This window comes from Littorina saxatilis, linkage group LG13, assembly GCF_037325665.1.
Source record: "Littorina saxatilis isolate snail1 linkage group LG13, US_GU_Lsax_2.0, whole genome shotgun sequence".
NCBI lineage: Eukaryota > Metazoa > Mollusca > Gastropoda > Littorinimorpha > Littorinidae > Littorina > Littorina saxatilis.
Genome location: NC_090257.1, coordinates 29778011 through 29850099, shown reverse-complemented (window position 1 = coordinate 29850099; position 72089 = coordinate 29778011). Strand labels below are relative to the sequence as shown.

At 41.2% G+C, this 72089-nt stretch overlaps 3 protein-coding genes and 1 long non-coding RNA gene across 6 annotated transcripts in view; all 4 read right to left on the bottom strand.

The window, feature by feature from the left end:
• Positions 1-19799: 19799 nt before the first annotated feature.
• On the bottom strand, positions 19800-24516 carry LOC138945473 (annexin A7-like). The gene is made up of 3 exons (XM_070316902.1): positions 24358-24516; positions 20986-21341; positions 19800-20205 (listed from the first exon to the last, which is right to left on the bottom strand). Exons 1-3 carry the CDS (start codon positions 24368-24370, stop codon positions 20041-20043), a joined length of 534 nt encoding a protein of 177 aa, XP_070173003.1. The 5' UTR covers positions 24371-24516; the 3' UTR covers positions 19800-20040.
• A 494-nt stretch (positions 24517-25010) lies between these two features.
• Positions 25011-62193, bottom strand: LOC138945986 (L-lactate transporter-like). 3 transcript variants are annotated; one of them, XM_070317519.1, is made up of 12 exons: positions 62097-62193; positions 58528-58717; positions 57718-57844; positions 57275-57414; positions 52707-52827; positions 47254-47286; positions 41942-42063; positions 40834-40963; positions 39931-40053; positions 37770-37979; positions 36917-37016; positions 25011-25312 (listed from the first exon to the last, which is right to left on the bottom strand). In XM_070317519.1, the coding sequence occupies exons 1-12, from the start codon at positions 62176-62178 to the stop codon at positions 25239-25241; spliced, it is 1452 nt and encodes a 483-aa protein (XP_070173620.1). In that variant the 5' UTR covers positions 62179-62193; the 3' UTR covers positions 25011-25238. The 3 variants fall into 3 exon arrangements, with proteins under 3 accessions (XP_070173620.1, XP_070173622.1, XP_070173621.1); XM_070317520.1 differs by lacking the exon at positions 25011-25312 and adding an exon at positions 31793-34424; XM_070317521.1 differs by lacking the exon at positions 47254-47286.
• On the bottom strand, positions 28680-31800 carry LOC138946019 (uncharacterized). The gene is made up of 2 exons (XR_011449169.1): positions 29696-31800; positions 28680-28868 (listed from the first exon to the last, which is right to left on the bottom strand). It is a non-coding gene; the product is annotated as an uncharacterized lncRNA (long non-coding RNA).
• Positions 62194-68987: 6794 nt separating the features above from the next.
• LOC138945471 (cyclin-C-like) overlaps positions 68988-72089 on the bottom strand; it is a 15056-nt gene continuing 11954 nt past the window's right edge. The window contains exons 10-11 of the mRNA XM_070316901.1: positions 70143-70261; positions 68988-69403 (exon numbers count right to left, since the gene is read on the bottom strand). Coding sequence (XP_070173002.1) covers positions 69304-69403; positions 70143-70261 — 219 coding nt within the window. The 3' untranslated portion in view covers positions 68988-69303. The remainder of the gene's footprint in view (positions 69404-70142; positions 70262-72089) is intronic.

The window sequence follows — 72089 nt, the reverse complement described above, 5'->3', positions numbered from 1 at the left end:
TGTATGTATATATGTATGTATGTCTCTCTCTCTCTCTCTCTCTCTCTCTCTCTCTCTCTCTCTCTCTCTCTCTCTCTCTCTCTCTCTCTCTCTCTCAACGACGTAACTGTTTGGTGTAAACAAAACTCAATGATTGTACACCCTGGCAAAACAAAATGCATGATGATTACTACACGAAAAAAACATCAACTCGCTCCTCTGATTCTTCAAATCAGTTTAAATGCGTCACCCATTGAGCAAGTTACAAGCCATCGTGTTCTCGGGGTCATAATAGATGCCGAATTAAAGTGGCAGCCCCACATCGATCGTATTACAACAACCTTGTCTAAAAAAAACTATTCTTTCTTTCTAAATTAAAGCATTATGCTGATTCCTCAGCACTTAAGTTGTTTTATTTTGGTCATATTTGACCTCATCTGAGTTATGCCTCCACACTTTGGGATGATTGTAGCGATGTTCACTTGAAAAAAATTAATTCTCTTCACCGTCGCGCAACTAAACTTATCATGCCGGGGCAGCACACATCAACAGATCAAAAACTTAGTAGCCTAAACTTTTTATCCCTCAAAGATCAGTTATTGTTTAAAAAGGCTGTTTTAATGTTTAAAGTACAAATAAACGAAACCCCTCAGTACAGGCAATCATTATTTCAAAAAGCAACAGACAGGTACGGTTCCAACAAATTAATTTCCCCACTACCCCGTATTGATTTATATAAAACCAGTTTAGCGTTTTCGGGCTCAGCAATTTGGAATTCTTTGCCATGTGAGATAAAGGGATCAAGCACTATCAAACATTTTAAATCGCAGCTTCGCAAATATTTGTTGTCACGCTCAGGTACATTCTAAAGTTGTTGCTACTTTGTATGATCGCCCGAAGTAAAATGCATCCCTATCTTAACCCATGTATATTCTGTTTTTGCCAAATGACGATGATGATGATGACGATGATGTAGCTGATGACGAGGTTGCGGATGAGAAGGATGAGTCTGCGTGTTATGGATTGTGTGGGCGTGTGCGTGAGTGAGTTGGATTGTGTGCGGGTGTGTATGTATGTGCATGTGTGTGTGCATGCGTAAGCCTACAAAGGTATTCTTGACGTGGTGTAAATGTATGAGTGAGTGGTGCAGATTAATTTTGTTTGTTTGTATCCATTTGCATTATTTTGATATGTCAGTTTAAATGTGTTTTTATTCATTTGATATTCGTAAAGATCATGTAGAAGTTGCGATAATGCATGATTGATCTTGACATGTCTAACTTTTTATTCGGTTTTTTTCTCCCCGTGTCGGTTTACGATTATCATTGTATCCATCTTAATACATGTTTAGTTTTAGCAGGGACAGATTGTAAGACTAGGCGTCAGCCTAAAATCTCCATCCTTGAGTAATAAAGTTCGTTCGTTCGTTCGTTCTCTCTCTCTCTCTCTCTCTCTCTCTCTCTCTCTCTCTCTCTCTCTCTCTCTCTCTCTCTCTCTCTCTCTCTCTCTCTCTCTCTCTCTCTCTCTCTCTCTCTCGTTGTCTGTATGAATGTCTGTATGAATGTCTGTCTGTTTGTCTGTCTGTCTCTCTCTTTGTGTGTGTTTGTCTCTCTCAGTCTTTCTCTCTCCATCTGTCGTCTGTATTATTGTCTGTATGTCTGTCTGTCTGTCTGTCTCTCTCTCTTTGCCTCTCTCTCTTCCAATCCTCGTTTACAGTATTCCCTACCGACAGCAGTAACACCTGTCGATCATGCCAAGAACACGTTGCAAAGAGCATGACCCCCGATATGTCCCCAGAGTGTCGTCAATTTCGTGCTTTGATACTTAAAACATTCTTACAGGAAATTGTGCCCTTCTCAGAACTCGTTCACACACTCAACACTCTTCTCCAGGATCATGTGAAGAAGAAGGCAGCCGTGGGATTCTATTTTGAGATAGACTTGCAGGTTTTGTGAGAGTCCGTTGGGCTGTTTTCGTTTTACGTGTAATCCTACTGTGTTGTAAAAGAGTGCTAGCCTTGCACATTGAAAACGTTTCTTTTTTCATCTGACTAATATATTTTGCCGATAACATATTTCGACAGGCAGTCAGCACTTTTTAAGTGTGCTATTTAATACCATTCAAAGGCTGAAAAAGAAAAGAAAACACAACTACCCGTCTTGATAAATTCTTCATCAAGTTTTGGTCAGACAAATCATGTTTCACATTTCAAATTTCTTCAGGGTGGTAGGAAAAGGTTAGGAATTTCTTCAAGTTAGAAACGTCAGGCCTATTGCTCCACCATCTCCTTTGCGCCATTGTCATTCAAATGCTTGTATGTCGAATTTCTGTTTTATCGTCCCCTTTACTTTTTTTGTACCCACAAAGCAGACAATGAAAACAAATCGGCCAAGTAAATGTGAAAATGATGATACAGTAAAAAGATACAACCATGAGAGAGTAATGAGAAAAGAAAAATACACAAGAAGAAGAAGAAGAAGAAGAAGAAGAAGAAGAAGAAGAAGAAGGAAAAAAACACAGAACAAGAACAAGAACAAGAACAAGAACAAGACACGAAGCAACAAATGATAGAAGAGGGCCCCAAAGGGTTTAAAATCGTGATCGTGATTGGCGTTTTTTGACCTTTCTGTGACCGTGATTGCCGAAATTTCCATTTCTTTGATCGTGATGGGACTTTGCCCGTGATCCGTGATGACAAAAAAATCAAGTCTCGTGATCGTGATCGTCATTTGTTTTCGTGATCGTGATGGGCATTATTGCAAAGCATTTTATTTTCAACGTACATTTTTCATAGCTGTATCACTCTATGATCCTCTATTTGTCAAGGTGTTTGTGATCGTGAAAACAAAAATCAAGGTAACTGTGATCGTGAAAGCTAAAATTTCCCTTCCCGTGATCGTGATGATACCCCCTCCTTTGGGGCCCTCATAGAATTTACTTCGCGTGTCCGGCGTTCGTTCGTTCGTTCACAGCCCCATCAGCCTCTTCCTATCTTGTCTGATACACTCCAGCCAGTGACTTGCGTTCGGGCCAAAGAAGCATCGCCTCCGACTGTCCCCGGGGGAAAAGCCAGGGTAGGAAAACACGCACTCACTCTTCGCCTCCCGGCTTTTCGCCCGCGTCTTCAAACGCTTCGGCTGTTCGAGTCCGCCGCCAGGGGGCGATATGTACACAACTTCCGGATAGTGACGCCCTCTAGCGGGACTCTTCTGCCAAAGTAGAGTTGTCTGCCGCTGTTTTGACAGGTTGACCCTGTAGTCTGGTTGACTGGGTGCGTTGTGTGTGTGTGCCGGTGTGTGTGTGTGTGACTGTATGTGTGTGTGTGTCAGTGTGTGTGTGTGTGTGTGTGTGTGTGTGTGTTTTAAGGGAGAGAGAGTGAGTGCGTGCGAGCCGCACAGACAGACGAACTGAGAGACAATGACAGAGAGAACGAGAGACAGATAGACAGACAAAATGTACTTGTGAGAGAGAGAGAGAGAGAGAGAGAGAGAGAGAGAGAGAGAGAGAGAGAGAGAGAGAGAGAGAGAGAGAGAGAGAGAGAGAGAGAGAGAGAGAGAGAGAGAGAGAGAGAGAGAGAGAGAGAGAGAGAGAGAGAGAGAGAGGGAGAGAGAGAGAGAGAGAGGGGCTATCATGCACTCGTTCTTTATGCATGGAATGGAGAAAAATGACCAACATATTAGCCATTCGAGTTTCTCTTACTGGCTTGCTTCGCAGTTTTAGTATTGATATTGCAAAGAACTAAAACTCCATCTGCCTCTCTGATTTGTTTATCTTTCTTTAATATGTATTCTTTTATAAAAATGCTTTACGTACAAACTAATTAAGTACTATATTTATACATCATGTAGGCTTATCTATGTTCTTAGATGGGATTTTCTCCGTGTGTACTAAACACAAGTTTATTATGTATGTCTTATATTGTTGGTTTATCCGGTAACTGAAATATCTAAAAATAAAACCAACTCGAATTATGCTTGTTCGTTTTGCTAAAGACAAGCAGAACAACAAGTCGCGTAAGGCGAAATTACTACATTTAGTCAAGCTGTGGAACTCACAGAATGAAACTGAACGCACTGCATTTTTTCACAATGACCGTAGTCCGCCGCTAGTGCAAAAGGCAGTGAAAGTGACGAGCCTGTACATGTTGCGCGGTAGCGGTTGCGCTGTGCTGCATAGCACGCTTTACTGTACCTCTCTTCGCTTTAACTTTCTGAGCGTGTTTTTAATCCAAACATAGAATATCTATATGTTTTTGGAATCAGGAACCGACAAGGAATAAGATGAAATTGTTTTTAAAAGGATTTTGGAAATTTAATTTTAATCATAATTTTTATATTTTTAATTTTTAGAGCTTGTTTTTAATCCGAATATAACATATTTATATGTTTTTGGAATCAGAACATGATGAAGAATAAAATAAAAGTAATTTTGGATCGTTTTATAAAAAAATAATTTTAATTACAATTTTCAGATTTTTAATGACCAAAGTCATTAATTAATTTTTAAGCCTACATGCTCAAATGCAATACCGAAGTCCGGCCTTCGTCGAAGATTGCTTGGCCAAAATTTCAATCAATTTGATTGAAAAATGAAGGGGTGACAGTGCCGCCTCAACTTTTACAAAAAGCCGGATATGACGCCATAAAAGACATTTATCGAAAAAATGAAAAACAGGTCTTGGGATATCATACCCAGAAACTCTCATGTAAAATTTCATAAAGATCGGTCCAGTAGTTTACTCTGAATCGCTCTACACACACACACGCACAGACCACACACACACACACATACACCACGACCCTCGTCTCGATTCCCCCCTCTATGTTAAAACATTTAGTCATAACTTGACTAAATGTAAAAAACATACTTCGAGCTTCAAACCATAGCACGAGGGAATTAAAATGTTCATTTATTTTTTACCAAAAAAATAATAAAACATAAATTTCTTTCCTTCCTTTCTTCCTTCTTTCTTTCCTTCCTTCCTCCTTTCTTCCTTAATTATTTTATTGATTAATTATTATATTACACGCACCTTTTCTTCTCTAAACAGCGGTCATACATATAACAACGCAAAAGCTCGAGTGTACGTGGGAGCTCCATTTATGAACGCAGAAGATGAAGAAGAATTGCTTTTTCATTTGTTTGTAATTTTTTATAAAGGCATTTGTTTGTTTGTTTGTTTGCTTAACGCCCAGCCGACTACGAAGGGCCATATCAGGGCGGTGCTGCTTTGACATATAACGTGCGCCACACACAAGACAGAAGTCGCAGCGCAGGCTTCATGTCTCACCCAGTCACATTATTCTGACACCGGACCAACCAGTCCTAGCACTAACCCCATAATGCCAGACGCCAGGCGGAGCAGCCACTAGATTGCCAATTTTAAAGTCTTAGGTATGACCCGGCCGGGGTTCGAACCCACGACCTCGAGGCGGACGCCTTACCACTAGGCCAACCGTTCCGGTCTTTATAAAGGCATGGACGTTTCACATAATGGTTTACGCAGAAAAGAAGGTATTTTTAATTAATTTTTAAAAATCCAAAAATAAGGTTTCTCCAGTTCCGATAAATCTAATGTTTGTTGTTTTAATTGCAGTTGCCTCAATGATGCGGGGTTGGCTGACCAACTACTCTTTGCGTGCTTACGTCATCTTCATTCTCCTTTGCCTGCATTCCGCCGTGGTGACGTCATTACGGAAAGAAAACAGATGTATGCGTCATTACTTCGTAGAAACCATACGTCACCCCCACAAAGATTGCCAAAGCAGGGTAAGCTTTTCATTTTGGCTTTGACTGTCCTATTTCTCAATAATGTGACCAATTTAGTCAACAGTGACGACGACGACGACGACGACGACGATGATGATGATGATGATGATGATGATGATGATGATGATGATGATGATGATGATGATGATGAAATAAATGCTTAACCAAAGTCACACGGGAACCTTAAAAATCATGTACGCTATAAGGAACTTTCCCCTCATTGTATTGTGCTACTTGCTTATTTAAAGATCCAGTGCCGAAGTCACATCATGGAGAGCAAAGATTTGTCTTTTTGTCGCAGATTACGATATTAACAGCCAAGAGCTTCCTATTTCACAGATGCCTTTAGTGTTGCCAGCCAAACGAACATTCAAACGGTTTGTCAGTTCGCATTTCCCGCCAAATAGTAATTAACATTACCCGTGATCACGTTCCGGGGCTGAAAGCTGTGAGCGGTATGTCAGAATGGACCCACGATACCATCTTTGACAATGTTCTTACGTATCAAACACAATGTCTTCGCGTGAAGTAGGCCTACCAAAGAGAGACAGATTTTGTCCTCTCGCCAATACGAATAGACTTTTATGTAGGGCTTTGACGTTAAAAGTTCACGTGCGGGACCTCATGTGAGTCCAGTATGGTCGAGGGCGACTCTTCCCTGCCCGGATGCAGACCAACATTAATTCGTAAATGTTTTAGCAGTTTTTGACTCCTTGAATAAAAATCAATGAAACGTGGTATTTTTGTCAAACGAAAAGCAGCCTGAGGCATGACTGAAAGCCCTAGGGGCTCCATGCACCAAGACGTGACAGGTTCTGTAACTTTAACCATAACAACTCTCTCTCTCTCTCTCTCTCTCTCTCTCTCTCTCTCTCTCTCTCTCTCGCTCTCTCTCTCTCTCTCTCTCGCTCTCTTATTCTCTCTCTCTCTCTCACGATCACCTCTCTCATGTCTTGGCTTTAGCGGGGACAAATTGTAAGACTAGGCGTAAGCCTAAAATCTCCATCCTTGAGTAATAAAGATCGTTTGTTCTCTCTCTCTCTCTCTCTCTCTCTCTCTCTCTCTCTCTCTCTCTCTCTCTCGCTCTCGCTCTCTCTCTGTTTTTTATGGGTTTTTGTATGTGTGTGTTTTTATGTGTGCGTTTTATGTATGTGTTTGTTTACGTGTACATGGGGGGGGGGGGGGGGTCTCGCGAGATCTTCGAGCAGCAGGGCGGAAAATTTAGAGCTCTCGATCCAACGTTGAGAAACGCTCAATATTCCTTCACAATGCCAGCTGTTGGACTCCCAACAGCTCTGGAAGGTACCCTGGAGGCCCTGCTAAAGGAAAATGCCGTGTGTTCATGGAAAATCTGCGCTGAAGGCACGAAAACGACAGTCGTCCTGCGACTTGTGTCAATCTCCGACTCGGACCGGCCAGCCATGACTCGACATTTTCGCCGCAAACCACCAAGCCAGCTTCAGCGCGACAGGCTTCGTGCACAAGAACGACAGGAAAAGAACGAGAAAGGTAATCAGAACGAACCAAAGGCAAGTCAGAATTGTTCTTCAATGTCAAATCTTTCGATTTCGTCGAGGCCACAAATGACACAACAACAACCCTTGGGATGTGACGTTGACACACAACACAGTAGCAGTGACAACTTTGCACGTGTTGCAGGCACAGCTGACAAACCCACCGAGCGTGGTAACAATACGGGGTGAAGCTGGCGTTGTGTTATTGTCGCCACGGACCGCTCAGAGCCACCATCTTGAACACAAGGCCAGTACTGGCCTTGTGTTCAAGATGTCAGAGCCACGTGATGTTTTTGTTTTGACAACCCAGTCACAGAGAGGAAGCACAGAAACACAGGACATATCAGAGCAAAGGGCGCTAGACTTTGGCTATAGTCTGCCATCCATCAAGAAGTATGTGTCGGAACTGAAGGACCGATCAGCTGTTCGTTCTGTTAAAAATGTACACAGAAACAATTCCTTTCGACGGGTGGTCAGAGACAACACAGGCGACAGACAGGCAATGCTCTGTGAAACAGATGATTTTGTGTTGATCAAGGACTGGAGCAGCGACGATCTTCCAGGCACATACTGGATGATAAAGCAAGCAACTCGCCACATGCTACCAGAAGAGCAGGGGTACCTGGACAAGCTTCGCCATGGGTCACCAGTCGAGAGAGGAAAATTCACAGTGCTACGCCAAACGTGACACGTTTCTATCTCGGTTGACCGCCTCGTTGTTCGGTTCGCGTGTGATTCGGGACTCTTGTTCTTATCCAGACATTTGAGAGAACGATGTAATTTGTATTACACAAGGAGAACAATACAATATCAAAACTGACGCGGAAAATACCATGTCGGGTAAACATCTGTACAATGTAAAACGTCTGTTGATTTCGAAATTGTCTCCCTCGCCCCAAACCTCCCCATCGCACTGAACTTTCAAGTTTTCGCGATTAAATTTTCTGAGTTCTGAGTTCTCTATCTCTCTCTGTCTGTCTCTGTCTCTCTCTCTCTCTCTCTCTCTCTCTCTCTCTCTCTCTCTCTCTCTCTCTCTCTCTCTCTCTCTCTCTCTCTCTCTCTCTCTCTCTCTCTCTCTCTCTCTCTCTCTCTCTCTCTCTCTCTCTCTCTCAGTCTCTCGCTCTCTCTCTGTTTTTTACATGATGGTTTTTTTTATGTGTGTGTTTTTATGTGTGCGTGTCACAAAGATGTGAGTAGCATATTTGTGATGTGAAACCACGTCGTGTTTTTAACCTCCCTAAATATTGAAGCGCGATGCGTAGGTGACCGGAGAGGCGTTATCACGGGTTTTGTGCGTTGCACGAGAAAACCATAGTTTGACATGAGTTGTGTTTATGAGAAATGTAGCTGGTCTGGGTTTAATATCGTCACAACGCTCAACATTTTCAACCAGTGAGGTTGTCAGCGTGTGTCAAGTTTGTCAGGGACAAACTCTCTTTCAAGAGACGGGTCTCTTAAGGTAAATGATTTACTATGTTGTATATTATTGAAGTTGGAATACATAGCTGGAATGTAAAGGTTAGTGTATACAAAGTGCACTAAATTCTAGTGTGAAGTTCTGAGAGAATTCTTGTTGTGATTGTATTATGGTTTTCGTTGGTAAATTCTTGAGCATAATTGCTGTTACGCATTTATGTTATGTTTAAGACGGTGATGCTATGTAGGGCAGTGTTATTCATAGATTAAGTATAGCGTGGATATTGAATGTGGACGGAATGTGAATGTAGAATGAACGAGAATGTATGAGATGATACATGAACGTTTTGGGAAGAAGATATGGGTTAAGAGAATGTGTATTAAGACTTGGGTTAATTCTTTAGGAGTTTCCATGAGGAGTTTCCATGGCGTGGACAAGGGAGGGACCTTACACGGGAGAATGCGGGGCGATGGTGGGGGAAGAGACCACATCGGCGCAGAGATGGCTTGACGGCGGAGTCACCATCGTTACCGGTCGCAGAGGCGACGGTTTATTTCGCTAATGGCGGAAATGAAAGGTGTGTGTTGGCACCTATAAGGAAAGTTTCTGGAAATTCATCATCTACGGGATTCAGCGACACAAGGATGTGTAAATGACGACATGCGGTGAGCCGCGATACGAACTCGTGAGTGTCTGTCAGCACCTTATCTTGTGCGTTAATCTATTTTTGAGAAAGTATCTTTATAATATGTATTTACATGCATTGAGTGAATGCTATATGCTGTGTGAACTGTGTGTTCAAGAAGTTGATGCGTATTGATGTATTTGAAGTGAAGAATTGTGTTATATTTTGGTGAGGAAATAATAAGTCTGCATCCTCCCAAAATTCTGTGTTTGGAGTGTTTGGGTGTGAAGATTGAAGAGTCAGAGTAATTAGATAGGGCAGAACACGTATACGTAAAAGTAACTCCTTTATTCACACTAAAATCCACTTCATGACAGTGCGTTTTATGTATGTGTTTGTTTACGTGTGCGTAAGTACCTTACCTTTCATTTTACTTACTTACTTGCTTCTTAAACAATTACAGCTCTCTCTCTCTCTCTCTCTCTCTCTCTCTCTCTCTCTCTCTCTCTCTCTCTCTCTCTCTCTCCACCTCTCGATCACGACCACCTCCCCACTTAGACTACCTTAACAGATCCCCGACAGATGTATCCCAATGTTATCACCTTTTCACAGCGACCACCTGTCTCTAACGACCGCTTGGTCGGTATCTTGGGTGGTCATTATACACAGGTTCGACTGTACAATCAATACATTCACCCAACTGCTCACACACCTTGACATTCCTCATGATCCCATCGTCGAAGACTAATCATTTCTCGACCGAATTCGCCCCCTGCTGTAAAACTCAGGACGATATAAACGAGGAGTAAGCGCACAAACACAACCCGTCGTTCAATTCACCGGATGAGCCATCGGGCGATAAAAATTGACAGCCAGGCAGGGGAGGCCACTTAGGGGTGAAATAAAACCACGAGTGGGGCTCACAGTTACTTCCCTTGCTACGTCGTTCCTCTCCTCAAAAACGTCAGCGTACGCGCCAAGTTTACACGAAGCTGTTATATTGGCATTCTGCGCTGCTGGTCTGCGATCAAGTCAATGGCGGAGTTTTGATTAAGCTGTCTATCTCTTTCAGGTCTGCATCTAGGGGAGGGTTCCTGGGTTCCGGAAGTCTCCTCTATTTCTTTCTTTCTTCCTTTCTTTCTCAGTTTCTGTGTAAATTATTTGTTCATGTCATATTTAAGCTGAGAGAGAGGAGAGAGAGAGAGAGAGAGAGAGAGAGAGAGAGAGAGAGAGAGAGAGAGAGAGAGAGAGAGAGAGAGAGAGAGCACGACAATTCTTTATTTAACGAGGGTAATATAATAAGCAGTGATTTGCCTTGTTTACATCTGGCCCTCGCCCTAAAGAGGGACTAATCTACAATGGCTAAATACTAAACAGACACAGAAAACAGTAACTATGATGAGTATATTACTGCCCGGATGTCATTTTATGTTTCAAGGTCAGTCAAGTGAGGAAAAACTACTTTCCGTCCTCACACGAGGACGCTAGGCACGACTGAGAGGGTCTAGACATTGTCAAACACATATTAAAAGGGAATACTGAATGCAACCAAAATACAAATCAATGTATCGATTGAACTTGGGAGTTTCCTTCTTTGAACCATGTGACGTCCGAGTCCGACAAAAAGTCATATTTGGGCGGATAGCCGAGACTACAAAAGAGTTCATGTTTGTGTGCGTTCAGTCTTAAAGGAATTTTAACTAAAATGGATCAATACATAAATGTTATTTGTATTTTTGACCAAAATATGACATTTTACACAGATCTCGACAGTCATTGTTCATCTCGACCGCTGGCGCGGTCTTGGCGGAACACTGCCTGTCTCGATCTGTGTAAAATGTCATATTTTGGTCACACATACAACTTACGTATAATGTAGCTGTCATCAGTAGTTTGACTGACTGACTGACTGACCAGGCCGCCGGACCAAGTTCGTTTGATGGGCGGGGGGGGGGGGGGGGGGGGGTGGGTGGTTCCAACTGAAGGCAGGGGTCCAAAGTCCACATTTTTTTCTCTGAGAGGTACATTGGATGGCCGGGGGGGGGGGGGGGGGGTCCGGAACCCCAGGAACCCCCCCCCCCCCCCCCCCAGATCCGGCCCTGCTGACTGATTGTCAACTGACTGACCTACTGACTGACTGTCTCGCGCACTAACTCACTCACTCACTTCCTGTCGACTAACTGACTGACAGACTGAATGTCTCACTCACTCACTCACTCACTCACCCACCTTACCACACCAAACACACACGCTGCCATACTCATCCCATTCCTCTCTCTCTCTCTGTCCACAGAACATCCTGTTGGCGCGGTGTGAGGGTCACTGTGGCAAGTCTCGCACCTACCCCCGCGTGTCATTCTCCCCCGTGCTGTACCGGCCCTTCAAGCACTACTGCTCGTGCTGTCGTGACACGCTGTCCATCATGAAGGCTGTTTCCCTCACCTGCCGGGGCGGGGAGGTGGCCTTTGCTACGTACAGGTACATCGTCAGGTGTGGCTGCTACCATTGCGGCGTCGGTGACTATTGGTGATGATGACGTCATTATGAATGATGTCAGCGCGAACTGCGGCGTCAGGTGACTTCAGATGATGACGACGCAGACGGCAATGACGTCGGCGTGAAAGATGCCGCCTTCGCTTCACCTACGTTAGCTGTTGGTGCTACTTCTGTGGCGTCGTGAATTCAGGTGTTGACGTGATCACACACGACGTCAGCGTTGAAGATGTCGCCCTCGTCGCCTGGAGGAAAATTGCCAGGTGTGGCTGGTACTACTACAGCGTCGAAGACTTAAGTTGATCACGACGTAAACAACAAGAAACACGTCAGCATGACGTCATTTTCCGATATACTGTCACGTGTGGCTGCTACAACCGCGGCGTGAATAATTTCAGATGATAATGACGTAGAAACGTATGACGTCAGCGTGAAACATGTCGCCCTCGCAACATTCAGGTTTTATCGTCAGGTGTGGTTGCTGCTTTGGCAGCGGTGACTTCAGGTGATGATGACGAAGACACGATTTTTTTGATTATGGCGTCACGATACATCGTCACAAGTGGCTGCTACTACTACAGCGAGGGTGAATTCTTGTGAATATGACTTAATCACAGATGACGTCGGCGTGAACGACGTTATGTTGTGATGATTCAAATGCGAAAGGCATCAGCAGTAAAGATTTAAGCGAAGGCTGATCACGTAGACGCAAATGACGTCAGAATGACAGATATTTGATGATTATTACCTGGATAGGAGTGAACTCATTGCAAAAGAGAGCGGTAGCAATAGCTGTGCGGCTGCGAGAAACAAGGATTTTGCAAAAGCAAATGTGAAAAGTGTGTGACAACGGAGGCGTGATTTTAGCAAGTGTTGTGTTCCTCGTCGCCTTCAGGCCACCTACAGGTGACTGTCCACTTGGTTGAAAAACGTAAACTCAGAGAGTACTTACAGTAGCAAAACGGCTGAAACATATATATATATATATATATACAGAATTCAAGAAACTCTTTTTCCTCTGCACCACTCCACACAATGAAACGTTAAAACAACGGCATAGCGTTAGTTCGGTATAACTTCCATTGCCATAACGTTCGTTGGCTTAACGTTAGTTCGGTATAACGTCCAATGCCATAACGTTCGTTCGGCATAACGTTAGTGCGGTATAAGTATTAGTATTTATATTTATATGGCAGTAGCATAAATGAGGTCAGCATACTGCAGACAAAAACTCTTTTCAGACGACCCATAGGTCCTGTAAGGCGACCTGAGGTTTGGCAGTTACAAATGCGGTGACGTCAGCACAAAAAAGAGTAGCTGCTGACGAAAAATACAAAGCTACAGAGGTACTATGTGCACATGTAAGAATTTCAATGGATACAAGAGCTTGAATCACAAACCCTTTTTCAGGCGAAATAACCATGACGACATGGTGACGCTAGATTGCAATGACCAGTTGTGTTGGTCATTTCTTGCCTTAGCAATCCTAGAACTTGCAGAATTATTCACTCACATGCCGCCTGTTTGGCATAACGTTAGTTCGGTATAACGTCCATTGCCATAACGTTCGTTCGGCATAAGGTTAGTTCGGTATAACGTTAGTATGAGTTATTTCTAATATGCTGACTGTTAGCAAATGATATCATTTGCTAACAGTCAGCATATTAGAAACTAGATGAATACCCGCTTCGCCGGGTACCCGGCTTTGCCGGGAAGAAGTAGAGCCGAATACCCGGCTTCGCGATTGACGCCACACGAAGGAAGGGAGATAAACGCGCAAAACACTGGAGAAGATAAGGAAGAGTTACTGGGAATGGATGTACAGAAAAACCAAAATCGGTTCAGCGCTGCGCGCTGAGAGCACGTGTTGAAAATTTTCATCGACCAGATTGTGTTTTGGGTCTACCTGAATATGCCCACCAAATTTGAAGCAGATCCATCGAGAACTTTGGCCGTGCATCGCGAAGTGACCGACAGACAGACAGACAGACAGACAGACAGACAGACAGACAGACAGACAGACACAAGCCGTATATAGATATAGATAACGGTTTTATTACCGTTTAATATGACCAAAAGAAATTTCGAAGCTACCCCGCGAATTAGACAGAACAGCCGCAATGGGAACTTGATCGCTCCTACCTGATTATGCCTGTCAGTCAAAGAATTCTCGTGACCTGGGTCAGCCAATCAGAGTAACACACCTGGCGTGATGAATATTTACAGGTCAAATGCGTTTGACACTCAACAAGATCACAAGATAAACCATGTTGAACATGCGTTTCGGTTGCTTCGCTTTTTCTTGTTGAACAGAGAGCGACAGATTTAGAACCGACTCCAGACGGATGGGAAATGACGTAAAGATACATTATTTTGACGTTAAGCGAGTGACACGATTTCACTTGATTTTTCCGAACTTAGATAATTTAGATTTCAAATGAGCGGGTCGGCATTGTACACCCAGAGGATGGGCGGTGCCTTGCTGTTCCGTAAAGCACCCACCGACAAAACTCGCTTTTCGGTATTTTTTTTTAGATAAAGAGAGTATTATCAAACAGCATTTGAAGTGTCATTCGTTAGAATAAATCACGCTGATATTGTTGATTTATTTTTTTACTTCGTCTTGTTAATTTTTAGCTTGATAAACAAAAAGGGTCCCTGCCTGAACGTTATAACATTTAGAGGGTCACCTAGAATCCGTCCTGATTGGTCAAAAAGCCATATGGGGCACTGGATTGGTAATAATTCGGTATAACGTCCATTGCCAAAACGTTCGTTGGCATAACGTCAGTTGGCATAACGTTCGTTTGGCATAACGTTAGTTCTGTATAACGTTCGTTGGCATAACGTCAGTTTGCATAACGTTCGTTTGGCATAACGTTCGTTCAGCATAAGGTCCGTATAGCATAATGTTCGTTCAGCATAACATCCGTCGGCATAACGTCCTAGTCCAGCCTTTTGGGAGACAACAACATGAAATTGTTCTTTAACTTTCAGCAAGCTGATTACCTGCTGATTTTCTCAGATTCTGTCTGGTTGCTATCCTCTGTATGTTTGTTTGTTTAACGCCCAGCCGACCACGAAGGGCCATATCAGGGCGGTGCTGCTTTGACATATAACGTGCGCCACACACAAGACAGAAGTCGCAGCACAGGCTTCATGTCTCACCCAGTCACATTATTCTGACACCGGACCATCCAGTCCTAGCACTAACCCCATAATGCCAGACGCCAGGCGGAACAGCCACTAGATTGCCAATTTTAAAGTCTTAGGTATGACCCGGCCGGGGTTCGAACCCACGACCTCCTGATCACGGGGCGGACGTCTTACCACTAGGCCAACCGTGCCGTTGCTATCCTTTGTATGTTTGTTTGTTTTTCGATCTGATTTGTCGAGTGTGCGGTCTGGCTCTCATGAGGTTGCTTTTCAGGAAAAAGTGAGACGGGTAGCGTTTGTGGGTCGTCGGCATCCGTCGGTCCCGTGGATCTGCGCATGGGAGCCGGATTGTTCAGGTGTGACGCCGTCATCTTGGCCCTGCCGTCATAATTATTACCCCCTCGATTAATACTCGAGACTGAAATGTTGTTTCCTGGTAAAATTAATGAAGTGAAATTATTTAAGGACGAAAAGCATGTCAGTTTCTTGCATGTGAAGAAAATTGGTGGTGAAATTTAATAGATTTCACCCCAAAAAGCGATTTCTTTGAAAACGTGTACCGAGTGGTTACGTCCCTTGAATGAGAAGAGAAATATTTTAGGATGAATCAAATTTCTAAGTTAATACAAAAAATTGGTTGGACAAATTTGACCCCATGAATGTAAAGTACCCAAGGTCGATCGTCAGTACTATCGAAGGGTGTTATTTTTTTCAGTGTGGATTTTTATACAAGATCAACAAGGCCGAGAATCGTAATATGACGGCGAGGCCGACCGGCTGTGGCTGTGGAGACCGATGCGTGAGTGGTAGCGAGTCTCCGCTGTAGCGACTACACTTTGTGACCAGTGTCTGAAGGTGTTGATTCATCGCTGCTCTTTTCTTTGGCTTTGAGCCTTTTCACTTCCGAGGCTAGTTGAAGCTTCTATTCTCTTCTCTTCTCCGTTGTCTCATGCCATTGTAGGTAACAAACAGGGAAAGTGCCTTTCTACTGGTAATGTCAATTTAACGTTGAATGATTTGTCACCTAGGATTAGAGCATACGAGAGGGCAGAGGCGAATTTTCAGGTGATTGCATTTCCGGACATATATTTTGAAAGTGCAACTATTAAACCAATGAAAATGCTCCCAAATGTTCCGTCATAGTCTATGAGAGAAAATGTGAGAAAGGGGGAGAGAGAGAGAGAGAGAGAGAGAGAGAGAGAGAGAGAGAGAGAGAGAGAGAGAGAGAGAGTAGCATTTCGATGTTATTTTTTCTTTTACTCCGTATCAACAGAAACATACAAATAACAGTACAAGACACTTCTAGGTGAATCGATGATAACATCTCGATGAATCATTGTTATCATGTGCATATTGTACACAAGTATACATTTATGTAACACCCACAGTTTTATCAGATTGTCATGTCTTAAACATGCTTAAAATGATTTGTTCGAAGACAAATAACAGTCAAATAAGATCGCAAGGTATGTATTTGAAATCAAACTAAAAGCCCATATGTGCTCATGACCACTCAGTTTAAACACACACACACTGACACACACACACACACACGCACACACACACACACACACACGCACACACACGCACACACACACACATACTCACACACACACACGCACACACACACACATATACTCACACGCGCGCGCACACACACACACACACACACGCGCGCACACACACACACATAACACACGCACACACGCACGCTTACATACACAAATATCTGTGCGAGGGTGGTCACGGGAGTGTGTTGTAGGATCGTACCCATCACTCGCAAGCATTCCAAATTGTTCCGAATTTGCAGCTACGTCAACAGTGCTGTGAACTTTGTCTTTCAAACGAACCATACGCTTTGAAATAACCCCAAACAAATATTCCCTCCAACACAAAACGAGTACAGTGGAACCCCTTTTTAAGAGCTCAAAATATCTGAGAAAATCAGGTCTTACTGAGGCTATGAACAGAAAATCAGGTCTTACTGAGGCTATGAACAGAAAATCAGGTCTTACTGAGGCTATGAACAGAAAATCAGGTCTTACTGAGGCTATGAACAGAAAATCAGGTCTTACTGAGGCTATGAACAGAAAATCAGGTCTTACTGAGGCTATGAACTGGGTGGCCGAGTGGTAACGCACTTGCGCTCGGAAGCGAGAGGTTGCGTGTTCGACCCTGGGTCAGGCCGCAATTTTCTCCCCCCTTTCCTAACCTAGGTGGTGGGTTCAAGTGCTAGTCTTTCGGATGAGACGATAAACCGAGGTCCCTTCGTGTACACTACATTGGGGTGTGCACGTTAAAGATCCCACGATTGACAAAAGGGTCTTTCCTGGCAAAATTGTATAGGCATAGATAAAAATGTCCACCAAATACCCGTTTGACTTGGAATAAAGGCCGTGAAAGGTGAATGCTCGCCTAATAGGCTACTGAGCTTTACTGGCCGATGTGAATGCGTTATATATTGTGTGTAAAAAATGTCTGTTTGTCTGTCTGTCTGTAAAAAATTCCATTTCAAACGGCAGAAATTAATATGTAAGCGCCTAGGGCTATATCTAGATTAGGCGCATAAAAATGATCACAATAATAATAATAATAATAATGAACAGAAAATCAGGTCTTACTGAGGCTATGAACAGAAAATCAGGTCTTACTGAGGCTATGAACAGAAAATCAGGTCTTACTGAGGCTATGAACAGAAAATCAGGTCTTACTGAGGCTATGAATAGAAAATCAGGTCTTACTGAGGCTATGAACAGAAAATCAGGTCTTACTGAGGCTATGAACAAAAAAATCAGGTCTTACTGAGGCTATGAACAGAAAATCAGGTCTTACTGAGGCTATGAACAGAAAATCGGGTCTTACTGAGGCTATGAACAGAAAATCCGGTCTTACTGAGGCTATGAACAGAAAATCAGGTCTTACTGAGGCTATGAACAGAAAATCAGGTCTTACTGAGGCTATGAACAGAAAATCAGGTCTTACTGAGGCTATGAACAGAAAATCAGGTCTCACTGAGGCTATGAACAGGAAATCAGGTCTTACTGAGGCTATGAACAGAAAATCGGGTCTTACTGAGGCTATGAACAGAAAATCAAGTCTTACTGAGGCTATGAACAAAAAAATCAGGTCTTACTGAGGCTATGAACAGAAAATCAGGTCTTACTGAGGCTATGAACAGAAAATCAGGTCTTACTGAGGCTATGAACAGAAAATCAGGTCTTACTGAGGCTATGAACAGAAAATCAGGTCTCACTGAGGCTATGAACAGAAAATCAGGTCTTACTGAGGCAATGAACAGAAAATCAGGTCTTACTGAGGCTATGAACAGGAAATCAGGTCTTACTGAGGCTATGAACAGAAAATCAGGTCTTACTGAGGCTATGAACAGAAAATCAGGTCTTACTGAGGCTATGAACAGAAAATCCGGTCTTACTGAGGCTATGAACAGAAAATCAGGTCTTACTGAGGCTATGAACAGAAAATCAGGTCTTACTGAGGCTATGAACAGAAAATCAGGTCTTACTGAGGCTATGAACAGAAAATCAGGTCTTACTGAGGCTATGAACAGAAAATCAGGTCTCACTGAGGCTATGAACAGAAAATCAGGTCTTACTGAGGCAATGAACAGAAAATCAGGTCTTACTGAGGCTATGAACAGGAAATCAGGTCTTACTGAGGCTATGAACAGAAAATCAGGTCTTACTGAGGCTATGAACAGAAAATCAGGTCTTACTGAGGCTATGAACAGAAAATCAGGTCTTACTGAGGCTATGAACAGAAAATCAGGTCTCACTGAGGCTATGAACAGAAAATCAGGTCTTACTGAGGCAATGAACAGAAAATCAGGTCTTACTGAGGCTATGAACAGGAAATCAGGTCTTACTGAGGCTATGAACAGAAAATCAGGTCTTACTGAGGCTATGAACAGAAAATCAGGTCCTACTGAGGCTATGAACAGAAAATCGGGTCTTACTGAGGCTATGAACAGAAAATCAGGTCTTACTGAGGCTATGAACAGAAAATCAGGTCTTACTGAGGCTATGAACAGAAAATCAGGTCTTACTGAGGCTATGAACAGAAAATCAGGTCTTACTGAGGCTATGAACAGAAAATCAGGTCTTACTGAGGCTATGAACAGAAAATCAGGTCTTACTGAGGCAATGAACAGAAAATCAGGTCTTACTGAGGCTATGAACAGAAAATCAGGTCTTACTGAGGCTATGAACAGAAAATCAGGTCTTACTGAGGCTATGAACAGAAAATCAGGTCTTACTGAGGCTATGAACAGAAAATCTGAAAAAGCAAGGACTTAGAATAGGAGGGTGGTCTTATAAATATTTAGGTCGGTTTTTCTTTTAAGTGGGGAGGGGGGTCACTGTACTGTACTACACTTAGTTAGGCGTTGCTTCTTCAAACTCAAGATGACAAAAGTAAAAGATGTATAGTTTTGTCATTACTGGTAACATCCTTTACGCTTGCAGCCTGGAGATTGAGGAAGCACCACTTAACTGAATTAAGTTCTCATTTTTCTGTACACTTTCTCATTATCATCTGTCTGTCCGTCGATATCAAATCTGAGAAACAAAGTGAAGTTCGATCTTAAAATAGCGCACTGCCGCGTTTATGTAAAATTCGTCCACTTCAAGTTGTAGTGAATGTTTTGTTTTGTAAATGATAAAATTGTCCATGAATTAATCATTCTTGACTTTTGATTACTGCTGTTTTAAGTCAACGGATTCTCATTTTGAAGACAATTGACCGGGAAGCGTAACGTCTTTGATTATGGCCCGGGACCTTGACTCGTGTTCTTCTTCCCTTTGCAAACAAAGTGATCGGATGCCAAACGTTTTGTAATTGTTTTTTTTATTAGTAATACATGTAGTATCGTTTTGGTTGGGCTTTATTTCTTTGCCAGTTTGTCAAAACAAGTTGCCATGACAAAAAATGTCCTCAAAATCCTTCCTGTTGTATTGGGCTGTGACTCCTTCTTTTTTTCTTCCATTTCTGCAAAACCTGTAGGACCTACGAGCATGGATCAGTGCTCGAGTCGCCTGTTGTTTCCCCATGGTGGTGATCCCCTGGCGGGTTTACCACTTGTGGTGGTGGTGGTGGCCGTGGTGGTGCCCGGGACCGGGGCCAGGGTGGTGGTGGTGGTGGTGGGGGCGGAGGGCGCCAGCCACCCCCATACCCAGCCCCATGGCCGCGCCGGCAGCTAGACCAACCCCCAGTCCCAAAGGACCAGGCCTGCGGCGCTGTGAAAAAAAGACAGAGAGGTCGTCGTTATCAGAGGTGGGTTGGTCAGTTGGTGGGTTCGTTACAGTTGCGTGGCATGTCGATGGGTGGGTTGGATGGATATTTGCTTTGTGGTTTGGTTGGTTGGTCGATTGATTGGTTGATTACATTTGAGAGAGATACACAATGAAAGAATGCTATGAATGAAACGGCCCCAGTGGAGCACAGGCAACAATCAATGAGTAGTTCCCCTTGGATGGGAAGCGGATTCAAACAACAACTACTACTACTACAACTACTGCTACTGCTGCTACTACTACTAGGACCGGTACTACTGCTACTACTATTGCTACTGCTGCTGCTTCTACTAGTACTACTGCTGCTGCAGCTACTACTACCACTACTACTACTACTACTACTACTACTGATACGACTACTACGACTACTACTACTACTGCTGCTGCTGCTACTGCTGCTGCTACTACATGTACTTCTATTAACTTGAAACTACTGCTGCTGCTGCTACTACTACTACTACTACGACTACTACGACTACTACTACTACTACTACTACTACTACTACTACTACTACTACTACTACTACTACTACTACTACTACCGTAACTAACTAACTAACTTACTGAAGAAGGCAAAGTAAATAATAACAACATTGAACCAGTGTAAAAAAGTCAAATAAGTATTTGAAGGGACATGGAATTTCTCAGATTTGAGATAATACAGTTGATTTGATTTGATGGAAAACCAACAACAACCACGAATTCTACCAACAATGAGCTGACCTCTTCAACGATGACTGTGTCGTTCCACGGTCCCCGGCCTCTCTCTTCGATGATGATGGTTTCGTTTCCTCGCCTTCGTCGTCCCCTTTCCTCAATGATGACAGTGTTGCCGGGGGGAGGGGGGCGGGGGGCGTTGACCACGTAGGTGGTGGAGGAGGGGGCTTGCGGATAGACAACGGGGGGAGGAGCTCCGCCTTGATAGACCACTCTGTTTTCTGGCGGGGGTACGTATCCTCCGACGGATACTACGTTTTGTGGCGGGTAGCCTGGATAGCCTCCGGCCGGGGGGTAGCCTTGTGCTTGAGGATACCCCTGTGCTTGGGGGTAGCCGGGGTAGCCTTGGTTGCCTGGGTAACCTGCAATAACACAAGCTTTGGAGTCATGGTGGAGTTTTATTTTCGTTGATTTTGTTTAGCTTGGGGTAAAATTGACTCTTATTTCTCGGTGTGATTCCTAAGTTTGTGTATGTGAGTGACTTACAGAAAATGCACATCGGAACTAATTTATTCACTGTGACGCCTTGATCGCTCGAATCAACTAATCCGGTAGAAGCATTGTTTTGCCTCGTATCAACCCGATTCCTTGTCATTGTTTTAAAGGGTGCAACTCTTCCACGCCCCACGCACAAAAAGTTATTTCCGATTATCATATATTAAAGCGCACACGCGAGGCCAGATATACTCCTTAACTCCTTAAGTGGACTGGGTGGCCGAGTGGTAACGCACTTGCCGCGGCTCGGAAGCGAGAGGTTGCGAGTTCGACCCTGCGTCAGGGCGTTAGCAATTTTCTCCTCCCTTTCCTAACCTAGGTGGTGGGTTCAAGTGCTAGTCCTTCGGATGAGACGCCCCCGAGGTCCCTTCGTGTACACTACATTGGGGTGTGCGCGTTAAAGATCCCACGATTGACAAAAGGGTCTTTCCTGGCAAAATTGTATAGGCATAGATAAAAATGTCCACCAAAATACCCGTGTGACTTGGAATAATAGGCCGTGAAAAGTAGGATATGCGCCGAAATGGCTGCGATCTGCTGGCCGATATGAATGCGTGATGTATTGTGTTAAAAAATTCCATCTCACACGGCATAAATAAATCCCTGCGCCTTGAATATGTGCGCGATATTAATTGCATAATTTTTTTTTAAATAAAAAAAATAAAAAATAAAAAAATCCCTTCGCTTAGAACTGTACCCACGGAATACGCGCGATATAAGCCTCATATTGATTGATTGATTGATTGAACTACAGTATTCATTAAATGAACACCAATAGCGGTCATTCCAGAAACACTCTTCAGCCGTTGGAGTCCCAATTCTTCATCGTCATACTTTTGCCAAAGGTGTCGAAAACGCATTCGCCTAGAGAAAAAATCCGTAGAAATTTAGACTTTCGAATACAGACTAATACAGCAAATGCAAACGAGTTCCACTGATGTTGTGGAAAGGCAAAAAAGGAAAAGCAGAAGCAAAGATGAAGATGTTGCCGAGAAACGCGCTCTGTGGGCAACGGTAATGCCGCGGTTTACTAGGAATAACTGGTAAAAAGTTACGCACATCGCCGCTTTAGTCATGGCACTTGAAGTAATAACATTACTCAACAAGAATACTTGAACCGTGCGAAAACAAGCGTGAGAAAATGAAGCGAAGTGTGTTTCGTCAAACACTGTACATGTAGTTTCTTTGGTTTCGTGGGTTTTCGGTTCTATAATTAAACGTTCCACAGACCGTTTTGGGTTGCTGGTTTTTATCCTTGGTATAACTGGGCTTTTCAAACAATAATATGGTTTGCCCACTTAAGGTATTTTTGCTATCTGATAATATAACTCCAAGTCCTAACCCGAAGTGTTTAACGGTTGGGACGAGTTGAGATAGATTATCAGCGGTTAATATGCCCTTTAGACTGACACTTCAAAACAGTTGACCGGGAAGTGTTACGCGCATTCATATTATGACACGAAGTTTGTGTGACACAAGGAAACATATGTTCAACAAACTGGTAATGTGTTCGCTGAAAATCCATATCAAACACGGCAGTTTAGAAAAGAAACGACTATATTTGGCTGATATTGTGCAGTTAGAAATTAAAGGTTTATTGAACAAAAGAACACACATGAGATTCATATTGAGCAATATGAATATTCAATAGCAAAGGATGTGCAATTGGTTTATTCTGTGCAGTAGGAAACTTCTTATATTGATAACAAATGATTTACACGATGTGCATTTTCAGTATTTGTATTGTTCAGCTAAAATTCAATAACACTGTTAGCTGGTAAGTAATCTCTTGCATGTGCCATTGTTTGTGACTTGTCTGGCATTTCTAATTTAATCGTTCTCCCCACTCTAAAGAAAAATACAAACATACATATATATATGCATTTAGACACGTACGCATGAACGCACGCACGCGCACATACACACACACATACACACACACACACACACACACACACACACTACTGAACACCACACCAGTAATAAGATAAAGACAAAGAAGAATACTACTACCACAACTTACAACAAGCGAGAGTGTGCGGGGGGCGGGAGGGTGGTGAACCACTGTACATAAAGGGAAAGTTTGTGTGCGTGCCTGTGTGTGTTCTTAATCTAAGACAAATGTCGCCAATGTTTTTACAGAGTGACGTTAAATAAACGATTTTATCATCATCATCAACAACAAAAACAACAACAACAACAACAACAACAACAACAACAACAACAACAACAACAACAACAACAATCACCACCACCAAAAACAAAAGCAACAATTACAACGACAGCATCAACATCGATCATATGGCAAGTAAACGCACGTCGGACAGTTTATACAGTCGAGACCGGATGTAAGAAAGTCGTCGGGACCCACTTTTTGTCTTTCATACATCCGGTCTTTACTAAATCCGGTTAACCGGATGTATGAAAATATTGTGGATTGACTTTCATACATCCGGCCACGCGTCTGTTACTTGATAAAAGTAGGGTTTTTTTCATATCATTTTTGTATTTATTTGTTTTTTTTATGTTTAAATGTTTTGATACATATCCTTGTTAGAAGAAAAGGTTTGTGAATAACAAGTGGAAAAGTACATGTACTTACATACACTGACACAGCCTCAGGACAACCGATAGAAAGAGCAACTGTTTGTGTAAGGAACTGTTCTGCTTTGTATAGGCCTACATGTATACTTCACAACTAAACATAACACTGTAAAAATGCACACACCATGCATATATATGTTACTGGGTTTAAAGAAGAGAATTAAGAGCAGAGATTTAAGAGTAAGAGGTCGAATACAATGGAAAAGAAACATCGATCACCAGCAAAGAATCGCATACAGAACATTAGTTACATGAACAACAGTGATAATTCGAACTTACCTGGATAGCTCATGGTGAAGGTAAAGTCTGATATTTGTTTCTGACGAGTCCCTTGTTATTAGTTTGTAGTTCTTCTGTGGTTTGTTCAAAGTGCTATACTTTATACAGGCGGTGTCGAAACACTCACATGACGATCACATGACTTTGACCTGATTAGCTTCCCACGTACGTTACTATTTTTAGCAGGGAACCTAATAAATTAAAGCATGCTATTGGTTTAAAGCGACTATCCCGAAGGCTGATGACGTGGGTTATTTTTGGACGAAATAAAGAGCAGGAAATATTATCGGCTGTATTACTTTCGGTTAATCTGTTATCACTACAGTATAGACTCATCTGGAGAACAAGTGGTATCGGATAATACCGTCGTCAGCGCATCCTTACAAATACACACAGTGGCACACTTACACAGATGGGGCCTAGAGAGAGAAAAAGTGACACACACACACACACACGTACGCACGCACACACACACACACATATAGACACACACACACACACACACACCAAAATCGCTCTCGCTCTTAGCCGGCTTTACTAGAAACTGGATCATAACTTAGAACGCTGGTCAACTTGATACCTTTTGCGCAATTTAGTGAGTCACTAGTGTGTGTTGCGGTGGGTACTAGGCTAAATGGATGCGTACAAATCTGTGTGTGTGTGTGTGTGTGTGTGTGTGTGTGTGTGATTGTGTGAATAAGCTTATGTGTGTCTGTGCGTCTCTATATCCATATCCCATATTCTTTTGTTGTATATGTGTGCAGGCAACCGCATGCGTTGGTGCGTAAGTACGTCTGTCTGTTCCTGTGTCTGCTTCTCTGTGTAGATTTATATGTGTGGAGGTCGAGGGACGTATAGGGGTATGCACACGTGCCTGTGTGTCAACCATTGCTTTTCATACGAGGCTTAATTGTCTGCCCCGCTTTGCTTGGCATTGTTGTCATGACGTAATTTCCTGAAAATGAAATAGATGTTCAACATTACGTGGCAATAAACTCTTAAGAATTACTGTATTTTGAGAACCCTGGCAAATATGGCAGTATATCACAGTTGCCGTGTGCCTAGAAGTTGTTTTAAAATATATCTATTGTTGTTTCATCAATCAATCAATCAATCAATATGAGGCTTATATCGCGCGTATTCCGTGGGTACAGTTCTAAGCGCAGGGATTTATTTATTTTTTAATTTTTTATCAACAGTAAATTGAAACCAAACTTTCACGCACATATCTATATGCATGCATTGCGCAACATAACTTTTACGTGTGACTCTACAGGCTGATGCAGCTGACCTCTCTATGCTCCAGTAAAAGGAGTTTATCTTCTGTTGCTTGCAGTGTTATTTTCAGCTGAACACTTAGTCACTGTGTGTGTTCCACACGATAGTCATAGTGGAGTAGATCAGTTTTCATAAGCTCCTATACCAATACCCTCTTCTTCTTTTTCTGCGTTCGTGGGCTGTGTCCCTCACCAGTGGGTCTTTACTATACTGTGTAGTGCCGATTTTCCCCCACCATTTAAGCAAATGTATTCTTGAGTGTTGGGATTTTCAGCCGCTTGGATCAGGAAAATAACTTGCATGCACCTATATGAATACACCACCACATTGACTATACGAGAGGTAACAGTTGACAATCTGGCCTGCACGTTCACGCACACACAAATACACACACATGTACACACACACATACATGTAAACAAACACACACTCACACATGTACACACACATACATGTACACACACACACACACTCACACATGTACACACACTCACACTCACACACACATGTACACAGACACACACATATAAATATAACATACATATAGAATTCGAAAAACTCTTTTTCCTCTGCACCACTCCACACAATGAAAGCTGGAAAACTTTTCAAAGCTTATTTATACATCACAACAGACTTAACCAGCATCTCCACGGGAAGCTGCATGTTGTGCCCTCCCCCATGTGTTCTTGTGGAGAAGCAGAGCAGGACACGGCCTACATCCTACGAGACTGCAGGAACCACCAGGTGCTGAGAGAGGAAATCTGGCCATTGCCGGAGTCCCTGCACAACAACCTGTACGGGCCAGTGGCTGCGCTGCAGAGGACCACTAATTATATCTCAAGATCTGGACTCCAAGTGTGATCGGCGATCGAAAAGAAGAAGAAGAAGATTTATACATCACAATAAAAGGTTCAACACCAAGCCAGAATGTCTCATCTTTTGTTTCCAAATGTTCGGCCCGCAGGCCTTCTTCAAAGGTACAGACCAAGCGTCTATAGTATATATGTACACAAACAAACGCTTACACACACAACAACCAACACCATCATAATAATACATGAGATAATTGTTGAGAAGCTTGGAATGCAAGTTCAAATGTGCACACACACACACACACACACACACAAACCAACATCATGCCTGTGTTTGGATTATACTTTACTTTATTTGGTGTTTAACGTCGTTTTCAACCACGAAGGTTATATCGCGACGAGGGAAAGGGGGGAGATGGGATAGGGGAAAGGGGGGAGACGGGATAGAGCCACTTGTTAAGTGTTTCTTGTTCACAAAAGCACTAATCAAAAAATTGCTCCAGGGGCTTGCAACGTAGTACAATATATGACCTTACTGGGAGAATGCAAGTTTCCAATACAAAGGACTAAACATTTCTTACATCCTGCTTGACTAAAATCTTTACAAACATTGACTATATTCTATACAAGAACCACTTAACAAGGGTAAAAGGAGAAACAGAATCCGTTAGTCGCCTCTTACGACATGCTGGGGAGCATCGGGGGGGAGCATCGGGTAAATTCTTCCCCCTAACCCGCGGGGGGTATAGTATATATGTACACAAACAAACGCTTACACACACAACAACCAACACCATCATAATAATACATGAGATAATTGTTGAGAAGCTTGGAATGCAAGTTCAAATGTGCACACACACACACACACACACACACACACACACACACACACACACAAACCAACATCATGCCTGTGTTTGGATTATAAAGTTTTATTTCATTTTTTGGCACATTCAACACTATAACAAACGTAAAATCTGACCCCGACAGACTGCTTGTATCCGTCGCGATATAACCTTGAATGGTTGAAAACGATGTTAAACACCAAATAAAGAAAGAAAGAAAGACTGCTTGTATACCCGTCTTGTACTTTGATTCTTAATAAATATAATAATGGTACACACACATTTCCCGTCTCCTTTTAGGCCTGGCAGGTACACACCAGCCAAAATAACACAAAAGACATCCTGTTCACAAAAGTACACACACACACAACCACACACTAGACACACACACACACACACACACACACACACACTAGACACACACAATCACACGTTCACACACACACTAAAACTGGTTATTGCACAGCTTAGCCTTCAAAATATCATAAATTAATCAACAACAAATTATTTGTAAAATATTCAAATTTCCACCACCACTTTATTGACATGCTCTGTCAAAATCTGTTTTATACCGATACTCATGTGCCCCCAAAAAATGAATTTTAAGGATGATAAAAAATAATCACAATATCTCAGCATTATATCAGTGAGGATTATAATGTCTATTTGGCGGGGATGTAGCTCAGTCGGTAGCCCGCTGGATTTGTATCCAGTTGACTGCTGTCAGCGTGAGTTCGTCCCCACGTTCGGCGAGAGATTTATTTCTCAGAGTCAACTTTGTGTGCAAACTCTCCTCGGTGTTCGAACACCCCCGTGTGTACACGGAAGCACAAAACCAAGTGCGCACGAAAAAGATCCTGTAATCCATGTCAGAGTTCGGTGGGTTATAGAAACACGAAAATACCCAGCATGCTTCCTCCGAAAACGGCGTATGGCTGCCTAAATGGCGGGGTAAAAAACGGTCATAATTGTAAAAATCCACTCGTGCAAAAAACACGAGTGTACGTGGGAGTTTCAGCCCACGAACGAAGAAGAAGATAATGTCTATTTTAAGCCAACAGAATTAACAGAAGACAAGAAAAATAACAGTCATACAAATATAGGTAGAACAGAAGAGTTTGCACGCACACACACCACTAAACATTATGTGATCAATTACTTTTTGAGAATATTTGTAAACCTTGCCAATACTACAAGTAGTCGTATTGCCAATTTTATTTAAACCTTGTCACTTCGCCGGAATGTATTAAGTGGACATAAGGTCGGGTTCGGGAAAAGAGATTTCTTAGAAAAAAGTCTACTCTACAAAGACTGAGTTTTACTTTTCACGACATCAACACTCAAACAACTTTCACTACTACACAGTCGTCAAGGCATCACACTGTAGTTTACTTTTAAACATTTATTACCTTTTCTTCACTTTCACTAACACTAACGCTAACACTTCTTTTCTTATACACAACTTCGGTAAAAAAACTTTAACTATTAGCGAAACTAAACACTTGAGGAAAAAACACATAAACTAAAACACTTAACAAAGCATGGCAGCTCTGAAGGGGAGGTAGGAAAAGTGCCCCTGAAAATACAATGCATAACACTCATAAACACACTATAACAAAACAAATGTAAATAGTAAACAAACTGACAATAAGAACATAGGATTAGAATACAAATACAAAACGAGACAAACTCTTATGACTGATGACAAAACTTGAGCGCTTTAGAACCGAAAAGTATGTCATGTGACGCACGGCATAGGAATCAACATTGACAAGAAAATGTTCAATCACCATCTATGATAACAACTTTCTTTTAAACATGAACAAGAAGTTGTGTTTTGAGTTGCATATGACTAAGTGCAACAAAGTCAAATCAAAACGTCACTACGTCCACTAGTGATGAATTAAAAATACACCACTCACAGAAGAACCAAAACACTTAATGCCTCAAGTTCTTCTTTGATATGACTAAAATACATTTCAGCCTTATCTTACTCAGCCATACTATACACAGTGTCATAAAAGAACTGTATCAGCATACACTAACACAAATGTGATTCCACTCCATCAAAACAGTCCCATAAGTCCCAATTCCATCAGTCAAAGTTCAGACTCCTCAACAAGTATTTTCTCCCCTCATAAAGTGACAAATACAAATAGTAACCAACAGAGAAACTTGATACAAATTACAAACATAACATTTCGAACCACAGAACTCTTTCCGATACCTCACACAGGTTTTTCCCAAACTCAAGACCACATGGCCACACAACAGACATTGACATATACCATTTTCTATCTACTGGAATCATCTTCAATATTATTCATCCATGATTTATCTTTGCATAGAAATACAAGTAAACGGTTTGTGTGATCATCTCCCACAGTATTTTCAGTCTCTTACCTGAATTAGGAGCACTTTAATCCCCATGTTCTAGCCACCCGAAGCCGGTGCCATCTCTCTCAGAACATCATGCCATCAAAAAGAGAGAAACCCCCCTTCCAGACATGGGAACTCAAAAAGTTGGAAGGTGGTTTCATCATAAGTAATATATCTTCATAGTTAAAAATATAATTTCAACATCTAAATATTCCTTAAATGTAACCAATGACTTTCAGATACTTCTGATAATTTTCTCATCACTACTTCTATTTTATAACTTGATAATTGCAATTACCAGAACATGACGAAAAGTAGTAAATTTAAGTCAAGGGAAATAACCAACTGAAATACATGTCAAAATAACAAGCGCAGTTGTGTCCCTTTTACTTTAGTCACCTCTTGAATGATAAAATAAATGCCACCACAGACAGTCTGTGTAAAATAAGAAATAATCCTTGTTAGGAATTATTTCACATGTTTACATATTGTTAATTTTAGGTTGTACAAAAAACAGCTCAAATTTGGTATCTGTTAATGACACAATTCATGTTTACACACAAAAATAAAACACACAAAGTAGCCAAAACACACACAGTCTGTGACATACACACACACACATGTACGCACGCATGCATGCACTTGTTCACGCACACGCACACAAACACACACACACACACTAACATATAAAGGGATGAATAAATTATCAAGATGCATAAACATCTTAACACACATATTGCGTTCATTTTTACAAACAGCAATTAAAAAATTAAAAAGTCCCCTTCGCCAATGTTTGATCCACTCAGAAATCATATATAAAAACATTATTGATTACATTCCAACAAATGTCTATGTTCCACTGAAAAGTAAAACTGATGATCATAATATGATTAATACAGCATGTAAATGTTTGACACAATAAATCACAATACTCTTTACCCACTTGCTGAATAAAAAAGATAAAAACATCTCAAATAGCATCATACAAAATGTCGCTAGAGTTGGAAAAAAACATGACGCTGACCATGTTAGAGTTGATAACCCTGACTGGTAATCAATAAAAATGGACTTATATGGGTATATTTGGCCCAACGCGGTTTCGCCTGCTAGAATTATGAACGATTGTGAGCACCAATCAAATAGTTTGAGAAGGACAAAGATATCAACAACAACTTGAAAACAAGTTTGAGTAGGGAACTAGAGCCTATGGACAGCATATAAGCAACCTTTATCAAAATTTTCATTTTCAATTTGGACTTTTTCAGGTTAAATTCTACTGAAAACTTCTTCACAATGGCTTCTTCACCACTGCATCCGTCACATAATGGGGGGGGGGGGGGGAGAGGGGAGAGGGGGGAGTCACAAAGCAGAGTCCAATCCGCAAACCATCCTTCGTATAAGCTTCACAAAAAAAACCCACTCCGATCGAATACAAATATATACATCAATCGTGGGTGCTTAGACCCTCATCACAGGAAGTTAGCTTTGCTTCTCAATTCAGCCGATTCTTTGTCAATTACTGTTACTGAACCACTTTCCAGTCTCATATAAGATGTGATTCTGAAGATATTAAATTTATTGATAAAAACCACGAGTTGTCTATTGCGCCCTGGCTACACAGATAAAGGAAAGCAAAAAACAGTTGAAGATTTTAGGCTTGTGGAAAATTGTTGTTATGAATGCACCAATAGATTAAGGCATGAAATGGGTGAATACTTGTCACAAGGGAAGAGTTTTCTTTCTTTATTTGGTGTTTAACGTCGTTTTCAACCACGAAGGTTATATCGCGACGGGGAAAGGGGGGACTGAGATGGGATAGAGCCACTTGTCAATTGTTTCTTGTTCACAAAAGCACTAATCAAACATTTGCTCCAGGGGCTTGCAACGTAGTACATTGTATTACCTTACTGGGAGAATGCAAGTTTCCAGTACAAAGGACTTAACATTTCTTACATACTGCTTGACTAAAATCTTTACAAAAATTGACTATATTCTATACAAGAAACACTTAACAAGGGTAAAAAGAGAAACAGAATCCATTAGTCGCCTCTTACGACATGCTGGGGAGCATCGGGTAAATTCTTCCTCCTAACCCGCGGGGGGTCAAGGGAAGAGGGGGGGGGGGGGGGGGGGAGGGAGGGAGATCATCTGTGGAGATAATTAAAAGACAGTGGTTTGAGGCTTTTGAGATCATTTGTAAATCATTAAGTAATTTATGAAGATCCCACTTTGAAAAAAATGGACAGACTCAAAAGTTTCACTGATAGCAATTATATACACACAAATGTTGCAGTAAATGACAAATGAACTTAACCGTTATTCTCCAAGTTATCCCGATTTAGAGCCAATCCCACTAGTATTTGAAATCTGCAATAAGTTAGAAACAGAACTTGCTTGCTTGCATTTACCCGGATGCAGCAGTTCATCAGTTAGATGAAGCGTAATTCCTCTGTGCAGCATTTTTAGTGTTTCCACATTACTCCATATAAATTGTACAATGGACATGCAAGTACTAGCATAACAGTCTGTCAAATTAAAATATAACAAGTGTGAATGCAATCAGTCCAAGACCTCACCCAATGAGTATAAAAGCAAACAAACAAGCTAAACCAACAAAAACAAGTCACAGGGGATACCCCCCCAAACAATGCAACCCACAAAAATGCTATTAACTTCTACATCCGCTGAGCGAGTAACTTCATATCCAGTGTAGACGGGCGCTGTCGCGGGGTGGTAAGACGTCGGCCTCTTAATCGGAAGGTCGTGAGTTCGAATCCCGGCCGCAGCCGCCTGGTGGGGAGATTTTTCCGATCTCCCAGGTCAACTTATGTGCAGACCGGCTCGTGGCTTACCCCTTCGTGTGTACACGCAAGCACAAGACCAAATTGCGCACGGAAAAGATCCTGTAATCCATGTCAGAGTTCGGTGGGTTATAGAAACACGAAAATACACAGCATGCTTCCTCCGAAAGCGGCGTATGGTTGACTAAATGGCGGGGCAAAAAACGGTCATACACGTAAAAATCTACTCCTGCAAAAACACGAGTCTACAAGGGAGTTTCAGCCCACGAACGCAGAAGAAGAAGAAGAAGATATCCAGTGTACATCAACTTCAGTTTATACACGACCAGTCAACAGAATGGCAAGTTTATAGGTTAAATGGTCTGAATTTTGTGTTCTTTTGAAAAATAACTCAAAATATGGGGATGGACTCAACGGTACGAGGTTTTGAAATAACATGAGCGGTAAAAGCCAAATTAATTGTTGTAGTTTTTGTATACTAGGCCTAGGACATTAAAATAATTCAAAAGGTAAAAGTCTGGAGGGTTTGAGTAAGTATGGCTACCGCTCAATGTCATTTAACCTTGTACTGGTTTTTTTAGTCCATCCCCGAATTTGGAACATTTGCACGAAAGTCAGACCACTTTGTAGACTGGTTATGCATACGCTGAAGTTAATTAATGTACACCAAATATGAAGTAATTCGGTCAACAGATGTAGAAGTTATTAGCATTTTTGTGGGCTGCATTTTTGGGGGGTATTAACCCCATGTACAATTTTCTACTCACACACTAGGTAGCAACCTTTTAATACGCAAAATCACAAGCAAGTATAACAAATATTGCACATGTTTTCACTCGTTCATTACTGGAGTTTGCTTTTCCTCCTAAAACAAAAAGCATGAAGGCACTTTAAAACAACTTCCATGGCGCATGTTCCTAACAATTTCTCATAAGATTATGGACACAAACATATGTATAATCAATTTCTGATCCACAACAACCAATTAAATTCCTTGTATTCCTCTCTCAACTCCGATTACGAAGTAAACGTATACAGTTACATGGTACACAAATAAGCAAGTATACAACAGGGGTCCCCCTCATTGCGAAAAAATGTGTACATTTTGCATTTTTACTTTCAGCTGCCATCGCATTTCAGCCATACCACTGCATGAAGTGAGTCTTGTTTTGTGTCATCCTATGCAAATCAGTCAGCGCGACCCCTGACATACCAAGCGACTCTGATATCCACGGAATGTTTAACAAAAAGACGGTTCTGGATATGACTTAATTGGCAGAAAACTGCAACAACATATCTAATAAATATAAAATCACACAATGAAAGCACTGATCGCTGTGATTGCATCTCAAAGAAATCACAAATTCTTCAAAACATAAACATGCAGTGGGTTGTTCCAAACATAGCAAGCTTCTGTGTATTTTCTTCAAAATTTCTTTCTTTTTTTTTTGTTTTGTTTTTGACCTCAGTTGCATGCAAGGCTGCTTCAACCCACCTTTTTTGCCTCTTTCGTCTTTTTTTTTCTTTTTTTTTCTCTTTCTTTTTGGGCGGTGAGCATATCCTTCTTCATTGGTCTTTTTTTTTCAATGAAATTTTAATTTTGTTTTCTTTTACATTACAGGTTACATTTCCATTAAATTACTTTTTAATTCAACAAGAATCTAACTCAAAACTTCTGTCTGGATGTACACTGTTTCTTCATAACTGCAATGAATTCATGTAAACCAACAAGGTAGTTTTTATTTTTTCTCTTTTCAATTTTTCGCATACAACAGCCACTCATAAATAAAACATAAATCTGGTTCTAACTGTCGGTTTAAACCCTGAATAATATTGCACGCAGGTTTCACACAGAATTTTCAGCTGTTTTTTTTATTTCTGGACTATTTTCACCTCTTATACGTCTTTTCCATCTGGCATCTTTTTCTTGAATGATATAGTCAGTATAAAGCCTGCAAAAAATAACAAAGCAACGTCATTTTAGATGTCTGTTTCCATGATAGTACGGTGAAAGTTTCTCCCAGTGAGTTATCTACACTCAAGAAAAGCAACCGGAGAACCCCGCCCCCAATTTCAAGATCAATCACCCAAATTATGCATCCGTCCTGGCCCCCCTCCCCCTCTCTCTCTCTCCTCTCCCCCCCCCCCCCCCCCCCCCCCCCCCCCAATGCACGCTTCCCCTTTCCCCCTCCCCCTAACCCCATGCATCCCTGGCGAATTTAAGATCTCAATACTGACAAGCTTCCCCAGGTTGTTTTTTCTCACTATGTCTGTGGATTTAAATTTACTTCCACTTGAATTCTCTCCCTTATTAGGACCCAAAATTCTCAGATTTTTGGCAGTCTTCTTGGAGGATTCCACTATGATTATTTCTGGTACTCTATGGCCTATGTGATGTAGTAGACAGAATGAACAGCTCCCATTTGTGATAAGGGAGAGTGTTTGCCTATACTGTATCAGGGTTTCATTTACTAGTGCGCCCTGCACCATTGGCGCATTAAATCTGAAAATGTCCCATCACAATTGAGATTACGTTCCACTGCGCCAGCAAATGTACACTTTACATCGGATTACACACAAACACACACACACACACACACATACAGAGAAAACACGATATAGCTGCTAATGCTCAGATGCCACCATATTGCACCATATTGCACCATTGGTAAAAACTCGTACAGGCCTCTTTGGCGCTACTTGCCTTCGACTATGTCCCATCAGAATTTGGTTAAGGGGGACAAATGTCCCATTGTCTTTTTCTCCCAGGTTAAACCCTGCTGTATTATTCAGCTGAGGCTGTTGTTCTTCCTTTGATTATGTGTGCATGTGTTTGTTTCTGTCCATGAGTATGTGTGTGTATATGTGTCTATGTGTGCCTCTGTCGTGTGACTGTGTCTTTCCATGTAAGTAGGTGTGTGTATGTCTATGTCTGTGTGTGTGTGTGTGACTATGTATGTCTATGTCTGTGTGTGTGTGTGTGACTATGTATGTCTATGTCTGTGTGTGTGTGTGTGACTATGTATGTCTATGTCTGTGTGTCTGTGTGTGTATATGTGTCTATGTGTGCCTCTGTCCGTGTGACTGTCTCTTTCCATGTACGTAGGTGTGTGTATGTCTATGTCTGTGTGTGTGTGTGTGACTATGTATGTCTATGTCTGTGTGTCTGTGTGTGTATATGTGTCTATGTGTGCCTCTGTCCGTGTGACTGTCTCTTTCCATGTAAGTAGGTGTGTGTATGTCTATGTCTGTGTGTGTGTGTGTGTCTATGTCTGTGTGTCTGTGTGTGTATATGTGTCTATGTGTGCCTCTGTCTGTGTCTTGCCATGTAAGTAGGTGTGTGTATGTCTATGTCTGTGTGTGTGTCTATGTGTGTCTCTGTCTGTGTGTGTCCATGTGTTTGTGTATATGTGTGTCTCTGTGTGTGTCTCTGTCTGTGTGTGTGTCTATGTGTGTCTCTGTCTGTGTGTGTGTCTCTGTCTGTGTGTGTGTCTATGTGTGTCTCTGTCTGTGTGTGTCCATGTGTTTGTGTGTATGTGTGTCTCTGTCTGTGTGTGTGTCTATGTGTGTCTCTGTCTGTGTGTGTGTCTATGTGTGTCTCTGTCTGTGTGTGTCCATGTGTTTGTGTGTATCTCTCTCTGTGTGTGTGTCTATGTGTGTCTGTCTGTGTGTGTCCATGTGTTTGTGTGTATGTGTGTCTCTGTCTGTGTGTGTGTCTATGTGTGTCTCTGTCTGTGTGTGTGTCTATGTGTGTCTCTGTCTGTGTGTGTCCATGTGTTTGTGTGTATGTGTGTCTCTGTCGGTGTGTGTGTCTATGTGTGTCTCTGTCTGTGTGTGTCCATGTGTTTGTGTGTATGTGTGTCTCTGTCTGTGTGTGTGTCTATGTGTGTCTCTGTCTGTGTGTGTGTCTATGTGTGTCTCTGTCTGTGTGTGTCCATGTGTCTGTGTGTATGTCAGTGTCGATCTGTCCATGCAAACTGTGTGTGTGTCTCATAGATACTTTTGCGTCTGTCCATGTAAGCATGTGTGCACTTGTGTGTGTGTTTGCATTATATATCTGTGTTTGCATGGGTGTCTGTCTCTGTTTGTACACACAGGCCTGAAAGTCCAACAAATGGTGTACTCGCCTTTGGCTAATGATTCTGAAAAATTACTAGCCAGAGAGCAAACGTTACTAGCCAAACCAACAATTTGTTTCTACTACATAAATACTTGCATTTGGCGAGTAGATGAACATTTCTACTCGCCAATTACATGTTTCTACTCGCCATGGCGAGTAAAATACTCGCCACTTTCAGGCTTGACATACTTGCATCAGGGTGCGTGAGATGTGTACCTAAACTTTAGCTACCAAAATAAGAACGCACATCTCAAAATGGATTTAGAGGAAGGGAGGCAACTCAAACAAGCCAAGTGACACAAGATGAGAGTGAAGAGGACTTACTGATGAAGGAAAAGGCAGCCACCATATAGAACATGCCGTACCAGCCGATGGCCGACTTGAGACTGGAGGTCAGAACAGCTGAAATGGGTGACGTGATCACCTGCGGATAAGGACAATAATTGGCAATGATGATAAGCAATGTTTAACGCCCTCACAGTAAAACCATTAGGGGCATGTTCCAGGGTTTGACCCCGACTTTAGATGGTAAACTAAAAAAGTGACAGAAAAAAAGAAAACATGAAAAGGGCCACCGCAAGGGAGGGATGGTTGTCGAGCTTCAATAATTGGCATAATAAAGTGATTGCTTTTTATAGCCATTTTCCAAACAGGTACAGCTGACCCAAAAAATCTGAGAAAATAAAGGTCTAAAAAAAGGGAGCCTTAAAATGGATGTAAATTTACAAGGGTTATGAACGGAAATTGTGAAAAAAACAAGGTCTTACAAGGGAGTAAATAATACATTTTTTTTTTTTTAAAGGATGGGGGAGGGGGGGGGGGCATGCTGGGTATTTTTTGTGTTTCTTTTACCAACCGAACTCTAATGGATTACAGGATCATTTCCGTGCGCACTTGGTCTTGTAGGGGGATAAGTTACTAGCAGGTCTGCACATAAGTTGACCTGGGAGATCAGAAAAATCTCCACCCTTAACCCACCAGGCGGTAGCGGCCGAGATTTGAACTCACGACCTTCCGATTAGGAGGCCGATGTCTTACCACCACGCCACCGCCCGTCAAACTTAATCCTCTTACCTGTGACGTGAAGAGCAGGCCGTGGTTCTTGGCATAATGAGTTATATCTATAACCATGCAGCAGACCAAATCTTAATCCTCTTTATCCTCTGAATCCTCTTACCTGTGACGTGAAGAGCAGGCCGTAGTTCTTGGCGTAGTGCGTCTGGCCGAAGGACCGGGCACAGGCGGTGGGCATGAGAGAGAAGCTGCCGGAGAAGGCCAGGAAGAGCAGACAGATCCACACCAGGAACATCCACCGCCCGGCCAGGCTGGTCACCCCCAGCGTCAGCATCAACACAGTGAACAGGCAGCACAAGCACATCATGGCCACCTGCATGCAGACACAAAACATGACATGATACCGTGGAACCCCTCTTGTAACACCTTCAAATATCAGAGAAAATTGGGGCTTAAAAAAGAGGGACTTTCACTGTCTTATTAAAATGGAGGTAGATTAACACGGGTTATTCTTTCTTTCTTTATTTGGTGTTTAACGTCGTTTTTAACCACGAAGGTTATATCGCGACGGGGAAAGGGTGGGAGATGGGATAGAGCCACTTGTCAATTGTTTCTTGTTCACAAAAGCACTAATCAAAAATTTGCTCCAGGGGCTTGCAACGTAGTACAATATGTAGAGGTTACATGCCGAGTCTCAGTGATTATTAAAAATAATGGTCGAAGTTAGCGGATCATGAAAAATGCGAGCTTTAGCGAGCTTTTTCATGACCGCGAACTGAGACCATTATTTTTTATAATCACTGAGACGAGGTGTGTAACCTCTTTATTCCTCCTTTCTTCGGTTATTCAAAGAAAAGAGGAGTTTTTTTGCGAAAGTTTGATCGAATCCTATTCACTCAACCAGTCAACCTGCGCAGGCGATCGATTAATGCGCGGTTGTATAGTTCCGTGCAAATCATTCCATTCTGTTAACACTTCTTGTCAGTTTTCCTATTTTGGACTAAAATCAAGTATACAGATATGCTGTTATTCTGCTGTGGCGGCAAAGGCAGATATTGTGTGTTCTGTATATGTTTTGGTATCGCTTAGGATAATGTTCTTTCGTCAAATGGGACTAGCAGACGAACTTTTGCACCCGTGTTCAAACGTTAAAAACTGTGTGAAGTTCAGTTTTCTGGGGAAAATAGTGTATGAAACCGCTTTATTTTGTTTAAATTGATGAGATGTGTGCATTTGGTTGCGTGTGATCTGTTTCAGTATTAAATGAAATATTGTTGAAAACTGACCGTCGTATTGCAGTCTGTTGTCGAAAAAACTGAGTGAAAAGAAGGGGAACTACTCTTGTCGCTAGACAACGTATGAGTTACTTGTCTTGGGAAATTGCTTGTGATGAACGGTTTGAGCACGGCAGATCTAGATTCAGAAAACAACCGAACTCATGGATTTTATATGGAGATTCATGTGTTCAGGCCTGTAGTTGTTAATTTAAATGCGGTATGTTTGTATTGTTTGCTCCAGAGATGTATACTTCGTACATTAGAGCGTTCGGAACTTTTCAGTCGCAAAAAGTAGTACCGAAACAGAACAGCTTCTCAACCCATTGCACTATCGAGGATTCAGGCTGTTGCTGGGTCGTTATTTGTTTGGTTGCTGGGTCATTATCGAAAAATAACTACCCCTACAAGTTTACAGAGGTAAAGAAGCAGAGGGGGGAATAAATGACCTTACTGGGAGAATGCAAGTTTCCAGTACAAAGAACTTAACATTTCTTACATACTGCTTGACTAAAATCTTTACAAACATTGACTATATTCTATACAAGAAACACTTAACAAGGGTAAAAGGAGAAACAGAATCCATTAGTCGCCTCTTACGACATGCTGGGGAGCATCGGGTAAATTCTTCCCCCTATTCTTCCCTGGGTCACATGGGTTATGAACAGAACATCTGAAAAAGAACTGTACTCTCACACAGCACAATAGTAGAGGTGAGCGAGGGGTTGTCTTAGATTGGGGGATCTGAAAATGGGGTTTTCACTGTACTCTCACACAGCACAATAGTAGAGGTGAGAAAATGTATGAACAATGACCCAAAAAGCAAAAACAAAGGTCACAACTACCTTCAACCAGTGCCAATCAACCAATCAACAAAACGTTCACTTCACATGAACAAGTATCTGTTAACCAATCGACAACATTCTCACTTTGAACCATGTATCTGTCAAACAACCAACAAAATGCTCACTTTGAACAAGTATCTGTTAACCAATCGACAAAATTCTCACTTTGAACAAGTATCTGTCAACCAATCTACAAAATTCTCACCTTAAATGAGTACCTGTCTGCAAATGACCCCCACATGATTCGGCCGCCAGCGTTGCACACTGCGGCCAGAGCTCCCACCCAGGCCAGAAACACGTCATCTTTTATGAACGTTTGTCCGTATGCCTGAAATAAGGACAATGTTGTAATAAACCCACTTTTAAGAGCGCCAAATTTAACACCCATACCCCCCTGCCCCCACTCCCCATCTTTTCTTTCCCCCTTAAAATGCTTTCCTGTATGAATATAAATATTATTATGTATCCAATTTCCATGAGGAAGCCCAAGAATATTAATAAAAGACATAAAAACAAAGAATGAAATGGAGTAACAGGAATAATCCCAGCGACATTTCTTTTCTGCGGCATTGCCCTATGGAAGAACGTACACTCTACACCACCCCTACCCTCTTTCTTTCTTTCTTTATTTGGTGTTTAACGTCGTTTTCAACCGTTCAAGGTTATATCGCGACGGGGAAAGGGGGGAGATGGGATAGAGCCACTTGTCAATTGTTTCTTGTTCACAAAAGCACTAATCAAAAATTTGCTCCAGGGGCTTGCAACGTAGTACAATGTATTACCTTACTGGGAGAATGCAAGTTTCCAGTACAAAGGACTTAACATTTCTTACATACTGCTTGACTAAAATCTTTACAAAAATTGACTATATTCTATACAAGAAACACTCAACAAGGGTAAAAGGAGAAACAGAATCCGTTAGTCGCCTCTTACGACATGCTGGGGAGCATCGGGTAAATTCTTTCTCGTCCCAACCAATATGGGACTCCCCCTAACCCGCGGGGGGTACCCCTACCCTCCCTGTACCCAGTTTAAGCTACTAAGCGGTAACTAATGTAATTCTTTTTAATTAAAAAAAACCAATATGAGAAGTAGGCCTCAACAGCACCTTATACAAGGATGATATAAACTGCACGCCTTGCCCGTTGACGAGGAATATGAACCACAGTATGTAAAACGCTGGTTCCTTGAATACGTCTCTGGGGGACACGCAATTCTCATCAATAGGTTCAGTGGACCTGCAGATAGAGAGAAGAAAATGTTGGTGAACCTGACCACACAAACTTATACTACATGTAGTAAGATTGAGAACATTTAAACACATACACCCACATAAACCCACACACACACACACACACACACACACACACACACACACACACAGATTTTTTCTTCATAAATGCACCCACTCGCCACCGGCACGGTTGGCCTAGTGGTAAGGCGTCCGCCCCGTGATCGGGAGGTCATGGGTTCGAACCCCGGCCGGGTCATACCTAAGATTTTAAAATTGGCAATCTAGTGGCTGCTCCGCCTGGCGTCTGGCATTATGGGGTTAGTGCTAGGACTGGTTGGTCCGGTGTCAGAATAATGTGACTGGGTGAGACATGAAGCCTGTGCTGCGACTTCTGTCTTGTGTGTGGCGCACGTTATATGTCAAAGCAGCACCGCCCTGATATGGCCCTTCGTGGTCGGCTGGGCGTTAAGCAAACAAACAAACAAACAAACAAACAAACCCACTCGCCCCAATTTTCTTAGATGTGTGGATCGAGATCTCTAAAGGGAGGGGCAGTCTTCTTCTTCTGCGTTCATGGGCTGCAATTCCACTGCATACACTCATGTTTTGCAAAAATAGATTTTTACGTGTACAACCCTTTTTTGCCCCGCAATTAAGACAGCCTGCATACTCTGTTTTCGAGGGATCCATGCTGGGTATTTTGTTTCCATAACCCACCTCAATCTTACACCGAATTATAGAATCCTTTCAGTCTGTACTTGCATGGTCTTGTGCCTGCGATGCAAGGCACAAAGTGGGGATATAGCACTATAGCAGCTCTGCATGCACCTATGTTGATCTGGGAGATCAATAAAAAATATCCACCCTTAACCCACCTGGTGCGGCCTGGATTCAAACCCAGAACCTTTCAAATTCAAGGCTGACGTCTTAACCTCAAGAGCTAAACCCCCAGTCTAAGAGAGGCCGGTTCCAATACATTTACCTTTCAACGAGCTGTTCTGTGGACTTGCTGCTGCTGTTCACGCTGGCCGGCGCTGCTGCTCCTTGCTCCGGTGACTCTCGACTGTCACCGGATTCTGACTCTGGAATCATGGGGCTGTTTTCCTGTCACACACAATATAGTTCAAGCATTTACATGTTACTCATCTTTACACAACCACCACCATACAGGAATACATTTTGCAATTAGAATCATTCTAGTGCATTGGTAATTACTTGCATTTACTACAGTCAGTCAGTTCTACATGAATCGCACTGGGATGGACTCAGTTTCTCTCTGGTAATTAAGGAGAAATATATTTGCCCTAGTACCCCAGTCGCACAGTTGTAAAATTGTCGGAGAGCGTGGCCAATCGTGGGCCAAACGTGGGAGGATCTTCATGAGCGAGGTTTGGTCGGGGTGGGCTCTGCAAGGTCGCGAAGCTGCACGCTTTCCCTATGCTTATTTTGAACTGCACAAAACAAGTGCTGACACTGTGACCGGGCCCTAAACACCGGGTTTGGTTGTTTGCTTTTGGCACATTGAGTCTCTTCAAAAGTTAGCTTCTTCTTCTTCTTCTTGCGTTCGCCGTCACACCATCAGTTTAGTCTGCGAGACGAATGACGTCGTGGCTTCCAGGTCTTGTCTGCTCCCATAGAGTTTGGTGCGGAGAGGGACTGATGCTGGCTTCAAAAGTTAGCAAATGTGACAAACTTGCTCAAAAATAGTTTGTTGTCCTGTTTAAACTGTCAGTCAACAGTCATTTCATAATACGTTGGCTCATGAATTCATTAAGTGAAAATTGCTTCTTTTTTTTTAGCAACACAAGGGAGGCAACTGTGTAATTTCCAGTGTCCGTTTGTCTAACCTTCTTCTTGGTTTCTTTCAGCCTTAGTCTCTTTTTAAAATGTTTCAACTCAAAGAAAAACTTCTCAATCAAACTAAAAAGTATGAAAAGGAGCAATGTTACCTATCTGTAAAAGTGAAAGCAATAGTTCACGCATGTTTGTGAATGCTGCATGCTGAAAACGAGTGTGAAAGCATGCAATTGTTCACGCATGTTTGCGAATGCTGCATGCTGAAAACGAGTGTTCAGTGGAGAAATTATACTCCAAGAGAAGGTCGGATTTCAAGCCCTGAAACTGTTTGTTTTGTTCAGATTTTTTTTAGAGTGGAGGCTGGGGCAGGGTGGGGGGAGGAGGGGGGGGGGGGGTAGGGTGAGTTGCAATCTTAAGCTCTGCAGTTAAATAATGTGTCCAGTCCAGTTGGTTGCTATACAGGTTCACTCCCACCTGGGTTCACATAAGGATTTATTTTCCAGATTCAACTTTGTGCACACCATCCTTTTTGGTGTGTGAACACTGCCGGGCCCTGTACCTGATAAAGATGAGCCTAATTAAACTCAGAGCGAAAGTGTCATTGAGGGTCAGAAAATAATATGTTGTCACACATGAAGGAATGAAACTACTGGGGTCCTGATTTGGCCTATTATGGTCCGCTGGACCCGAATAGCAACAGCTAACTAACTAATGAAACTACTGGGGTCCTGATTTGGCCTATTATGGTCCGCTGGACCCGAATAGCAACAGCTAACTAACTAACTAACTAATGAAACTACTGGGGTCCTGATTTGGCCTATTATGGTCCGCTGGACCCGAAAAGCAACAGCTAACTAACTAACTAATGAAACTACTGGGGTACTGATTTGGCCTATTATGGTCCGCTGGACCCGAAAAGCAACAGCTAACTAACTAACTAACTAACTACTGAAACTACTGGGAAGGTTGACCTGGCACTGACCACTATCCCCAGGGATATACACTGGCACCCCTTTTAAGACCTAACAAATCTGAGAAAATCTGAGGTCTTAAAGAGGAGGGAGTCATTGAAGCGAAACTCGGGTAAATTTACAGACGTTAAAAACAACAGATCGGAGTAAACTGGGTCTTTAAAGGGAGAAAGTCTTTAATCGGGGAGTCTTAAAAGGGGGGTTTCACTGTAGCAGCTAATGAGTTTCCTCAGTGATAAAGACGTTTTCCAGAAAAACAGTGGAACCCCCATTTTAAGACCCCCCAATTAAAGACTCCCTCCCTTTTAAGACAATTTTTTAAGATTTTCTGTTCATAACCTCGACTGTAAATGTATACCCCATTTTAAGACTCCGTCCCTTTCAAGGCAAACTGTTTTGTCGAATCTGTCAAGAAAAATTTCTGTCAGGAAATCATGCAGTTTGTGTGCCAATCAAAGTAAGGGTGCACCGAAGTTTTTGGTTGCTTTTTAGTTTAGTTTGTTTCTTTTGTGGGTGTGTCCTGTTTGAAACCAAAGTAATAAAACAATATACGCACACAATATTAGTGCATATATTGATATGTGCGTGTGATCATGATTTTGTGTTTTGCACAAAATTATATAATGTCCTATTAATATGTCTGAAAGCAGTCAAATGTCCTATTGATGCCGAAGTGCTCAGGACATTTGTCCTATAGGTATGAATTTGTGGCAACATCCCTGCTGTTAGCTTCAGTCGCTTCCTGTTGATCGAACGCCTGCATTCCAGCGTGTTAATACACAGTTACTACACAGTTACTTCAATTCTGAGTGACCTGCTGCAGCACAGCTGGTCTCGGCTAAAAAAAAACTTGGTCAACATAGGTGGGGTAGAAAGTGTTATACACCTGTTGCAAATAAAAAGAATAATAAAAAAACAATGAAACATTCAAATATCCTGTTTCTCTCACATCTGCTCCATTTACATAACTTACAATTAAAATGAAATTCATTGTGTTACTAATACACAATTTTCACACAGCCAACTCAGTTCACAATAGGTTTATTTCTATTATGCTGAATGTTTAGAAATGTAATTTATCAGCATTAGCCAGCAGACAATTCATGTTAATATCATTTTCAAAACAACTGTTTGTTTTCATATTAAAAGTCCCTGACTTTTGCTGAGACAGGTATACTAAGTTTACTGCATGCTTTCAACAATGTACAGTTGTTATGACGGAAACGTAAAGCAAGCACAGACTGAAGATTATTTCAAAAACCAAAGCAGCATTAAAACATGCAGTTATATGGCCATGCAACACTTCACATACACATGCACAGTACATTCATCTATATATCTTTAATAAAAACGAAACATTCACACTGATGGCAATTATAAGTTCAAGCTGAAAACCTGTAAGTGTATGTTAGAAATAAGAATTGCAGTATTAGTCTACGTTAGAAATAAGAATGTAAGAGAAAAACCGAGAGAATAATTTATACACAACACAATTTAAACAATTGGTTTAAAAGTGCTAGCTCTCAAATGTCAAAAACTGCATGCAACAAGCTTCAAAGTTTATCTAGACATGGTTTGAACATTTGAGATTTTCTCAGAAAGGGATCCACCAACACCAGTGATCAAACATAAGAAGCTAAATCGCATCCTTTGTATTATTTTTTATTTGTTTTACCGAACTCCTCCTCCTCCCCCCCTCCCCCCCTTTTTGTTTTAGTACATATGTGACAAACCAACTACCAAGCCCACACACCACCACCACTTTTCTTTTATTAGCATCACCATACCAAGTCATGGTTTTTTTGCATTAAATGTCCCTATACAGCCTTGCAGTGAGTGCCTAAGGCCAACAAACAAAATAGTCTGTTTACGGTAACAAGTCGCGTAAAGCGAAATTACTACATTTAGTCAAGCTGTGGAACTCACAGAATGAAACTGAACACACTGCATTTTTTCACAATGACCGTAGTCCGCTGCTTGTGCAAAATGGAGTGAAACTGATAATAATAATAATAATAATAAATAACTTTTCTATAGCGCGAGTCCCATCAATTGGCTCCAGGCGCTTTACAAATTCATTATAGAATAAACTAGCACAAATCAACAAGCATACAAAACATACATTTAACTGAGACATAACACCAAGATCTCAGGCACTAAGCAAAACTTAGCGTACAATGTTAAAAGTAAACACACACACACACACACACACACACACACACACGCGGTAGTGGTTTCGCTGTGCTGCATAGCACGCTTTTCTGTACCTCTCTTCGTTTTAACTTTCTGAGCGTGTTTTTAATCCAAACATATCATATCTATATGTTTTTGGAATCAGGAACCGACAAGGAATAAGATGACATTGTTTTTAAATCGATTTTGGAAATTTAATTTTGATCATAATTTTTATATTTTTAATTTTCAGAGCTTGTTTTTAATCCAAATATAACATATTTATATGTTTTTGGAATCAGGAAATGATGTAGAATAAGATAAACGTAAATTTGGATCGTTTTATATAAAAAAAATAATTATTACAATTTTTAGATTTTTAATGACCAAAGTCTTTAATTAAATTTTAAGCCACCAAGCTGAAAGTCCGGCCTTTGTCGAAGACTGCTTTACAAAAATTTCAATCAATTTGATTGAAAAATGAGGGTGTGACAGTGCCTCCTCAACTTTTACAAAAAGCCGGATATGACGTCATCAAAAGTATTTATCGAAAAAATGAAAAAAACGTCCGGGGATTTAATTCCCAGGAACTCTCATGTCAAATTTCATAAGGATCGGTCCAGTAGTTTAGTCTGAATCGCTCTACACACACACACACACACACACACACATACACCACGACCCTCGTCTCGATTTCCCCTCAATGTTAAAACATTTAGTCAAAACTTGACTAAATGTAAAAATAGGGTCGGTAGGTCGGGATTTTTTTTTTCCCTCCAAAAAACATATTTTTAAGGTATTTTGCCAAAAAAACAAAGACTTTTTTTTTTTTTTCCCCCAAATGCCAAAAAAAGTCTAGGGTCGCGCGAAAAAATAGGGTCGGTCGGGATACCCTAAACAGACTATTTTTTTGGGGGGGGCCTAAAACTAAATTCAAGTAAACTTCATAGTTGATTTGCAATAACAATGACAAAAGCTGTACGTCTGACTTCAATTGCAATATAGAATTCACAGCAATTTATTTAACTCATGAAACATTTTTCTTTCTTTTCGTTCTCTGTTAGATCGTCAGTCCGGACTGCAGGACGAAACGTGCTGTCTTCTCTAACTCATGAAACAACCTAATTAGTATCCTTGCTGAAATTCTTCTCTGTGAGAATACTAATTAACAGCTATGCTGCTAAACAGCTAAATCAAACTGCATGTAATGGCCTACTTTACACTAGATACAACACCTAGTTTGCATTCCCGCATCCACAAGCTGTCATATATATACAAACTGAACACACACACACATAATTAATTATACACACAATATGTTACTTGACAATAAAGTGACACATGAATGCAATACCTCATCTGATGGCGCAAGTTGGAAATACGATACCTGCAAGACAACATTAATTAAATACATGACTTGATTATGCTATCAGGCTATGATGGATGTGTGTGTGTGTGTGTGTGTGTGTGTGTGTGTGTGTGTGTGTGTGTGTGTGTGTGTGTTTGTGTGTGTGTGTTGATCTGTGTGTGTGTGTGTGTACATGTGTGTGTATACATGTGTGTATGCATGTGTGTGTATGCATGTGCGTACGTTCGTTACAAAAATGGAGGTTACACTCCTAATATGTCATCACAATGATAAGTGCCAAGATTGCTATTTAGAATACAACCAGACACAAGTAATGACACACACACACACACACACACACTCATTCTCTCTCTATCAATGTCTAAATGGGGCGGGGATAGAGCTCAGTTGGTAGCGCGCTGGATTTGTATTCAGTTGGCCGCCGTCAGCGTGAGTTCGATCCCAGGTTTGGCGGAAATTTATTTCAGAGTCAACTTTGTGTGCAGACTCTCTTCGGTGTCCGAACTCCCCCCCCGTGTACACTACATTGGGTGTGCACGTTAAAGATCCCACGATTGACAAAAGGGTCTTTCCTGGCAAAATTGCTTAGGCACAGTTAATAATTGTCTACCTATACCCGTGTGACTTGGAATAATAGGCCGTGAAAGGTAAATATGCGCCGAAATGGCTGCAATTACTGGCCGTATAAAATTTCATCTCACACGGCATCACTGCTGAGCGCCTAGAACTGTACCCTCGGAATATGCGCGATATAAGCCTCATTGATTGATTGATTGATTAAACTATCCATCCTTGAGTAACAAAGATTGTTCGTTTATTTGTGCGTTTTTTAACCATCCATATGCTACACCATGCACTCACAGACAAAATCATCTCATTTCAATAACAGAAATAGTCTATGTTCAACTTAAAAGTAAACTTATTCACAGGTGGGGTGACTTCACACTCCAAATATTGAAAGTACATCCCCCCCAAATTTAACCCCTTCACTGCCACAGTATAACAGCATTTTGGTATTGCTGTGTGCCAGGGCAAAATTTCGCTTTCTTCGGTAGGTTCACTAATCTGTTCACTGCTCGATCATTTATTGAGATATCTCCATAAATCACTTCTTGTAGAGCTTCCAGAACACTGTATCGCTTGAAAACAGGTCTACGAGTTGAGGTCCGACTTTCGGCCGCCATTGTGAATTCTATCTATGGTTCTACACTTCTAACAAAGTTTTCAACACGTGGTACTAACTTATCCGAACGGTCAATGGGAAAGAACTGTGTTTAGAACCCCATACAAGAACTTGGACAGTGGTTACCTCCCATTTAGTTTTCAGAAATGTCCTGAAATGTTGCTGACGCAAATCCCCCATACTAGGTACGGTTATGGGCGTACGGCAAACCGAAAATGACCACGTACCTACTACGGGGTGGGCAGTGAAGGGGTTAAGACTTTGTCCTTTATTAAACACCCTGCTTTCTCTGAGGTTTTCAAGTTCATAGACTATGTTAACTCTTACCAGTTCGCTCCCTTACCCATCGTAAGCAAGCTTACGATGCCCCCCCCCCCCCCCCCCCCATTGTAGTTTTCCTTTGACCAATTATCTAATTATCAAAAAAAATTGGTTATTTTACATTGGATGGGTCAGACAGTGAATAAACTCATATGTTAAACACACTCTATGACAGAAACAAGCTGGGTTTTTGTTATAAGTTAGTTTATAGGAATGCATTACTAGACCCAAAAAAATAAATAGTCTGTTAACGGTAACATAGGCCCAAAAAATAGGGTCGTTAGTTCGGCACTTTTTTTTTTTTTTTTTTTTTCCCCCCACAAAAACATATTTTAAAGTTATTTTGCCAAAAAAAAAAAAAAAGACCTTTTTTTTACCCCCCCCCCCCTCCAAAAAAACCTAATTTTAAGTTATTTTGCCAAAAAAACAGATTTTTTTAAAAAAAAATTCCCCCCCCCCAAATGCCAAAAAAAAGTCTAGGGTCACGCGAAAAAATAGGGTCGGTCGGGATACCGTAAACAGACTATTTTTTTTTTGGCCTTAGGCATGCGTATGTCATGAAATGTCCAACTTTGAAATTTGGGTGGGGGTAGTCAGGTGACAATAACTTTTTTGTCTATCAGCAAAACTCAATAAAACTTTGCTATGTTAAGTAAAATGAATGCCAAAACAGACTAGTTAGCTGCATATCTAAAATAAACTGAACACAAAATTTCTTCTTTGTGTTTGTCAAGTGTTCCAAAAAATGGGCGTACAAATTTCAACAAAAATCATGTTGTCACCCCCATAACCTTTTTTACCTTTAAAGATAGCACAATTATCTTTGCAAATATGAAAAGCTTATTCATTTTCCTTTCATTTGATATATAACTTTCTATATTTCATTTAGAATATGACCCCAGATAGCCACTCGGCAAGTAGGCACCAACAGCACTGTAAAATATGCCCTAAAACCCCCGAACTGGTAAGAGTTAATAGTCTCCTGTCCGCCCAGCGACCTTCCCCTTGACCCTGCTTGTGACCTCGATGTATTTTGCCCCCGCAAGGGGTACGGTACTCTCTAAGCACCCAAAACCTCAAAGAGAGATAACTGGCGGAAACCTTCCTATTGTAGTCTCCTGTATGACGGCTTACTAGTGCCAAAACCTCATAATTGTAATTATCAAGGTAAAATTAGTAATTTTCCCTTGATAATTACCATTTTCACGTGTTAATTACTAATTTTCCCCGGAAAATTACTAATTTTTCCGGAAAAATGACTAACTTTCACCTGTTAATTACTAATTTTTAGTTTTGGCTCACTTCCTGATGGATTGCTAGTGCCGAAACTAAAAATTAGTAATTTTCCCGTGAAAATTAGTAACTAACAGATGAAAACAGTAACTGACAGCGTTAGTAATTATCACGTGATAATGGGTAACACCAGGTTTTGGCACTAGAAAGCCGTCATACTCCTGTCCGCCCAGCCGACCTTCCCCTTGACCCTGCTTGTGACCTCGATGTTTTTTGCCCCCGCAAGGGGCTACGTACCCAAAACCCCAGAGAGATAACTGGCGGAAACCTTCCTAATTTACACCTATTATAAGACCCTCTGTTTTAAAGGTCCTTGTCTACATTTTTATACCGAAATCGCCATTTGACCATAAAAATGCAGAGTCTATTATCTACAATTATCAACAATACACCCCCTTTCGAATATGAATAACAATAGTACATGGACTTGGATTCCTAGATTATATTTCCGTAATTTTGGAACAGATTTATCTTGTTTTAATTCAATTATTGGTCCTAAAAAGTTTAAAGGGTTAGATAGTCTTCAGTCCTCCTTCTGGAGCAAAGTACTGCGAGTCTGGTTGGAACATAATACACTGCACTCTCCTTCATCTCTGAAGATGGCCTGCATATGGAATAATGTCGATATAAAATATCAAAATAATGTAATTTATTTTGACAACTGGGCAAAAAAAGGAATAACACATGTCAATGACCTTTTAGAAAACAATTCCATTTTGTCATTTCAAAATGTACAGAACTTAATTGGTACTTCACCAGAACTCTATTTACAGTACATTGTTGTTCACTCGGCGTTGTCTCGTTATTTAAAGAACAATACGGATTATGTATATGCTGCTACTGAAGAATTTTCAAAATTGTATTTTAATGATAAAGTTATGTTAAAAGCTAGAGACTTTCGAAATTTTATGACAGATATGAAATATAGTCAACCCTGCTGTGTTCAATTTTGGCTGAACAAACTTGGTATTAATATTGAAGAAAAAGTTTGGCTCAATGCAAAAGAGACAACAACAGAAACCAGACTAAAAGAATTACAGTGGAAGATATTACACAATATATACCCAACCAATATTCTTCTCTTAAAAATGGGACTCACAAATAATGATAAATGTCCATATTGTATTGAACAAGTTGATTATATTGAACATTTCTTTTTCTATTGCAGTAAAATTCACCATTTGTGGAAGCATGTTGAAACATTGTTTTACGATCGATATAACATAGCAATTATTTTACAAGCAACAGATGTGCTGATTTGTGTGCGAGATAAGAATGGTTTGACACATGATATGTTTAAGTATCTTACCCATTTAATCTTGATTGGAAAAATGTGTATAAGTAAATTTAGATATGGGACACCCCTTGAAATATTATTTATTTTTCAAAGGGATTTAACCCTCAGGGGACTGGTATAAAACAAGTGCAAGTTTAAATTGAGTGTTTGAAATAATAATATTTAGAGACTGTTATTTACGGGATAGAAATGTATGATAAAAAAAAAAAAGGAATTAATTTATGTTATGATTATTTTTATTTATTTACTTAAACATATTAGTTTACTGATAAAGTTTGTTGATCTAAAAATGTACACATTTGACTGAGAAAAGAAAAGACCTATGAAGAAGGTTTGCTCCAAGCCACACACGAAAAAAAACGAAAAAAAAAATATAAAAAAAATAATAAAAAAAATAATAAGGCAAAAAATAATAATAAGGCAAAAAATAATTGTAGTAGCAAACCTGCATGCAACTGAGGTTTTTAAAAAAAACAAAACAATACACCCCCTTTCGATCAGGAAAGACGAAGCCAGTGTAGCCGTTTGAAAATTCATTGTAGTATTCCAGCGTAGTACTCATATTAGGATATGCTTATTTGGAAAATGCCAAGCGCAAAACTCCTCTCAAATCCCGTGCATTTCGTGCGTTTAAAAAAAAGCGTGGACAGCGCTCCAGTGTCAAACTGTTGCTGCACTTGTTTGTGCGTGGCTATAAGGCCTAAAAAAAAAATAGGTGTGGTTACAGTAGCCCGACCTACCCTATTTTTGGGGGCCGACCCTATAACTTTTTATTACATTTGTAAAAAAAATGCACACAAAAAACAAGTAAACGAGTGCAGAAAACGCAATGAAAGCGAAAGCGCCCGAGTCGCACACTTATTTCCCTGTCAAGTAGGTTTAATTTGTACACATTATAAAAAAAAAGTTAAACAAAAAAAAAAGTGATTGCCTACCTTCCTACCCTATTTTTTTTTGGCTATGTTACCGTAACCACACCTATTATTTTTTTTGGCCTAAGCATAGTGACATGAATTTGGTTGGTCAGTATTTTTAGGCAAAGCACATGTTCTCAGCAAACAGAAAACAAAATATTGGAAGCGTGAGTCACGCTACCCAAAAATAAAATCTTTTTTTACATATTTTTTTTTTCTATAACTTTTTTTCCCATGGTTCATTCATTATCTGACATCACTTTTTAACGAAATCTAACCATAAGATTATTGAAAAAAAAGCAAAAATGTAGACGACCACCTTTAAGTGCAATCTTCTCAGATTGTTGAAGGTTGTAAAAGGGGGCGGGGTTACACTGCAAACGTGCAAACAAGATGAAAATTATACAAAACAGAGCAGTGTGATGCTCACCGGAAGATCTGGAGGGTTGGTGAGCAGTAAGCAGCCAATCAGCTGCATGACGGCATACGTGCCACCAAGGATGATGAACATCATCGGCACTTTGTCTAGAATGTCATCCTGGGTGAAGAACCTGTTCAAACATTAAGAACTTGAACCTCAAGCTTAATCATCATCCTTTTCACACACACACACAAAGATTAAAGCCATATGTACTCGATGACTATACACGCTAATTGCTTTACCAACAGCTGGAGACATGCTAAATTAAGTTCCCTGCAAAATATTGTGGTCTAGGACCCCTTCAATGTTGAGATATGTTAACCCATATGTGCCCACCGTCCCATATATGGGACGCTATCTTTTAGTGGAGATTATAAATTGACTGAACTCAATAAAGTGGTTATCATTCCCCAGACATATCAAGGGAGGCTACGTGTGTCCAGTTTTCGTGTTGAACGGGATGTATCTCCCTTACCGTTTCACACAGGTGCAGCCATTTGCATTTTTTGGTCTGAATTGATGAGCAGAATGGCAAGCAGTAAAAGGTAAGTTGTTATTTTCTTTACCAATGACTTTTATATATCAAACAAAGAATAAATAATGGAGATACTGATGTTATCTGAATATGGATTTCGCGGATTGTTTAAAAAAAGTTTTGCTTGCATCTGTGAGTGTTTGAAGTGCCGTCCCATATATGGGACCGTGGGCACGAGAGGGGTGGGGTTTTTAACACATACAAAGAAGGATTTGCTTCTCTTGTCTTCCAGACTCTATAATGTCAACGAAGTTTTATCAATGCTGGAAGATGACAGCAGTGTCCAGGAAGCCTCTGTCTTCATTGAGCCACCTCCTGTGACTGAGGACACTGATGAAGACAGCAGAGAAGAAGACGGGGAAGGGACAGTCTCCAACCTCAATGGCCGTCAGCTGCGGGCGCCTGCTTCTGCCACATGTTGTCAGGAATGGTCAACGCCAGCAACTTTATGAACCCGAGAATGACAGGTCTTCAGATGAAGAAAGAATAAGATTGGACATAAGCTTAAGCTTGTGTAAAACAGTAATCTAGGGTTATCTGTAGTGGAATTATCAATCCAACGCCCAAACCTCCCTCTGTCTCTCTCTGTCTCTGTCTCTGTCTCTCTCTGTCTCTCTCTCTCTAATTTTATGTTTATTGCGGTTTTTAGAATGCACCCTCGACCTCTCGGACCACTACTGCAACTTCCACTGAGCGCAGGCAGAGTCAACGGCAGAAAAATAAACCCAGGCCTCCTTATGAACTTGACATCTTCAGTTCTTCAGATGAAAGAGTAAGTGTGGAAAAACAATTTGTATGCGATGGAACGACAACAATATCGTGAACGTCGTCTCAAACAAGGTTGGGGTACATCCACTTCGGGTGGCAAAGAGGTGGTCAAGGTCAGAGTCCAGGCAAGTTCAACTCCCACAGCCCTTCCTGATTCGCCACTACAACCAAACCATGGGAGGTGTTGATCGCACTGATCAGAACGTTGGTAAGTACAGGGTTGCCATACGCTCGAAGAAGTGGTGGTGGGCCATCTTTGCCTACGGCCTAAACGTCTGTATCCAACAGGTGTGGTATCCAACAGGTGTGGCATCTGTACCGAGCAACTGAGGCTGCAAAGAACAACCCGCTGGATCTTCTCGCCATCCGCAGGCGAGTTGTCAGGGTCTACCTTGGCCGCGCTTCACACCATGCAGCACCTGGCCGTCCAAGAGGCCACGTTTCTGTGGACAAGCGGGTCTTGACGAGATCAGGTTTGACCGACTGGACCATCTGGTGGAATTACGGTCAACACAACTGAGATGCGGAGCTTGCGGCAAGAAGACCAAGCACCGTTGCTCAAAATGCAAGGTCGGGGTTCATGACCGATGCTTCCGGCAATATTACACTAAATGATGTTCTTCAACGTATGTGAACCACGACTGCAACACTCTATTCTTCAGTTGAATTGAAGTCAAAATGACAAAAGCCACCGACTGTTTCCAGAGTCAGAAACGAAATGTCGAATTGTGTTCACAGTTTGTTTCATTCTGTACAAAATGTTAGAATGAACAGTTTATTTCCCATTTATCAAAGGCAACAATTGCTCAAAATTCAGTTGTGTGACTTGTTTATGTTATCTTGAATGATTTTATTTCAATAAAAGTTCAGATCATCTGTAATTTTTGCTTTTCTATGTAATGTGAGAAAGTAAGAAAACCCCTACCCTCTCGTGCCCACTGTCCCATATATGGGACGGTAACGTTTTGTCTTCTAAATCACTAATTTCAAAGTTTTACTCCAAATGAGTATGAAATAGGTCAATTATAGACCAAATGCCATGCAAACAAGCAATTTTTGTTTGAAAAAAAAATTTGGGCATATATGGGTTAATTTTCATTTTGATCTGGATCGTCCTATTTATAGATTTGCCAACAGAGGTAGCGTTGACGCAAGGGAAATAACTCCGCCTCTTTGTTTACATCCAAAGTTTTTGAGACTCTAAAACAAGCTGTAATGCATGTATATGGTCCGCGCATGGCGACATATCGTCATTACATGGTCTTATGGTGCGTTTGACATCGATTATGGGCAAACTACACTTTGTAAACACGGGAGCGCGTACATATGCCTTTAAGCTGTGCATAAGTAATTAAGACTTAGTAGCAGTGTTATGGTACAATTGGTTGTATGCAAATTGCAACATGCTCAATATCTTTATCAACTAAGCAACACCCCGATGTGACATACGGATACAGTGGAACCCCCCTTTTAAGACCTCCATAAATCTGAGAAAATTGGGTCTTAAAAAGGAGGGAGTCTTAAAATGGGGGTAATTTTACAGAGGCAATGAACAGAAAGTCTGAGAAAACAAGGTCTTAAAAAGGAGGGAGTCTTAAATTGGGGGGTCTTAAAGGAACTGAACTTGTCAAATCCAGGTGCACGGAGCCCCTGGGGCTTTTAGTCATACCTCAGGCAGCTATCCGTTAGAAGAACTATCAGGTTTCATTGACTTGCACCCAAAGAGTCAAGAACTGCGGTTTTTTTTACGAATTAATTTCGTATTCGGACCCGGCTGGTCTTGACCTATTTTTGGATCTAAATTTAGATCAGGTAGATCATCACATCATGCACAAAAAGACACGTCACTAAGCAAACTATGTCAGACGTCATCATGAGTTTGAGTAAAACAAAATGGAGGCCGGAATAACTCCGACCAAACACCACGTAATAACTAGGTTAATTTATGCACTCGCGTGAACAAGAAACTGTCGAGCTTCACAGATGCCGTCGTTGGGTAGTTTTGGGTTTGTTTTACTACCATAGGAGGATTTTTGAACTGTAAATGCACTCAGCTACAACAAAAACGCAAAACGAAGGCTGTGAGCTGCACTGTGCCTTTAAAAAGGGGGGTTCCACTGCAACATTATTGTGTGCAAGCAGACGCTTTTGCCCCAGCAGATTTTAAAACGGCTCTGGCAACAAATATCACCGTCACCCTTCCTCACGTATCTTTCAACATAACGCCTTGAGAGTTTAACTTCCAGCAAGCAGATACTTCTCATTTTAGGTTCCCCATGGTAGTACACACTCAAACTATTTCTTTATCATCCGAGTTAAACCATATTGTAATTCAATCAATTTGGCGTTTTAATGAAACAGATCCTGTGATTGGTCAGAATGCCCCAACTCATTAAAAATTACCGGTCATTAATTGTCGATAACCACTCGCTAAAAAATTCATTAACCACCTGCTGGCGAGGCGCATTGATACAACCTCAACTAGTCTCCGTTAGCTTTGAGGGTAATTTTACAAGTAGGAAATATGAAGGCCAACGAAATACCAAGACCATAAGGTATGCGAAGTGATGACGTCGAATACGTGACGTAAGTTGATGCACGAATTCTTCCGGACTACGTCAGTCAATTCCAAAGATCGCTTTCGTGATGACAAGAATTTGTTTTAGAGTTCGCTGTCCAAAAACCCGTCAAAAAAGAAGGGAAAATGTATGTGAAAGAAAACAAAACAGGAGCAGAGTGATAAGATAGGAATACAGAGACATATTTCTTGGGACTTGACCCTTGCAGGTAGGTGGACTGAAAGTAGTGTGTGAACAGAACAGAACCAATTCTGTCTGTTTACCATCGCATGAAAGCAGGAAAGAGATCGTCGTCAGATTGAATTACAATAACATTAACATGCTTCCATTTGAAACTTCTCGGTCTTCATCGAGGATTGACGCCCTCCCAAAGTTTAATTGAAGCCCGACGGAGCGAGTGGTCGGGCGTCAATCCACGATGACGACCTCGAAGTTTCAAATGGAAGCATGTTAATGTGTAAGTAACTCTGCTGCGATTAGATCGTACCAGTTGTTCTGTATGAGGCAATCGCCAGTTGACTAGCAACATCTCGCTCTGATTGGCTGGGAGTGTTCTGGCACTTACGATTGCATATTATAGAAAATACATGTATCACAGAAACTATTCTCTAAAGCTACGAAAGCATCGTCTATGATTCTCTCTCTCTCTCTCTCTCCCCCCCCCACCCCCCCTTCCTCTCTCTTTGCAAACTTACTTATCCCCATTGATAGTGAGGTCTGGAGACAGGTTGTTGGGGTTGATGTAGGCTGTCTGAATCTGGTCAAAGATGAATGCTCCCCCGCCAAACCCAGCCACGACACAGCCATTCACCAAACCCTTCCTCTTCGGCAGCCACTGAAAAACAGGTCTCATTTCTCAAACGTCTTATTATGTGATATAGATTGATACCCTCCGCTTGAATTGTGTGTGTGGGTGGGAGTGGGGGGGGGGGTATAGTGGTGGGGTGCAATTGAATGTACTATGATCCCTGATACAGAATGTGTGTGTCTAGGGCATTTCAGATGTTTTAATGTTTTGGTTGATAATACACATGTTTTTTCTTAGAGCAGGCAACCACACTTCTCCATCCTTTGTTTCTGTGTATGGATAAAATATTATCTTATGTCTTACGTCTCAGACATGAGACTAAATCCTTACCCTCATGCCAACAGCCATAGGCACAGCATAAGCTATACCAATGCCAAGACCAAACATCAGCCCATAAGTTATGGTGGTGGCCGCAAAGGAATATTGGATGGCAAAGTATGTCAGCATCACGCCAAGGCTGAAACAAGATCAATCAAACATCAAACGAGAGTAGAGAGTTTGCTTTTTTACTTCGGGATTTTTTTCAACAGCAAAATAAGCTAGTACCTCATCTGTTTCTGCGCTACCCAGATTAATAAATGCTACATTTTGATTGTAAATATTTTCTCAGAGTGGACAGTGTGTGTGTGTGTGTGTGTGTGTGTGTGTGTGTGTGTGTGTGTGTGTGTGTGTGTGTGTGTGTGTCTGTATGTGTGTGTGTGTACGTGTGTGCGTGTGTGTGTGTGTGTGTGTTGTGTGTGTGCACAGTGTGTCCGTGCATGTGCGTGTACGTTTATTTCTTCACCTTCATAGTTTCAAGTGAGCTCGTTTTTGTATCTGATTGAAGATGAGTCTTTGTTGACTATTCTTCTGACAGATAGTTTATCAAAATACTGAAATCCTTAATTGTTGCTTTAAAAAAAAAAAAATCTTTCTTGAATGCTTTGCTCATTTTTCACCTTGTCTTGTGAACGCACATGACTAAGTAACAGAGAGTGAGAGAAAGTGTCTGTCAACCTGTCTGTCTGTTAGTACGTGTGTGACGTACGCAGTGAGTGATGTATGCAAGTGTGTTTTCTCTCTCTCTCTACCATCGATCATTCTCTTTGCTAATTATTGAACCAAAATATAAATTCAAGCAAATAAATTAAGTTGTTTTACCTTTGGAACCATGCCCCTAACAAAACGGTCAGTCTTGGTCCCAGGCGTTTTTCCATAAGACCACCAAAGAACATGGACGCTCCCTGTCCCATGGCCGCCACTGCGTTGATCCACACACTCTGTCCATAGGTCAGGTCAGATGGGGAGCTACGCTTGCGAATATAGGACGTCAAGTACGGGGTCAGATTCCCTGTAGAAAAAAAATCAGAGGATCAGATTCATTAAACAGAAAGACTGCTTAAGGCTAAAAAAAAGTAACATTTTGTTTCAGAAGACTAAGGCCAAACAAATTAGGATTGGTAGACTAGGTCGGTTTTTTTAATGTTTTTTTTATTATTGAAACTTGTTTTTCATTTAAACAGTGAGGCGCTTGTGGATTTCTATTGGCCGGAAATCACGTCAGCTTTTTCTCCTCGATGACGGGGAAGAGAAGCTTTCCTAGTAAAGTCTGCGATATCGTGTTTTGTCTCTTTTTGTGTGTGGAAGGGTCAAACAAAAATGTTGGGTTTAAGTCAGGGAATTAGAAACATTGAATTTTTATCTAGGCCTCACATCCCAAAACCAAGAATCAGAAAGCAAGAGTGGAACATTTTTATTAATTGACAACAAAAACCATTCAGTTCAGCATTGTACAGTAGCAGGAATGTATCATTATATATATAACTAATTGCTGACATCTTCTTCTTATTCTGCGTTCGTGGGCTGAAACTCCCACGTACACTCGTGTTTTTTGCACGAGTGGAATTTTACGTGTATGACCGTTTTTTACCCCGCCATTTAGGCAGCCATACGCCGTTTTCGGAGGAAGCATGCTGGGTATTTTTGTGTTTCTATAACCCACCGAACTCTGACATGGATTACAGGATCTTTTTCGTGCGCACTTGGTCTTGTGCTTGCGTGTACACACGGGGGTGTTTCGACACCGAGGAGAGTCTGCACACAAAGTTGCAAGACTCTGAGAAATAAATCTCTCGCCGAACGTGGGGACGAACTCACGCTGACAGCGGCCAACTGGATACAAATCCAGCGGGCTACCGACTGAGCTACATCCTCGCCCCAATTGCTGACATGATAATCGCTGGCCTTATCTTGAAAATATTGAAGTACAATGGAACCCCCTTTTTTAACACCCCTAAATTTAAGACTTCCTCCCTTTTAAGACGTACCTTGCTTTTTCAGATTTCCTGTTAAGGCCACAAAAAAATAGGTGTGGTTAAGGTAACATAGCCACAAAAAAATAGGGTAGGAAGGTTAGGCAATAATTTTTTTTTTTTTACTTTTTTTTTCTAATGACTTTTGTGTACAAATTAAACCTACTTGACAGGGAAATAAGTGTGCGACTCTAGCGCTTTCGCTTTCATTGCGTTTTTTGCACTCGTTTTTTTTTGTTTTTTGACAAATGTAATAAAAAGTTATAGGGTCGGCCCCCAAAAATAGGGTAGGTCGGGTTACCGTAACCACACTATTTTTTTTTTAATAATCTCTGCAAATTTATCCCCATTTGAACACTCCCTCCTTTTTAAGACGCGATTTTCTCAGATTTTTGAAAGTCTTAAAACAGGCGTTCCACTGTAGTTCTTTAAGCTTTTAGGATGAACCCCTACCCTTCTGTACCCGACAAGATATCTCAAATTTTTCACATTGTTTCATCAAGTTCACATGAACCAAAGAGATTAAATTACGCCGGCTTTGCCGGCGCACGAAGGAAAGGAGATAAACGCGCAAAACACTGGAGACCTTCTAAAAATAGTAACGTGCAGTGACCTTCTAAAAATAGTAACGTAGTAACGGGAATATGGATTGACGCCACACGGAGGAAGGGAGATAATCGCGGCTGAAAACACTGGAGAAGATAAGGAAGAGTTACTGGTAGTGGATCCAGACCAAAAAAACCAAAATCGGTTCAGCGCGCACAGCGCTGCGCGCTGAGAGCACGTGTTGAAATATCTCATCGACCAGGTTGTGTCCAGGGTGTACCTGAATATGATCACCAAATTTGAAACAGATCCATCGAGAACCTTGGCCGCGCATCGCGCACAGACAGACACAAGTCGTATATATATATAGATGCATGCAGATTCCTTTGCATACATTTAAAATTATTTACACTGTTGATTTATGAACATTGTTAAAATAAAAGTCAATAAAAAGTGATTGTAGTAGGCCTGTGACCTCAATTGGTATCATTAGTGTCAAGGCCAACTAAAGTTATCAGTTAATAAGAATATTACTCAGTGTGTTCGTTATATGTATAGTTATTCGTTTCAAACTTGCTACTCACTAAAACATCTGTACTATACTGATTGTATAATACTGCAAAATGTACTGCTCCCACACACCGGTAATTTAATCATTCTCAACTGTCAAAATGAAATGGTAGGGGCTACTGTTACGCCTTTTTCAAGTCGTAATTCGACTCAGAAATTCTATAGTTACGGCATGACGTCATTTTACTGTCGTAACCCGCTCACTGCAGGCTTCGGTTACACCTTTTTCACGAGGGTATAGGGTATAGTACCTAGTAAACGCCCACCCCTAACTTTTAGGCAAAATTGGTGCATAGGGGGGTGGGGGGGGGGGGGTGGGGGGAGTATAGGGGAAGGGCTCCTAATATGGACCACTTTTTGTTTCATGCTGAAAACTAGCTTGTTTTTTTGCGAAGACGTTTCATTTTGTGTTTGGTAGTCGCTGCACCTGCAGGGTTCGCGACAACCGAACGTAGAGCTGGACAAACACGTTCGTTTCAAAGTCCGAGATAACTTTTTGCAACCTGTCGAAGGACTCGAACGTACTTCCTACTGTCAAAACTGCTTCGCTGTGAAGTCTGCTATCGGGTAGAAACGCACAACCACTACTAATGAACTGTTGAACACGTCTGTCCTCACTTGACCCACGCTTTAAAATGGCCGCCCAAACCGGATCAAACCGGAAGTAGAGCGCGGCCCTGGCGTGGAAATGCTTTGTGGCGTAATCAAAGCAAAGAAGGAAAAAGTTATGGGCGGCGTAAGTGTAGCCACTGCGAAATGAAATATAACAAGACACACATGTACTTAAAATATATAGCTCTCTTTTAACTGTAATTGTTACAAGTGTAAACTTTCTCTCAGTTTTCTAACATGATTTCTGTCATTAATGACAGTGTTATTCTTGTGAGATATGTGATGTGGAATACGGGCGATACAAAGTCAAGGAAATACGATGATCCCATGACTGATAAACTAGTCATGAGAATATTGATGACACCACCCACCTCTCTCTCTCTCTCTCTCTCTCTCTCTCTCTTTGAAATATAAACAGAAACATGTACACACTCCTCTGACAAACAAAGGCATACACTCACACGTAGATCTATACACTTCTCTGACACTCCAATCCAAAGCCTGTACACGACTACAGGCTTTGCTCAAAGATCACTTCTCAGCTGTAGCAGACGACACATAATTTAGCAGCAAAGTTTTGAAAGTTTCACAGCTTGTACGTTCAAACTCGATAATGCTCGCACCCACCGCCTTCTAACAGTCGACTGGGCACAGATATGTCGCAATCAAAAGCGTTACAAATGTACTTACCGAAAGTGTACAACGTTCCGAGTGTCAGATGAATCAAAATACCCGCGACGATCACAAGGCAAGCTCTGCAAGCCACCGCCATCTTGTTCTTGCTTACGGGAGGTGTTATTGTTGTCTTGGTCAAGAAGTCAACTTGGGAGGTTCGTATTTCGTACCCCGACACCGTCACACACACAAAAAAGTAAATTTTAAGGGGCTTATTGTCTGTCAGGTCTTAATTGCCTAGATTGGACATGAATTGGTTCATACGATTCGAGTTTTTACGCCCTCACGGCTTTTGATGTATGCGTGTTTAGGTGGTATCAGCCATCTGCACTAATGGTAGAATGACCACATGCCATTGTGGTGACACAGGGGTGGGAGATGGATACCATCTCTGGGTCTGCACATAAAGTTGACCCGTGTCCGTCCCAGCCCGGGTTCGAACCAGCGACCTTTCGATCACAAGTCCAGTGCTCTACCCCCTGAGCTACCCGGGCCCCCAACACCGTCACTGTGACCAGCTCCGCATTTATAACCATTTCAGTGCATCATATGACTATTTAACCAACCAGGACTGAAATCAGGTGACCCGCTAAATGGTTTATATAGCGGCCTGGCCGGTGTAACACGAAATTATTACTCCATGAAAAATTGACTCCGGAGTAAAAATTTCTTACTAAATTTGTACTCCCAGTTAAAATCTCGTACGAAAAAAGAACTCCACAAGGAACGAAAAAAATACTCCCTCCACGAAATGTTTACTCCCAGTAAAACGAGATTTTTACTCCCTGGTTTATATTTCGCGGTGAACGTTCGTACTCATGGGATCACAAGCCAAGCGTCATTTTACTATTGTGACATACCACTAAAGCGCGATATCCCATTTTGGTGCAATCCCGTTTTTCCGCTGTCCCATTTTGGCCCCATCTCATTTTCGTTACATTTCACAAGCCAAGCGTCATCAGTTTACTGCCGTGTCTTTACAAAAGTGCGACATCCCATTTTGACACCATCCCATTTTGACCACCATCCCATTTTCGTTTCATTCTACTTGCTAAGCCTCACTTTACTATATTGCGTCAATCTACTGGAATGAAATCCCATTTTGTCGCAATCCCAAATGTCACAAAATAGGGATGGCGGCAAAATGGGATAACGGCAAAATGGCATGACGCTAAAATGGAATGTGGCGCTAAAGTGGTAGCAAATGACGCTTGGCTTGTAAAATGTCGCGAAAATGGGATGGGGGCGAAATGGGATAGCGGCGAAAAGGGGTTGCGCCAAAATGGGATGTGGAGCTAGTGATTTATGACACGGACGTAAAATGAGATGGGGGCGAAATGGAATGGGGACGAAACGGAATGGCGCCAAAATGGGATGTCCCGCTAGCGATATGACACGATAGTAAAATGACTCTTGGCTTTGTGAAATGGGCCAAAAATGGGATTGGGGGCGAAATGGGATAACGCCCATATGGGATCTCGCGCAAACGGAATGGCGCGTTAACATTCCCTCCACCCCTTCCACCACCAGGACTGACAGGGGAGTAAAAGTTTCGTACGAACTTTTTACTCGGGAGTAAACCTGTCGTGGTGGAGTAATTTATTCGTTATCTATTTGTCAGGGGAGTACACTTGTCGTGGGAGTAATTTTCTCGGGTTATGGGGGAGTAATTTTTTCGTAAAGAGAGTAAAATTTTCGTACGAATTTTTTACTCCGGAGTAAAAAATCTCGTGGGAGTAATTTTCTCGTGTTACACCGGCCACAGCGGCGCGCGTCTAGTTCTTAGGGTGACACAATTAATTACCCCCCTTTACCCTACATCTTTAAGCTATCTATCATGTTAGCTTTATAACCCGAGTCAAAACAATCCATCCATCACGGACAGAACTGAGACGGTGTCGGGATAAGGAGAGGAGGGCCATCAAAGGAAGACAACCTGACGGGCGGGTCATCCGTATTTTCAATGACTGTCAGTTCAAGGGACGTCAATCATGACAGCCCTCGCGGAGTTGTCTTTCTTTGTGTTCGACTTTTTTGCTAGCCTGGGCTTTGCTCTACCTTTGGCCTTGAATTGAACCTCTGTGGTAGTGTGTGTGTGTGTGTGTGTGTGTGTGCGTGTGTGTGTGTGTGTGGACAGTGTGTGTGTGTGTGCGTGTGTGTGATGAGAGAGAAAGGGAAATAGAGAGAGAGTTACAGGGAAAAGTTCATCTGCTATAAGAGAGACAGACAGACCAAGTCAGACAGATTCTTACTGTGGTAAAATGTCCTTTGCAACTTTAGACGAAAGATGTGAGACAGACAGAATGATAGGCAGATTACAATTAAACAAGTCGCGTAAGGCGAAATTACAACATTTAGTCAAGCTGTCGAACTAACAGAATGAAACTGAACTCACTGCATTTTTACAGCAAGAGCGTATACTCGTAGCATCATCAGTCCACCGCTCGATGCACAGGCAGTGAAATTGACAAGAAGAGCGGGGTAGTAGTTGCACTGAGAAGGATAGCACGCTTTTCTTTATCTCTATTCTTTTTAACTTTCTGAGCGTGTTTTAATCCAAACATATCACATCTATATGTTTTTGGAATCAGGAACCTACAAGGAATAAGATGAAATTGTTTTTAAATCAATTTCGGAAATTTTATTTTAATAATAATTTTTATATTTTTAATTTTCAGAGCTTGTTTTTAATCCAAATATAACATATTTATATGTTTTTGGAATCAGAAAATGATGAAGAATAAGATAAACATAAATTTGGATCGTTTTATAAAAATTGTTTTTTTTTACAATTTTCAGATTTTTAATGACCAAAGTCATTAATTAATTTTTAAGCCATCAAACTGAAATGCAATACCGAAGTCCGGCCTTCGTTGAAGATTGCTTGGCCAAAATTTCAATCAATTTGATTGAAAAATGAGGGTGTGACAGTGCCGCCTCAACTTTTACAAAAAGCCGGATATGACGTCATCAAAGACATTTATCGAAAAAAAGAAAAAAACGTCCGGGGATATCATTCCCAGGAACTCTCATGTCAAATTTCATAAAGATTGGTCCAGCAGTTTAGTCTGAATCGCTCTACACACACACACACACACACACACACACACACACACACACACACACACACATACACCACGACCCTCGTCTCGATTCCCCCTCTATTTTAAAACATTTAGTCAAAACTTGACTAAATGTAAAAAGAAAACTATTTCCGTGTACCTCACAGAATATTTGATAGTGATGGCTCGCACTTTACATTAATTATATCATTTCACACAAACAGAAACATTCAAGTGAACACAGAGCAAATGTTATACTTTACAGTGACATTTTATTTAATCAATGACAACGGCCATCAGTGTTTAATACAGCACTGACACGGTTTAATTGTCACACGGCATACACACAGCTTACTGTCTCACAACCATCCCAGATCAAAACCGTTGTTTTAGTCTTACAAAACCAAACTCACAATCAGTGTTTTGCTATACAGATCAGAACAGCACCAGCTTCTTTGTAATTGCATTGTCTTATATCTTAGCGTCATCCAATAAAATGATACAGATGAAATTACACCCGCACATCCACATGTATACACACACCATGTTATCATTCCCAAAATACATTGTCAAGTCACAGTTAACTGTCAACACAACAACAAAAACTTTTTTCTCTAAGCTATTAAAAGAGACGGCATACAGAATTATTCAACATTATACACCAATTATGTTTCAATTTCTGCATTGCCAGCGTCTCTGTCTGTCTTACATAATTTAACCAGTGAGAGTGTAATGTGATGCTCAAAATCAAGCACAAATTAATCAATTGTAAAATGAGGAACCACTGTATTTCTCCAATGAGCTAATGCAATGCGGATGCCTACATGTATAAAATATTTATTTTCTGGTTTACCGACATCAGGTGTGCACGCCCATCCATCCTCACACACACACACACACACACACACACACACACACACACACACACACACACACACACACACACACACACAAGAAGAATGAGCGCTCAAAACTTAAAACACACGCCCATAATGTAACGAAATGCATGATTTCTTGAGAGAAAAAATGCAATCATACAATGATACAAGAAAAATATAAAAATAACAGAAAAGCAAGCGGAGAACAAATTGAGGTACAGACTGACCAATTAATTCACCACAAAATACTTTTTTCACTAATGTTTTGTATCACTGACCAACAGCGGATGAATTGTTAAAAACAATTATATCAAAATGACCAGAATAGATTAATATCTTTTTTGTGTTCAGTACAACATTCTCTCCAGGACAAAAAAAAAAAAAAAAAGTTAAGTCACTCTAAAATCTAAAAGATTTCCCCAACAATCTTCACTTCCATTTACACAGAGATTCAAATACAAACAGCATAGTTCAAATACATAAGTGCAAAATAAAAGGATTCAAGTTGCAAAAGGAATATTCACCCTGCAACATGATTTCATACAAGCATATTTGTGACCCTCCACCACGGAATGAGTCACAATGTCACCTCGCGCGGTTCTGCGCTAGGCTTAATATACGTCCGGAGGGTGTCTGGTAACAGTCTGAGTGTCACCTTAGTCACAGGCTTATAACTCGAAAAGTTTTTGATCTTTTCTAAAACTGTTTTCACCACTGGATAGAGCAATAAAAACTCGTAAGAAAATGTAAATACATGTATATGAAAATCATGCAATGGTGACATGCGACTCATTCCGTGGTGGAGGGTCACATTTGTGCGCGCACACATACACACACACACACACAGAGCTATAAGGAACATTAATTTATCCTACATTCTGGGATCAAAATCAGTAAATTCACAATCACATGCACAATTTACGCACACAAAAAGTCACAATCACAAATCAAAACATATGCCCTACGACAACGATAATGTTTAGATCTTGAAGTCACATTCTCCAAACTCAAGTAAAGTGCAATACTTCTGAAATTACAAAGTTCCCAATCGCAAGCCAAAAGGTAGGGGGACTGTACTCTTTGCAGAAGCAATCTTTTTGAAACTGCCCCCACTAATCTGCAGAGCTGAGCTTCACACTTGATCTATAACAGAACCATACAACAGAAGCAAAAAAAGGTTGAATTTGTTGTCTTTATGTTAGTTGTTATATGTACCACCACTGCAATTTCTCCATGTGAGATAATAAAGTTAATTTGATTTGATTTGATTTGAATTCAGTGGAACCATCAATTTAAGAACACTCTTCCCTCCTGGAACACTTAGCTTACATTTTCTGTTCATAAGGTCTTTAAATTTAACCTCCATTTTAGGACTCCCTGTCTCTAAAGACCTGATTTTCTCAGTTCTTGGCAGTCTTAAAACTACATTTTCCCCGTAAAATCATGTTCAATAAACATACTTACCGTGACTCAAATGTGCTAATACTCAACATCTATTAGCTGTGTTACTGTACATGCATGTGTATGCGAAAACCATCTAACAGGGTGAGGTGGATCCCCTATAGCGCGTTGGGTCAGTAGCACAGCTTTTAATCAGTTTTATTTCCTACGAGGCAGGATTAGCTAATAGTTGTTGAGTATAAGCACTTGTATGTCACGGGGTAAGATGTGTAATTTAAAAGGGGGTTTCACTGTAATCTTACATTTGGAACTTAGGTCCTGCACTGAGAGAGAGAGAGAGAGAGAGAGAGAGAGAGAGAGAGAGAGAGAGAGAGAGAGAGAGAGAGAGAGAGAGAGACAGAGAGACAGAGAGACAGAGAGAGACAGAGACAGATAGTAAGAGAGACAGAGAGAAGTGAAGAGAGAGAGAGAGAGAGAGAGAGAGAGAGAGAGACAGATAGTAAGAGAGACAGAGAGAAGTGAAGAGAGAGAGAGAGAGAGACAGACAGACAGACAGAGAGAAGTGAAGAGAGAGAGAGAGAGAGAGAGAGAGAGAGAGAGAGAGAGAGAGAGAGAGAGAGAAGTGAAGAGAGACAGAGAAGTGAAGAGAGAGAGAGAGAGAGAGAGAGAGAGAGAGAGAGAGAGAGAGAGAGAGAGAGAGAGAGAGAGAAGACCATTTTGTACGATGAATGAAGAATTCAGACACCATAAAATGAAGATTTACATCCATATACACTTGACCAGTTGTTACCTATTCAATACAATGTATCATGCTTATGAAGCATATTCAAGCAAACCATGGCATGTATTTCTTAGTTCAGATACAATCTTAAGAAAACAATGTACAGAGGTACCTGAATTAAAACCAAAGCTAAAAGACATCACCTGGCCCACCTAATGCACTCTTCATTCTCGTAAAAACTACTCCTCAAAAAGATTAAAAATGTCCATACCTTCATAACCATTTCTTTTTTGAAAACAGCAGTCTGTAACTACAGTGAAAACTTTGCTTTAAGAACCTCTGTCATCTCTTCGTTGCTCATCATCTCTTCATAAAGCTGTGATTTTACCTCTTTTGTAAAACTCTTTTTTGCACAATTCCCAATTTTCACAGAGTTTTCAAGGTCTTAGAACAGAGTTATCACTATATCGACTCTTCTTTCATTCATTTCAAGTCTCTGTTTACAAAGTTCATCAAAAATGACGACGCCAGCGGAAAAACTTCTCTTCATTTGTGACATCGCATGACACATCCTCACACCATCCATCTCTCTCACGTACCACACGTACATTAACTCTCTGATCATAACCTCTCATTATCTCTTTCTTTTGCGCTCCCTCTCTCTCTCTCTCTTTCCCTCCCTTCCTTTCTCTCACGCACACACAGACTCAATTCAATCCTTCTGATCATAAGGTCACTCATGAAAACATTCAGTTTCATCTCTCTCTCTCTCTCTCTCTCTCTCTCTCTCTCTCTCTCTCTCTCTCTCTCTCTCTCTCTCTCTCTCTCTCTTTCTTTCTCACACACACACACACACACACACACAGTTTCTCCCAACAAAAGAATTATAAAAGAAAAAAATTATTAAAAAAGAAAATAATCACTCCCCTTCATATTTCCATGGAAAACATATTTGTGAAACACTCAAATAATAACAGCGTGTAGTGTTACTGTTTCACACCAACAACCTCCTGTTCTTTTTAACTTCCACACAGAATGTTGTCTCATCAAATTCAGATTCCCACTGTCTGCCTGTATTGTCGATGACAGTCTCTGTGCCTGTACAAACCTTCCATTGCAAGTGGAAGAAATTTCAGAGGAAGACTAAGAGGAATGCAGCATCAAGGCCCTGAACTCTGCATGCCTGACTGCTGCATGCTCTGCCCTTGGTTCTGGGAGTTGTTGGAACCATCCTGGCCGTTGGGCCCTTCAGACGGGGGCCTGAAAATAGTGACTTTACGGTACAGATATCAGTTCCCCTGAAGGATAAGGTGAGGTAATATCGTATAGTCCTGTGGGGTTACTCTCATGGAATTTCAGTTTTTTTCTGGGAAAAGTGAGCTGCCATACTGTACGTCGCTACCCATTTATTTATTGTTTGTCCTTCATGCGTGTATTCATGTTTCCAAGCCCTGAGACTTGCTCTGTGAATTTGGGTTCCTTGTGAGCATGCGTGTACACTGGGTTTTTCAGACACCGATGAGAGTCTGCACAAAGTTGACTCTGGGAAATAAATGCCTCGCAGAACGTGGGGATCAAACCCCCGTCGATAGCGACAACAGGTTTTGAAGCCAGCACCTCTATCGACTGAGCTATTTCCCCGGGAAAAGTATCACCGCATATACGACCTTACGATTAATGTTCGGTTTCTGTGGCTCCACATCATTAAAATGAACATGAGTTACATGTTGTTTTTCCCCCAAAGGTTACATAAACACTGTCCACATCATTAAAACCAGCATATTGTTGCTGATGCTGACCTAAATGCAACACATGGAAGAAGAGCGTCTGTAAAATTGATGTCTGGCCGTGGAACGAAATTCAGATGTGGATGGAACAGTGGATACTGGGACGGGGCGTTGTGAGAGCACACAGGGACAAGAAGCAGGCCAGAAGACAGAACAAAATAAAAAATAAATTTGTTTGAAATAAGACAAGGTAGAACCCAAGAGTTTCTTACCTGGACGGACTTAGCTTGGGTTTGGGCATCTTTGCCAGTATTCCAGCGATCTCTTTCTTTTCGTCATAGTTTTTCCACACGTCGTACAGGCCTATGAGTGTCCTGGCTATATCCAGAATCTGCAAGTTTATCAAACACATTTAACAAAGAACAGATTTTATTTTGATTTAAAACAAGATATCTCTCTTCCCAGTTAAGCCATTAAAGATCTGTTGAGACTTTATTTCATTTCATTTAATCTATTCTCCCAATGCTGAGAAAATTAATTCGGGTCGCTTCCTCCCGGTGGAAAGCTAGCAGCAACAAGAGTCGTGCTACCTAGCTGCGTGTGTGTTTTGGTGTAACCAGCCACCTGCACTTCTGGCAGAATGACCAAGGTCTTTAACGTGCCACTGTGGTAACACGAGGTGGGACATAGATACTATCTCTTAGTCTGCACATAATGTTGACCCGTGTCCGTCTCTGCCTGGATTCGAACCCGTGACCTTAGGATCACAAGTCCAGTGCTCTACCAACTGAGCTACCCTGGCCCCTGACTTGAACATGGGCTAGGGGCACCTTTCCGCTAGAACATACAGGAGCATAGTATACCAAAAATCAACAGCCATGGCTGCTTTCTGTCCAAAGTGGGAATTTGTCCTAATACAATTTCATGAAGTACGTTATACCTTCAGCCTTCAAACTTTAAATTGCCAATCAAAACCTTTGAATGATCATGTAAACTTGGTTTCCAAAATGATGAGTCGTTCTAAAACACTCACAGACCTAACATAGATTAATGGAAAGCAAGGAGAAGTGCGAGACGCAAAAAATAACAACAGAGGCGTCACACCCCAATATGATTTATTTACATTTCAAATAGGGAATTCAACCAAGAGTGAGAAAAAACACAAAGTGAACAAGATGAATCATAACTAAATAAGTTAATGAGAGAATAAAATCACAATGGGAAGAAACCACTTACACACACAAACACACACTCTTTATATTTAGTCAAGTTTTGACTAAATATTTTAACATCGAGGGGGAATCGAAACGAGGGTCGTGGTGTATGTGCGTGCGTGTGTGTGTGTGTGCGTGCGTGTGTGTGTGTGTGTGTGTAGAGCGATTCAGACTAAACTACTGGACCGATCTTTATGAAATTTGACATGAGAGTTCCTGGGTATGAAATCCCCATACGTTTTTTTCATTTTTTTGATAAATGTCTTTGATGACGTCATATCCGGCTTTTCGTGAAAGTTGAGGCGGCACTGTCACGCCCTCATTTTTTAACCAAATTGGTTGAAATTTTGGTCAAGTAATCTTCGACGAAGCCCGGGGTTCGGTATTGCATTTCAGCGTGGTGGCTTAAAAATTAATTAATGACTTTGGTCATTAAAAATCTGAAAATTGTAAAAAAAAATAAAAATTTATAAAACGATCCAAATTTACGTTTATCTTATTCTCCATCATTTGCTGATTCCAAAAACATATAAATATGTTATATTCGGATTAAAAACAAGCTCTGAAAATTAAATATATAAAAATTATTATCAACATTTTTTTTTCGAAATCAATTTAAAAACACTTTCATCTTATTCCTTGTCGGTTCCTGATTCCAAAAATATATAGATATGATATGTTTGGAATAAAAACACGCTCAGAAAGTTAAAACGAAGAGAGGTACAGAAAAGCGTGCTATCCTTCTCAGCGCAACGAATACCCCGCTCTTCTTGTCAATTCCACGGGCACTGCCTTTGCCACGGGCGGTGGAGTGACGATGCTACGAGTATACGGTCTTGCTGCGTTCAGTTTCATTCTGTGAGTTCGACAGCTACTTGACTAAATATTGTATTTTCGCCTTACGCGACTTGTTTTCTGTTTATCTAAAGCATTCACATTGAGAACAGAGTGTATGCAGTAGAAGTAAGATAGTACACTTTGAAGCGATGTAAACTCTGCTCTGGT

What these genes read in the sequence shown, in the direction of transcription:
- LOC138945473 (XM_070316902.1), bottom strand. An exon ending in ACACAGTCATCGTTGAAGAG is followed by an intron (nt 20,206 to 20,985) that starts GTCAGCTCATTG and finishes TTTTTTTCACAG; the next exon opens with CGCCGCAGGCCTGGTCCTTT.
- LOC138945986 (XM_070317519.1), bottom strand. Translation starts at nt 62,178, where the DNA reads ATGGCGGTGGCTTGCAGAGCTTGCCTTGTGATCGTCGCGGGTATTTTG. An exon ending in AACTTGCGCCATCAGATGAG is followed by an intron (nt 42,064 to 47,253) that starts GTATTGCATTCA and finishes TGTGTGTGACAG; the next exon opens with GAAAACAGCCCCATGATTCC. An exon ending in GCCTGCTCTTCACGTCACAG is followed by an intron (nt 37,017 to 37,769) that starts GTAAGAGGATTC and finishes CCTTATCCGCAG; the next exon opens with GTGATCACGTCACCCATTTC.